Below are 72,089 nucleotides of genomic sequence, written 5' to 3'. Positions count from 1 at the left end.
GGGACTTTGAAGATTAGCTGGTCTAAACTTAATTCAAAGGAGTTAGGATGCCCATGTTAACACTTCCAAGCAGAAGTGCGATCCCAATCTGGCTGTTGGAATTTTCACTGCATATGACTTTGACCCAGTAATTACACACAGAGAAATGTAGTCTACAGATAGATGTACCAGGACATTCAATGCAGCAGTTTGTAGTCAGGAAATATTGAAAGCAGCTTACCTACCAATAAGGGAATGTCTTTCAATAAAAAGATGACTGGATAAAGTGCAGTATCTGAACATGGAGACACTGCCGACATGGAAAGGAGGGAAGGGGGCAAGCCTTGTATTCGCAAAAGGTGTTCACAATACGATCCCTGTAAAAGAATTCTTATGCATGCGTAGGTAGGGGCTGGAGGTATGTATACACGCATGTACATAGACAGCGGGAAAGAATGCCTGCAGACCTGATTTTGTTTTTGTTTTTGTTTTTGTTTTTGTTTTGAGATGGGGTCTCGCTCTGTCGCCCAGGCTGAAGTGCAATGGTGCTGTCTCGGCTCACTGCAACCTCCGCCTCCTGGGCTCAAGCAATTCTTGTGTCTCTGCCCCCCGAGTAGCTGGGATTACAGGCATGTGCCACCATGCTCAGCTGATTTTTGTATTTTTAGGAGTTTCACCATGTTACCCAGGCTGGTCTTGAACTCCAGACCTCAGGTGATCCATCCACCTCGGCCTCCCAAAGTGTTGGGATTACAGGCGTGAGCCACTGCATCCAGCGGCAGTCCTATTTTAATAGTGGCTACCTCTAAGGAATCAGACTAGCAGAGCAGTGGGAGAAGGAGAGGGTTGTTTACATTTTATTTTATACACTCCTGTTATTCATTTTTTTAAATGAAACAAATTAAGGGATAAGATAGATGCAGGTGTGACTTCCTCTCAGGTTGATGTCCTCTCCATTAAAAGTAGTGGTGTGAACAATTTCCCAGTGCCCTAAATGTGCTTCTCAGAGGGTCCCTTTCCCTCCTGTTCATATAATAGAAACATATTTGACATCCTTTACTGTTGGCTAGTGCTGGAAGTGTGATTTCTTTAAAGGTTCAGTATAATCGAAAATGATTCATTTTCCCCACCAGTACTCCCTGCAGCCTGTTAAGGTCAAAGCCTCCAGTGGAGGCCGCACAGGCACTGAGATGGAAGTATTGATAACTGCTCTTTCTTCCCCGGTGACTGGTGTGGGCCTTCACCGGAATATTTCCATCAACTCTGTGCACAGAGTTGAGTCCTGGCCATGATAGTGTGAATATTGTCATTCAAGTTTCCCCTGGCCTAACCAGACTGCACAAATAACAGGAACCACCCCGACTCAAATTTCCCTGGTTTTTTCCATAGCCTGGGGATGGTGGACCTTTAATACCCTCTAAGGTATCTTTCAGGTATTTCTTGAGGTCCCTGCAAGGTGTCTCCCAGGTACTGCTGAATAACATCCCTCCTCTAAGCTGGCCCATGGCTTTTTCTGGCCACTGGCTGGCCAGCAGTATCTCCTGTTTGCCCCTTCCATGTACTTTCACAGCTGAGGCTCAGGAAAGCTGCAGATGTCCAAGTTACACGACATTCTCTTTTAAGTAGGAGGAGCGCTTCCTTCCCCCATCCCCTCATGCCAACCACAATGAGGGTACCCAGCACTGATGCCCAGCAATGTGGCTTCTGCTCCAGCATATTACAGAGTTATAATTCAGAATTTCAGTTTCTCTTTGTAGGCTGCTGACTGCTCAGAGGATGTAGGCTTTTATTCCTGATAATGTATTGATTGCCTCCTCTGTGTAGATGCATACATTAATAAGCACAGGGATGACTGAAACCCCTAAGGACTCTGCCACCATGAAATTTTCTGCCTAGTCATGGAGAAAGATGATGACCAAGCAATAAAAGCAAATACATACATAACCATAAATTGAGATAAGTGCTATGAAGGAAACAGGCAGAGAGGTGTGAGAGAAGATAAAAAAGGAACTACTTTTGATCAGATGATCAGAAAAGGTCTCCAGAGTCATGACAGTTGATATAATAACTAAGAATAGAGCATATTAGAAATCCAGACTTGGAAAAGGAAGGGGAGGGGATTTTAGAAGAGACTTGTTGGGGAGGATGGGGGTGGTACAAAGAGACATTACTATAAACCAGTAACATTCTAAGAACTTTACATGTATTATATTCTTTGATCCTAACACTGCCCTATGTAGGAACTACTGTTAACCCCGCTTAACAGAGGTATGAGATGAAGCACAGAAGGGTTAAGTAACTTGCCCTTGTCACACAGCTACTAAGTGATGAAGGTGGAATTTGAATCTGGGCAGTCTCAGACCCAAGGAAGGAAAGACTTTGAATTATTTTAGCAAATTAAAGGCCAGTGTGACTGAAATGGAAAGAAAAAAATGGGAGGAAATGGGAGAAAAATGGAGTTGGCAAAACAGCCAGAGTTGGCAAAATAGTCCATGCCATGCATGGATAGGTGGTCATATTTCATCTCAGAGGGTGTCACGGCTGATTAATTAATACTGCTCCAAAGGAACAATACTGTTCTGAGGAGCCAGCTGTAGTCATGAAAATAATGATCACTTCTATTGCTTTTTTAGGCCGAGGTATTAGAAAACGAGAGTGCTTCCTTTATGCTGAGAAGAAGAAAGGAGCCTCAGATCCTGGAGACGGAATTACGCTCTCTGGCAGATAGGCCAACTTCATTCATAACCTAGGAAACTGCACCACTTCCCAGGACCTACCGGTAGCAACCCACTCCCTGCATTATAGAGTTATGGATGGCCAAATTACAGTATTCCACTTGGGGGGTGAGTACTGGCTTAGTAATACAGGGATGTGGAAGGTCATGGGAAGGAACCAGTTATCACAGTGGGCCTCTCTAGGGGACGATCTCCGACTTGGCAGGAGCAGCTTGGGGAGGCGCCCGTGTTCCTGACCACGAACTGCAACCCACAGCCTCTGTACACCGCTGCCTAACTGGGACAACAAATCCCTGGAGATGAAGAGGAAGCACTGTCTGGTGCGCCCAGCATAAACTCTGGTAAGTTAGATCCACAGAAAAAGCGAAGCGGCAATACTCTCTTGATTCTTAAGGTCAGCATCTTGTTGGTTTGCTCTCTCCTGAATTCTTTGAGGGGATTCCTCCCACCCTTAGGAAATCCCAAATTCGTTCCACAAAGGAGAATGTTAACTCAGTCTAGCCTCCTAAACTGAGTCTAATCTCATCTCTAGCCACATAAACTAGGTAAAATGGGGAGGGGATTTTCCAAATTCTGTTTGCTTATAGTGGTAAACTTTTAACTGATTAACCTGTTTTTATTTGTCAAGTAGTGTGGACATCCATTCTCCATGTTTCCCTTTCCAGCAGCCCCTTGATTTCTGTTTGGGGATCCTCACCGTACCTGAAAGGCTAATTCCATCTGAGTGGCAAGAAGGGAATATGTGGCAGCAAGGAGGAAACAGTGTTCTAGGCTAAGCCATCAGCACGTTCTGTCCCCCTTGGCCACAGTGACTGTCAGCTAAGCACAATTGTTCAGCGTGAGTCTCAGGATCTCTGCTTTGGAATACAAGATGAAGTCCCTCTGTCCCTCTTGGTGTATTTGAATAAGGAGCAAGAGTCATTTAGGAACCACAGAAGGAGTCTGACTTAGGATACAGCCAACATAAAAAAAATAGAGTTATGAAGAGCTGGGTCCTACATGACACTGTTGAGCAGAAGGACTCCCCATCTCCTCAGAACCCTGCTCTTTTCAGGGATGTAAGTTAATTAAATTGAGCTCAACAAATATTGACAGAGTGCCTCATCATGTGCCAGACATGGTATTGGGCACTCGCAATACATGAGTGCATAAAACAGGTAAGAATCCTAGTCCTCAGGGAGAAGGAGACAGACAACAGACGATAAGCAGAACAAGTGAAGTAATAGCCTGTTAGAGGATGAAAAGCATGGTGGGGAAAAGGAAAAGAAGAGCAGGTAAGGGAGATGGGAACTGGGGAGTAGAGCTGGGGATGAGGCTCCGTATTCTTTTTTTTTTTTTTTTTTGAGACGGAGTTTCACTCTTGTTGCCCAAGCTGGAGTACAATGGCGCGTTCTCGGCTCACTGCAATCTTTGCCTCCCAGGTTCAAGCAATTCTCCTGCTTCAGCCTCCCGAGTAGCTGGGATTACAGGCATGTGCCAGCACACCTGGCTAATTTTGTATATTTAGTAGAGACAGGGTTTCTCCATGTTGGTCAGTCTGGTCTCGAACTCCCGACCTCAGGTGATCCACCCACCTTGGCCTCCCAAAATGCTGGGATTACAGGTGTGTTGTACTGTTTAAGGTGGGGGGGGTCTCTCTGCTACTTGTTATCCATTACTTGCTAATAAACCTACAACACCTTAGGACATTCTAAATATCTGTAACCCCTTTCCCCTAACACACACCCAGAGGCAAAAATTTCTATAGAATTTTTTTTAAAAGAATATGAATTACATTTGTCTAAGATTTGGCTTGGGGAGGGACATTGCCTTTGGGTTCTGGATAAAGGTTGAATTCATAGTTTTGGAAAATACATACCCACATTTTGGGGGCAGGGTGTGGGGATTAAAATGTTTCCATTTCAATCCTGTAGCACTCTGACATAAATTATGTTACTTTCCTGGAGCAGCAAGATTCTTTTACTTCCATTGTTTCTGCTTCTTGAAATATACAAATAATCATCTGTTTCTGTTTCCAATATTGATTTATGGAAAGTGCATCAAATTAGTATTGGCAATGCTTTACAACTTGAGAAGTTAAATTCTGTGACTCTGATTTTCTCAGGGACCAACTTGCAAGACACTATAATATTATGACTGAGTCAAAAGCTGGTGAGCAAGAAGGTGAACAAGAAAGCAAGCAAGAGCAAATCAGTTTTATATAAAGTTGTCTCTTCCCCCCACCGTTCTGAGTACGCAGCTAGTGGCTTCCTGTGAAGGAAACACTTTGTCGGCTCTTGTCTTAGTTAAGACTGGCATTCCCCATTTTGTACAACTCTGTGATGTTGTGTAAAAGAAGAAACTATCACCATAGACACGTGGGTCTCCTGAATATTAGGAATGATTATCTGGGAACACTAATCTGTCTCTTGCCATAGCACTCACTTTTTAGCAGTTATCTGTTCACAGGCTATCCGTTATTTTTGTTTGTTTTTTGTTTTGGTTTGGTTTGGTTTTTTTGAGATGGAGTCTTGCTCTGTCACCCAGGCTGGAGTGCAGTGGTGTGATCTCGGCTCACTGCAACCTCTGCCTCCAGTGTTCAAGTGATTCTCTTGCCTCAGCCTCCTAAGTAGCTGGGATTATAGGCACATACCACCATACCTGGCTAATTTTTGTATTTTTAGTAAAGACGGAGTTTCACCATGTTGGTCAGGCTAGTCTAGAACTCCTGACCTCAGGTGATCAACCTGTCTCAACCTCCCAAAGTCCTGGGTTTACAGGCGTGAGCCACCACACCCAGTCCAGGCTATGCATTTTTAAAAGTGGTCCAATGCTAGACAAACTAAAGCCGTGCCCTGATAATGCCAGAAAGACACATTTATGAACATGGCCAAATTAGCCTGGTGGGCTTTCATGCAAATGCCTTGTGCCTTGACTGTTTCAGATCTCAAGCTTTCCTTAGATGCTCAGAGTTCAACTTCAGTGAAGTTGCTGCTGAACAGAGGCACCCAGAGCCAGGAGAATGAGTGGGGAGAAGAATGGAAGCAGAAGAAGGTACTGTGCCTTCTCAAAGTCTCTCCCTAAAACCTAGGCGGCAAAAAAGGACCAGATCACCCAGGAGGACATACCTATGCTATAATAATATTGATTTTTAAATTAGTGAAAAGAGACACCTGAAATCATTGGGAAACAAAAACTCCGCAAATCCTGGTGAGACAATTGGTGAGTCCTTTCAGCAAAAGAAAATCCTCCCCTCCTGCCAGATGACAAATTAAATTATCAGTGGATGAGAGCCAAGTACATGTGCACATAAATGCACATACACAAGTACACATGCATGCGCACACACACAGGCAAAGAAATCAAATTGTATATGTGCCAAAAAAATAGTTGAATATTTATTTGATCACTGCTGGTGAAGAGCACTGTGGGTTTGTCTCGTAAGAAATCCCATGAGAAATGATAACAGACCTGACCACAGAAAAATGGTAAATTTCTAAAGATTAAGAAGGGTACAGACCAAAATGCAAACATCCACATAGAAAAATCTACAGTAAAAAGAAGAGATAATAATATAACATATTTGAAACATAAAGAGGTTATAAAAACTGATTAGAAAAACATGAAGATTGCAGAATAAAAATGGGCAAAGGACATGAGACAACTCACAATAGAAGAAATATCAATAAATAAAAAACAGATGGAAAATGTTCATCTTGTTACTTAACAAAGGTGAAATTGAAAGAGCAGTAGAGAATTTTTCTTAATATCAAGTTAGCAAAAATAATTTCTTTGCCTAATCATGCTGATAAGAGCATAATGAAACAGGAAATCTCATAACACTGCTTATAGAAGTATAAAACTTTCTGGAAAGCAATGTGCTGTTTCCCAAGAGGACGCTAAGTGTTTGTATCCTTTGACTTAGTAATTCTACTTCCAAGAACTTATCATCAGAGAGTAATTTAAAAATTCCAAACTATGGACATCATGCATAAAAGCTGTTCATTTCATCATTGCTTATTTAAAAAAATGGAAGCACCCTAAATGCCCACTGTTCATTTCAATATTTTTTGATTACCTAATATGTGTCAAACAACGAGCTAGAGCAGAAGGCAAACACAGAACAGATATGATTCTTATCCTTCCAGTACTGGGAGGAACTGCGGGCTGGAAGGAGATGAACATTTAATCAAGTAGTTATTACACTTGCTACAGGAATGCATAGCAGAGGGACCTAGCCAGAAGGAGGAGTGACATTCAAACCAATGTGTGAAAACTGTGTGAAAGCAACCAGAAAAAGGGGATGGCAGACGAAATATTCTGATTCATATTTCAAGAAGCAGAAACAGGGGCAGTAAAAGAATCTTGCTCCTTCAAGAAAGTACCATAATGTGTTCCGGAGAAAGAGAACAACATATTGCAAGTCCAGGAGGGGAAAAAATGACCTAAATGAACAGCACCCTCGTAGTTCTAAGTGGTGATGAAGAGAGTCCAAGCATCTGTTGGGAAGATTAGACCCCGCAGGAAACATAGTGGAGCTGCTTTCCCCCTCTTCTTGTGATTAATTTTACATATTTTTCACGTGTTTGTTTAAATGTCACCTTCTCTGGTTAGGTCCCCTCTGCTATGCACTCCTGTAGCAAATGTCACAATTATTTGATTAAAAGTTTATCTCCTCCCAGACTGTAAACTCTGCAAGGGTAAGAATTATATCCACCTTGTGGATGGGCATGGTGGCTCACGCCTGTAATCCCAGCACTTTGGGAGGCTGAGGATCACCTGAGGCCAGGAGATCGAGACCAGCCTGGCCAATATGGTGAAATTCCATTTCTACCAAAATTACAAAAACTTAGTTGGGTGTGGTGGTGCACATCTGTGGTCCCAGCTACTTGGGAGGCTGAGGTGGGAGGATTGTTTGAGCATGGCAGGAGGAGGTTGTAGTTGTGAGCCAAGATTGCACCACTGCACTCCAGCCTGGATGACAGAGCAAGACTCCTTCTCAAAAAAAAAAAAAAGAATTTTATCTGCATTGTGTTTGGCTTCTTTCTGTTCTAGATCAGTGTTTGACACATACTAGGTGCTCATAATGGAGTTAGGGAGTGGCCCACCACCAGGAAGCAGAGGCTTCTCACATGGGAGGATGGCTGTGTGGTGGTGTGGAGGGATAAATCCAAGGTGCCGTGTCTTGAATTCATCAGTGAAGACATGAAGGCCTGGCCCATCAGGAGGACCGCTACCACCACAAGGGAACGAGGGATGGTCGTCATGTTGGACACACCTCTACAGTCTGGGTCTGTCAGGCTCTAGGGTTTGTGATGTATGTCTGAGTGTGTGCTTATATCTCCAAGGGAACGGGAGTGACATCCCCAAACATGAATGAGGTTAACTTTTCTAAAGGACATTGGTTAGTGGCTGGGCACAGTGCCTCACACCTATAATCCCAGTACTTTGGGAGGCTGAGGCAGGAGGATCACTTGAGGTCAGGACTTTGAGACCAGCTGACCAACATGGTAAAACCCTGTCTCTACTAAAAAATACAAAAATTAGCTGGGCATGGTGGCATATGCCTGTAATCCCAGCTACCCAGGAAGCTGAGGTAGGAGAATGGCTTGAACCAGGGAGGCGGAGGTTGCAGTGAGCCAACATCACACCACTGCACTCCAGCCTGGGCAACAGAGCGAGACTCTGTCTCAAAAAAAGAAAACAAACAAACAAAAAACCAAGAACATTGGTTAGCGTAGCCAAGAAAGATTTTTGACTTAAAAAATAAATCTGTTATCCATGCAGTGTATTGATGAAAAAAAAGTCTTTGTTACAAATAAGATAAATATTACATAATCATTAATAAGATTGTTTATGAAGAGTTTGTAATGATGTGGGAAAGTGGTTATGATATAAACTTAAGCAAAAGAAAAAAATTAATGCCAAATTATTAAAATAGTATATTGTTAGCTTTGCTTATATACACACATGCACACACACACACACACACACACTCCACAAAAAGCAGGAATATACTTCATTCTGTTAGTGGTGGTTATCCCTGAGTGACATTTTATAGGATGTTCCCCTGCTTTTTTAGTTTACTGTACATTCCAAATTATTAGATTAGTATATTTTACTTTTACAAATGGTAATTATACATTGTAATAGTTTCAGAATCTTAAGATCTTAAGAGACTAATCTTAGTTCTATAGCTAGCACATAGTAGGGTCGCATAAATATTATTCAATCAATTAATGAAGTCATCACTTCATCACAAGAGTGTACACAAAGTATTAGAACCGTTAAAATGTTTGTATGTTCACAAGCCCCATCAATTCTGACCAATGCCCTATCTGCCATAATTATATATTCTTATTTTTGGAGTCCTCACCCCTTAAAGCAACCTTGATGTTTCCTTCATTTCTTCTCCCCAAACACAGAAGAAAAAAAGTATTTATTGTTTTAAAATCTTCATTTCTTAGACATGTAAGCATGCATTTCTACTTTTTTCGATTTTGAATCATGTAGAAATCTAGCCAAATTAATTGAGAACACCCTATTGAATAAATCAACAACTTTAATTCCAGGGTCCTGTTAACCTAAGCTGAGATTAAAAAGCAGCAACAAAGTGCTGCTGTTACCTGGTTAAAACTGACAGCTGTAAGATGTATGGATGATAGTCTACAAGTTTAGAAACAGGAATCAGTGCTTGCTGCACTTGCCACAGGGCATATAAGCCGAGAAAATTATATAGAAATTCAAGATCAGAGGATGAGCACAAAGATGAACTTCAAGAACGAAACAGTGAACAGAGACGTTTGTGGTGGCAACCAGTGACGTGAGGTTGTGTTTATGTGAATACAAACCCTCTCCTCCCAAGTCTGGTGACTACAGTGTTTTCTTCCCATCCTGTTGTTCATTGTGGAAGTATGGCAGTCACTATTAACATATCAAACACGGCTCTTGATGTTATCTGCAACTGATCATTTGTTTAGGTTTTACCCGCAGGAAAAGTCTGGTGGCAGCCCGCCCCAGGACAGCCACGCATGACGCACAGAAGAGTCCTTGTTGTTCCCTCCCCACCGCGGGCGTGATGATGCAGGCAAACACCATGCCTGATTCCCTTTGGGTCTCCATAGCAACAGGGCTGCTTGTCAGACCAGATGATAATGATCCATGATCTGGAAGAGGCTTATTCCATAACAGGCGGGAGATTTCAAAGGTAACACATCAACAGCAATGCCTCAGCAACAGCTCTTTGTTATTGTAGTAGAGAAGGATAGAAAGAGAGCAAGGCTGCCAGAAGATGTTGCATATGGAACAGAAGATCCCTGCCCTGGAAGAAGGGATGGAGAAGATGCAAATATTCCCTCTTTCTTGGGGGAAGGAAATAGATGAAGTGTATGCTAAGAGCCTCTCTGTATCTATAAACGATCTGTTGGTTAAACAGGATACCTCTCTTCTAAACGTCTCAGCACCTCATCAAGAGAACTTCAAGTCTCTGCCATTTAGACAATGTCACTTGTAAGTAAAAGAAATCAGGGAAGTAATAGGAGTAAAGCTAAGAATGAAAGGAAGTCATCACCACTGCAAATTTGTCCCTGAGGCAAGGCGAGTCCCTGCCCATCTGGCTACACCAGCTTTTTTTTTTTTTTTTTTTTTTTGTCCTTGTTAGACCCATTTGGCATATTTGGATGTCTATCTCCTCCATAGTTCCTGAGGTCAAGACTACAGTCCCTCTCTTTTTTAATCTTTGTATCTATAGTGCCTGACAAAGAAAAGAAGCTCCTTCAATATTTGCCAGTTGCTGGTGGTGATGGTGTAGCTGTGTAGAAGATGAGAAAGATAGAAGTATAGCTAAGTGATGGGACATTCTATTTCTACACTTTAGCTAGCTGTGAAGGTCTCTGGGACTAGCCGGGCTAGCCAAGATTGGGACTTCTGGTGTCTTCTCCAAGAGCAGCAGAATGAGGTTCAGAACGTGGGTTCTGGAGCCAGACATCCTAGATTAGAATCCTGACTACTCCGAGCAGTGTGAGCTTTGGCAAGTTACTTACCTTACCTGTGCCTCTGTGAGGGTGAAACAAGTTCATTAGAATGATGCCTGGTACCCCAAAGGAGCTATTAAGGTTCAATTGACTCTGTTTCTACTATTACTGCTCAATTTAGGAAGAAACAAGGTAGATGATGAGAACCTTTTGCTTCTAATTTTGAGCTTCACATTTAACCTTGCAGCTTTATCCCTGGGGAGCTCCTGCCTGGATGGAAGTTGAATCTGGTATCTAAGCTTCTCCTTACACCTGCCATTTAGACCAGTGCCAATCCCTAGGAGTGCTTCTAATTTTTTTGCTTATCTCCTACAAAGGTACAGTTAAGTCAATTCCAAAGAAAAGATAAATGGTCCAAACAAATCCATTGTAACATACTGCAATCCACTGTGCATGGGGCAATTCCTTTGCCCTTGAATTATTATCTCCCTTACCAAATGTACTCGACACTTACGATCTTGAGCCATGCTGGGCACCATGACAGGGACCATCAGTGACCAACACCCAAAAGGCTGAAAGGAACTAAAACCCAGTTAGGGAAACAATGTAAATGCTGGCTGGTTAACACATATTCATGTCTGGGGAGTTGTTGGGTCTTCTCATCTCTATCCTCACCTGCCATGAACACCCAATGCTCTACGGATACATTAAAACTTAAATCAATAAATGAGGAATTTTATGAAGTGCACTCTTGAAGCCAATGAAATAAGATCATCCATAACTATAAAACAGCAGCTAAATATTGCCTAAGCACAGGACTTGGACTCTCTTTCATTTAGACTACCTGAAGCAGGTTCTCTTGGAACTGCAAAACCAAAGAAGAGAGAGAACAGAAAATCAAACACTGCATGTTGTCACTCATAGGCGGGTGTTGAACAATGAGAACACATGGACAGAAGGAGGGGAGCATCACACACTGAGGACTGTTGGGGGGACCTAGGGGAGGGACAGCAGGGGGTGAGGAGTTGAGGAGGGATAACATGGGGAGAAATGCCAGACATAGGTGATGGGGAGGAAAGCAGCAAACCACATTGCCATGTATGTACCTATGCAACAATCCTGCATGTTCTTCACATGTACCCCAGAATCTAAAATGCAATAAAATATTAAAAAAAAAAAAAAAGAAGAAGAAGAAGAAGAGAGAAAGGAAGACCATCATTGTGATGGTTTCCAGATAGGCATAATCAAAAGGTTGAAAATTTCTACCAAGAATATTAAGTCATTACAACAGCTGGCTTTTCTGATTGAAATTGTATTCCCACTGCATGGCTGCATCCTAATAAATTAAGAGGCATCAGCTACCTTATCTTTCATACCAGCTGTAAGTATGCTGATATAATATGTATTTTATATTTGCATTATATAATATTATTGAGAGGCATCAGCTACCTTATCTTTCATACCAGCTGTAAGTATGCTGATATAATATGAATTTTATATTTGCATTATATAATATCTATATGCTATATGTATATACAAAGTATGGCCCTTAAAAATTATTTCAGGCCAGGCACAGTGGCTCACGCCTGTAATCCCAGCACTTTGGGAGGCTGAGGCAGGCAGAACACAAGATCAAGAGTTCAAGACCAGCCTGGCCAATACGGTGAAACCCCATCCCTACTAAAAATACAAAAATTAGCCAAGAGTGGTGGCAGGAGCCTGTAGTCCCAGCTACTCGAAAGGCTGAGGCGGGAGAATCGCTTGAACCCAGGAGGCAGAGGTTGCAGTGAGCGGAGATCACGCCACTGCACTCCAGCCTGGCAACAGATTGAGACTCCGTCTCAAAAAAAAATTTTTTTTAATTAAAAAAATTATTTCAAATTCACACAATCACCTAAGTCAAACAAGCACATAGAAAAAGAGACAAAGGTATGTCATATAACTCACCTCCTCTAGCCAGATAAGCCTTCATTCAAACAAATAAAATTATCTGATATTCTTCCTCGATACTCTTTGAAGACACCTCCTCCATAATCACGATCAGGCATGGTCTGTATTTTAGGAGTCAGGAAGTTCTTTTTTTCAAATAAACTGTTTATCTTAGAATGATTTTAGAATTACAGAACTAATGTAATGAGTGCAGTAATGGTACAGAGAGCTCCCTACCCAATACTGAGTTTCCTCTATTGTTAATATATTACAATAATGTGGCACCTTTGTCACAACCAGTCAATCAATATTGGTACATTATTTCCTCAGTTTTTCTCCAATGTCTTTTTTCTTTTTGAGATGGAGTCTCATTCTGTCACCCAGGCTGGAGTGCAGTGGTGTGATCTTGGCCCACTGCAGCCTCCACCTCCTGGATTTAAGCGACTCTCCTGCCTCAGCCTCCCAAGTAGCTGGGATTGTAGGTGCCCACCAACACACATGGCTAATTTTTGTATTTTTAGCATAGATGGGGTTTCACCATCTTGGGCAGGCTGGTTTCGAACTCCTGACGTCAAGTGACCTGCTTGCCTTGGCCTCCCAAAGTGCTGGGATTACAGGCACAAGTCATCATGCCTGGCCCCTAATGTGTTTTTGTTATTCCAGGATCCCATCCAGGATACCACATTGCATTTAGTAGTCATGTCTCCTTAGGCCCCTCTTAGCTGTGCCAGTTTCTTAGACTTTCCTTGGCTTTGCTGACCTTGATAGTGTTGAGGATTACTGGTCAGGTATGTTGTAGAATGTCCTTCCACTGGGATTGGTCTGATACTTTTCTCATGATTAGACTGGGTTAAGGTATTTGGTGGGAGGAAGACCACAGAGGCAAAGTGCCATTCTCATCATGTCATATCATCAGGGGTGCACACTATCAATCACTTACCAATGTCAGGGAGTTGTTTTTAAGGTCAAAAGCAAATTCCTTTTTTTAAAGCAGTGGTTCTCAAAGTGTGGTTCCCCAGATCAGCAGTGTTAGCGTCACCTGGAACTTGTTGAAAATGCAAATTCTTGGCTTTATCACGGGCCTACTAAATCAGAAACTCTGGGGGTGGAGCCCAGCAATCTGTCTGAACAAGTCTAGGTGATTCTGATGCACCTGAAGTTTAAGAACTGCCGCCTAGGTGGTTGTCTAACATGTTTGGCCTTAATGTATAAAAAGAATTTGCCTCAGGGCCCACCTATTAAGCCAGTGGTTCTCAAATCTGCTGCATTTCATGAATACCTATGCCCAGGCACAGTCCCCAGAGACTGATACCGCTTGTTTTGAAGGGTGTCTTACTGAAAATCTCCCAGGTGGTTCCAAGCCTAGGCAGGGCTAAGGGCTCCTGCCCCTGCCCTCAGCTAAGAGAAGTCTCCCTGCTTCTACTCATGCTTTCCACCCTTCTGAGCGCTCCTTCCTTTCCCCCTTGGCCTTTGGAAGAATGGATCAATCAGTAGCCTGGTTTCTTAGAAAACATCAAAGAAGATTTAATGCTTCAGATTGGTAATAGCCATAAAGGTCAACTAGTTATGCGGTTTTAAAACTTTTTTTGAGCAGACTTTTTCTTCAAAGGAAATCTTATGGGGAATCCCAACCCAACACAGAAAAAGAGAGAAAACCGAGCTGCCCTGAGTGAAGGGGAAGGGACTTGAGGTTGCTTCCGGTCCTCCCGACACCGTCTAGCCATCACCGGGCTAGCTCAGCCTTCCCAGTCAATAGCTGTCCACCTTCTCCTTGATCACCTCCCACATGTGAGGCTCCTCCACTCACCACACCACTTCCATTTCAGTACCAAGCATCAGAGCTTTCTTTCCTTTGAGTTCCCATTGGCCTCCCCATCACTCCCTGTCACTAATACTAGTTCCTTTTCTAGTGCTAAATAAGAGAGATGAGAGCCTATTCCATAAAAAGCCCCTTTTTATTTCAAAATTGAGGCACCCCGCTCCCTAAAGTTGAGTGGTTCTCAACTGGGTTGTGCATTAGAATCAACCAATCCACTTTGAAAAGTCCTGCTGCCCAAGATACATTCCAAATCAATCTGGCAGTGTTTCTTCAGGTGGGCCCAGGTAGACAAGTACCACATGCAGCCTGGCTGGGGACGGAGCACCTTTGTCAGAGCCTCTCCCCTCAGCCCCAGGCCAACAGGGCCACCCTCTTTCCTGACGATTGACGTTATTTTGAACCTCCTCATCATTCCATCTGCTCTCTTTAGAGAAAGCTCCATTATCCGGACCCAAAAATAAATCATAATGGCACAATTTTCATTAACAGTTTTTATAGAATGAAGGCAGAAAGTTTAAGTTCTGAATTGATAAAATACCAAATTCTTTCTTTCCCAAGTTAATTAGAATAAAAAGATACGTATTTGCTTCGTAACTCAACAATCCAACTTCTACTCCCATGTCCCCTCTCTCCTATACTGGAAAGATTGTACAAACTCCCCTACCTTTCCCAGAGCATATGTAGCTCACAGCTAATATCCCTGCCCTGCGCTGGTTCGATGAGAAGTAAATGATGTGATCGTTTTTTTGCGAATGCCCGAAGCAACTCCACCCAGATGGCCCAGCTGTTTGTTTGGTGAAGATTCCGCTCTCCTGTTCTGCCCCCTTTCTGACCCATTAGTCAGGAAATAACTGGGCTGGGCAAATGTAGGTTGCCTAGGTTGTCAGGTTCACCAGCCTCCAAATGGCCCCTCCCGAATCCTCTTAACCAGTATTTCTGGAATGAAGTTAAGATCATGTAGGCCATTAGCCAAGGAGTTTAGCCTGAGAGGGCGGGGCGAAGCACAACCCATGCTTTGAAATATCTCAAACACTCACGGGCCAGTAACAATTATGCGTCTCCACTAGGCTGAAGAACACATTGCAGTTGTTCCGATCTCCAACGAAAACTTGCCTCCTTTATATTACGTGACTCATAGCCATTAAGTCCAACGTGGAGAGCAAAGAGGATGACATTTTCCTAACCACTGTATTCTAAGTCTCAGTCAACTCAACCAACTGCTCCAAGTTGCAGAACACTGCCGAGGTAAGCATGTAATTGTGCTGAGAGTTTTTTCTTAAGCTCATGTTGGACCCTGGATTCTCTCTTATAATCATTTTACTTTTCCTTACTAAACTTGATACTCTATGCCCTACCATAGTGTTTCAGAACTTCCTTCCAAACTTTCAGTTTTCTCATCTTTAAAGTGGAGATAATCATAGCATCTACCTAGTAAGGCTGTTCTCAATATAAGCATAGGCATAAAGGTGAAAACATATCACATAAGTGCATGAATACTGAAATAACAACATTATTTTCTACTCATCTCAAAGTTAAGTAACTTTTTTTAGTGTCAGCTATATGCTAGTTATTCTACTCGGCAGTGGGATTTTCAAAAATTAATAAGAAATGGTCTTTATTCATCACATAGAGAGAAAGGGATGTCCAATGCTTTCTAGTTAACACACTTTGATATCCCCTAAGATCCCAACTCCCTTCCACTCTCTTTCCCTCATCTTATTGGCCTTCTTTCTTACTAAGATCAAGGCAAGTTCGTGGAAGCCCCTCAATGTTCCCCTGCATCTCAGAATTTCTCCATGTCATCAAGGTTCCTGTTTTTCTTTCCTCTTCTCTCTGAAGACCATCTCTGCTCCACTCCACAACCCCGGCCCTTCCCACACTAAGTATGGTGCCCCGAGGAGGATTTCCCCTTCAGCCCCTCCGGTGAGCTCTCAGCATGCAGCCCACAAGGTTTAAAATTGGGTCCTTACTCTCGAAAAGATTAAAACAGAGTTGAGGTGTCAAAAAAAGGAAGAAAAAAAGAAAACCTACAAGAGAGCTCATCACAAATGACAACTGAGTCATTCAGAAAAAAAAAAAAAGAGAAATGTCACTACCTTCAGCAAAAGGGAACCACTGAACTCTCATTGAAAAAATACTATTCCCCACAGGAAAAAAAAAAGGTAACTCACAAAACTTTGTCATCATATTAATAGCACTTTAATATCTCATCATTTTTATAAGGCAGTTTCACAAAATTATTCCTTTAAGCCACTTAGAGAGGTAGATTAAGGAATATTCTGCCCATTTTACAATTTAAGAAACTGAGACTCAGAGACATTTAGGAGAATTCTCAACATGGGGAGCTAGTAAGTGCTAGAGCCAAGACTTCAATTTGGGTCTTGGGAGCCCTTGTCCCCTCTCTTTCTTGTAGGCCACATTGTCTTTCTATTGGAGGACATCATCATTTGTTCATCTACCGTGGTGCTGGAAGCTTAGCATTATGTTTTCACATCTGCCCATTACAACTCTAGGCAGTCAGTCCAATTACCTGCATTTTAGAGGTAAGGTTTGACTTTGTGAGGAGGGGAAGAGGAGGGAGGGAGTCTGTTAAGTAAGTAGCCCAAATCCTACTGCTAAAAAGCTGTAGAGTTGCCATATAAATTCAGGGCTCATGAACCTGAATTTTATTTATTACACAGTATTTCTTACAAATTAAGGATTTTTTGCCTGTGAGAGCAAATGATAACACCAAAAAAAGAAATGAAAGCTAAGTTTAAAACAGCTGTTAGTGACAGCAGGGAAAAAAAAAAATACACTCTTGATTAGGCAACTTGTCAGCCAAGCCTGGGCCATAAAGAAGGATAAAAAAAGGTTTTCTTTGGTTAATAGCCAAAATTATTCAGCTATTCTCATAAACGCTAATTACTAAGTTATTTATGAAAAGAAAAGGATTTTCATTTGATTGGTCCCGTATTTTTATTGCTCTCTATAATAACATAAACTCCCCTTCCAGGACACCTTCAATGACTAAAGTGCATAGCTGTGACCTATAAGCCTATTCAGACCTATCACCTGCATAGATCATCTCTAACCAATAATTTGATGGCTTACGTTTTTTCAGATAAATTCAATTCTTTGTATTTCATTGGAATGTAGATACCTATAAAAAGTACCTTAAGTAATATGAAGCTTGACCAACCTATTCTTTAAGTTGGTTCATGACTTCCTTGGTGGGTATTTTTTTCTTTATTTCTTCAGAAAAAAAAAATGCCCACCAAGGAAGTCATGAACCAACTTAAAGAACAGGTATTCAACAAAATAAATAAAACTAAAAATACTGAATATAGTGCAGGAAAGTATATGGTAAGGACTTGATATGGCAATCTCTTTGGAATTTTAAGTATAAAAGTGTTTCAATGGGTTGGATATCAAAATTCTATAGCATAACAATAATATTTTACTTGGTACAATGTACTTTTACGAGGATTTCTTCCCCTTTTCTACCCCTTTTTATGTTCAGTCTGACCTGGTTGATGACTATGACTCAGATGATAGACGGACTCCTTGTGGTTTAAAGGGTGTCACTTCAGAATTCTAATCTCTTTTGTCATGGACCATCCCTGGGGATTCCAAAGTATTACTAGCCTTAAAGGAACTCCCCCTCCTCAATAAACCACAGTTCCCAACAAGAAATGAGCAACTTCTGATACTGAAAATGGGACATTTTAGAAGAATTAAGTAATAGTAAAAAAAGTCAAGAAAACGCTCTCTGAAATGCATTATTTACCATATTAGGAAAAGATGCATGGCGGATAGACAAAAGCTTCACAAGCAGTAAACTGGATTAATTCTAAGAAAAACTTGCTAACCAAAGACTCGTTATTATTGCTTTTTACCAGTGTATGGGAGGGGCAGAGAGAGAGAGTAAATTATAACCGAAGGACCAATTACCTCACTTTTTTGGCTCATACCCAGAGAAAAACAATTATTCCTAGGCATCCCTTAATCAAATTGAAGTCCACAAACATTTACGTATACCTAATAGGTACCACCCTCTGTTGACAAGTATTGGGGAGTGAGTAATGCCAGGTCTTTCCCTTCAAGAAGCTTACTATCTGGTGGAGGAATTCATACTAAATTCACAAACCTTTTAATACTAATCGGAGTTGTTATGTATTACTTACTACCTTCTAGTGCTTAGCTCTGTCCTCAGAATAAATAAATGAGGGAGGATCCAGGGGCATATGAAGGCCTCACATAATTCAAGTTCAACAGACTTCCTTACTACAGGCTTCTATTTGTAGGGTTATATTTATTTTCTCTTAATCCATTGCAAGTAGAGGCATGTATTCATTTATTAATGATGCTACAAGTACAATGTGCACATCCTGAAAAATACAAATTACTTATTTGCAACCCAGAAACTTAAATTTCATAAAGTAAGAGACTGATTGGATCAACAAAGGGCCTAAAAATGAAAAAGGTGCTGGTCAGAATATCAGCAGAGGCTAAAGTTACAGCTCATTCAAACCAAAGATTTCCAAGATGCTGCCTTAGCACACTAAATGCACAGAGTGAATTAAGTGTTGGAGTTTGCAGAAACAGTTTTTTTTTAGAAAAAAACACTATCATATATAAAATACTCAAACTTTCCAGATTCAAAATTCCCAAGTGGAAAAGAATTGGGGACTTTTTAAAGAGATTTAATGATTCGGCTTGATTATCCAATATTATTCAATTGCTGTTTGACTTAGTATGTTTGGTGTTATTATAAAGGCATATCTGGACTGGGCAATTTATTTTTTAAAAGAGATTTATTTAGCTCATGTTCTGCAGGCTGTGCAAGAAGCAAGGCTCTGGCATCTGCTCAGCTTTTGGTGAGAGCTTGCGTGCTGCATCAAAAAACAGTGGAAAAGACTAAAGGCCAAGTAGATGCATGCAGAGGGTCAAAACCCAAGGGGTGTCCTGGCTATATAACAACTATTCCCCTTGGGAACTAATCCATTCCCCCCAGAACCAATCCAGTTTCAGGAGAGCAAGAGTTCACTCAATTCCTTTAGAACAGACTGATATGGTTTGGCTGTGTCCCCACCCAAAGCTTATTCTGAATTGTAGCTCCCATGATTCTCACGTGTTGTGGGAGGGACCAGTGAGCAGTAATTGAATCATGGGGGTGGGTCTTTCCCATGCTATTCTCCTGAGAGTGAATAAGTCTCATGAGATCTGATGGTTTTATAAAGAGAAGTTCCCCTGAACATGCCCCCTTGGCTGCCACCATGTAAGACCTGAATTTGCTCCTCATTTACCTTCTGCCAGGATTGTGAGGCCACTCAAGCCATGTGGAACTGTGAACCAATTAAACCTCTTTACTTTACAATTACCCAGTCTCGGATATGCCTTTATTAGCAGCATGAGAATAGACTAATACAAGAACCATGCCATTCACAAGGGCTCCACCCCATGACACAAGCTCCTCCCAGTAGGCCCCACCTCTCAACACCACCACTTTGGGAATCAAATTTCAACATGAGATTTGATAAGGGCAAACAAACCATATCCAAACTACAGCAGGGTTTAAAAAGCAAACAAAACAACACACACACACACACACACACACACACACACACACACACACTCCAAGCCTGGTTATGTAGTTAGGTAAAATACTCAAATTACCCATGAAAGTTTGCAAACTTGTAAATTGCATTAAGTAGTATCCTGTAGAGTTTGAGATTGTATTTTGTATTTCCTTTAACTCCCTCCACAATGATGAGCAATCTTATTCCTATAATAGACATTCACATTTAGTGAATATGCTGGAAGAGAGAAAGGAAGGAAGGGAGGGAGGGAAGGAGAGAGGGAGGGACCGAGGGAGGGGGAGAGGGGAGGAGAAAGAAAGCCTCTGTAGGCATGGATATAGGTGTGGGTATATGGATGTGAGGATTTGTGGACTTTATCTTCTAAACAGACTTCAGGAAATTAGAATGAATGAATTTAAATTTTTAAAACTTGCTTGCTTATATGAATCATCAGAAATCATGTGTTAAATGTACTGATTTCCAGGCCTCTATGCTGAAAATTCTGATCTGAAAGAAGAGTGGAAATCTATATTGTTAACATGTAATCACCTCCTAGTGATCCTTGTTATCAAGCAGGTTTAGGAAACACTGAACTAACTGATTCACATTGCTCAGTTCATAATATTTCATTTGCTTAAAATCTTTTTACCATGGGCATTTCCAATGGCCCTTTCTTCAGTCCCCAAACCCTATCACCCTACATTTTGTCCCTCTAGGATTCTTATCTCTTCCCTCATAGGATGGTGATGCAGCCATATCCCAATCTATATCAGCCTGAATCCCTAGTCCATTTGCATCCAAGTTGCCAGTCTTCATTGATAACTCTTTTATCAGAGTCCTCACAGTTTGGGTAACACATCTTCATGTCAAAACCTTTAAAACTTTAGAGACAGGAAATAGTTTTATCAGGGGAAGCTGAAAACAAAAACAAAAACAAAAATTTAAGGAACTGAAAACATATGAGGCCTGAAGCCAGGGAATATACTAAAGGAACAAAACCTCAAATCTCTTGTTCACACTTCCTCCAGATGCACTTACAAATTATTTGTACATTTCTACTTCAAAAAAAAAAGTTATTTTCTGCTTTCACCAAAGTTGTCAAATTTTGTAGATGATATTCATGAATTTTTATCCAAACTGGCTGAGTATGTGAATGTGTTACTCCCACTATACAACATGAAGAAATTTACCTACTCATTCATTTTTCATTCATTCAACAATTTGCTAAATACCTACTCCATGCCACTGTGCTATTGAACTAGTATAGTGTACAGACACTAACAAGAGGTAATCCCTGTCCTTAAATAAGTCACAGTTAATTGGAAAAATAGACACATAAGCAAATAACTATACATTATGCTCCAACGTGACTATTATATTAAGATTTATATGTAAGATGTTATGAGAACATAGAAAATCGTATCATGGTTATGGAGAATGATGACCTTTAGAGAGGAAATGACAAATTTTTCACACTTATCTATTGCTAAGGTAATTTTTAATTGCATAAATGAATACAATAACACTATTAAGGAGAACATTTTTTCACTACTGTGCACATTGACAGTTTTCCTTTTTCCACGTTTCCATCCAGCCTTTGTCCATAAATATGTGTGTGTGTGTGTATATATATGTGTGTGTGTGTTAGAAAGTTTAAATCACCGGGCTCGGTGGCTCACGCCTGTAATCCCAGCACTTTGGGAGGCCGAGGTGGGTGGATCACGAGGTCAAGAGATCGAGACCATCCTGGTCAACATGGTGAAACCCCGTCTCCACTAAAAATACAAAAAATTAGCTGGGCATGGTGGTGCGTGCCTGTAATCCCAGCTACTCAGGAGGCTGAGGCAGCAGAATTGCCTGAACCCAGGAAGCAGAGGTTGCAGTGAGCCGAGATTGCGCCATTGCACTCCAGCCTGGGTAACAAGAGCGAAAATCCGTCTACAAAAAAAAAAAAAAAGTTTAAATCATAACATCTGTAATTATGTTTCAAAAGCTTGCATACATTTGACTATTTGAAACCTGAAATATGGTTTCCTATAAAAACAAAATTATTAAAGGTTGTTAGATTTACCCAAACAGCGTATTTAATACACAACACTCTATTGCTATACTATTGTACCTGTACAGTGAGAGAGTAATTGTATTGTAATTAGAAAAATATATTGGGTTTCTAAGAAATTTCTCTAATAAGAAGGAAAACAATAAAATGATTTGTAAAGATTTTTCATGTATTCCAGTTGTTAATCCTTGAAGTATGAATTAGTAGACAGCCATGGCCAAGAAACATGAATCCCCACATCCATGTTAATATCTACTAGTTTTTTATTTTTTGATTATGGCTATGATTGCAGGAGTGAGGTAGTATTGCGTTGTGGTTTTGATTTGCATTTCCCTGATCATTAGTGATGCTGAGCATTTTTTTAAAATGTTTCTTGGCCATTTATATATCTTCTTCTGAGAATTGTCTATTCATGTCCCTAGCCCACTTTTTGATGGGATTGTTTGGTTTTATCTTGCTGATTTGTTTGAGTTTGTCATAGGTTCTGGATATTAGTCCTTTGTCAGATGTACACATTGTAAAGATTTTCTCCCACTCTGTGGGTTGTCTGTTTACTAATTGTTCCTTTTGCCATGCAAAACTCTTTACTTTAATTAGGTTCCAGCTATTTATATTTGTTTTTATTGTATTTGCTTTTGAGTTCTCTGTCATGAAATCCTTGCCTAAACCAACATCTAGGAGGGTTTCCTCAATGTTATCTTCTAGAATTTTTATAATTTCAGGTCTTAGGTCTAAGTCCTTAATTCATCTCAAGTTGATTTTTGTATAAGGTGAGGGACAAGGATCCAGTTTTATTCTCCTACATATGGCTATCCAACTATCCCAGCACCATTTGTTGAAAAGGGTGTCCTTTCCCCATTTTATGTTTTTGTTTGCTTTGTCAAAGATCAGTTGGCTGTAAGTATTTGGGTTTATTTCTGGGTTCTCTATTCCATTCCATTGGTCTATGTGCCTATTTTTGTACCAGTACCACACTGTTTTGATGACTATGGCCTTATAGTATAGTTTGAAATCAGTGATGCCTCTGGGTTTGTTCTTTTTGCTTAGTCTTGCTTTGGCTATGCTGCCTCTTTTTTGTTTCGTATGAATTTTAGAACTCTTTTTTCTAACTCTGTGAAGAATGATGGTGGTGTTTTGATGGGGATTGCATTGAATTGATAGATTGCTTTTGGCAGTATGGTAATTTTCACAATATTGATTCTACCCATCCTTGAGTACAGGATATGTTTCCATTTGTTGGTCTCATCTATGATTTCTTTCAGCAGTGTTTTGTAGTTTTCCTTGTAGAAGTCTTTCAACGCCTTTGTTAGGTATGTTCATAAGTATTTTGTCTTTTTTTGCAGTTATTGTAAAAGGAGTTGAGTTTTTTATTTGATTCTCCGCTTGATCACTGTTGATGTATAGAAGAGCTACTGATTTGTGTACATTAATCTTGTATCCAGAAACTTTGCTGACTCCTTCTATCAGTTCTGGGAGTTTTCTGGAGGAGTCCTTAGGGTTTTCAAGGTAAACAATCATATCATCAGCAAACAGGGACAGTTTGACTTCCTCTTTACTGATTTGGATGCCCTTTATTTCTTTCTCTTGTCTGATTGCTCTGGTTAGGACTTCCAGTACTATGTTGAAGAGGAGTGGTGAGAGTGAGCATCCTTGCCTTGTTACAGATCTCAGAGGGAATGCTTTCAACTTTTCCCCATTCAGTATTATATTGGCTGTGGGTTTGTCATAAATGGCTTTTATTACATTAAGCTATGTCCTTTGTATGCCAATTTTGCTGAGGGTTTTAATCATAAAGGAAGGCTGGATTTTGTTGCTTTTTCTGCATCTATTGAGATGATTATGTGATTTTTGTTTCTAATTCTGTTTATGTGGTGTATCACATTTATTGACTTGTGTATGTTAAACCATCCCTGCATCCTTGGTATGAAACCCACTTGATCATGGCAGATTATCTTGTTGATATGTTGTTGGAATCAGTTAGCTAGTATTTCGTTAAGAATTTTAGCATCTATGTTCATCAAGGATATCAGTCTGTAGTTTTCTTTTTCGGTTGTGTCCTTTCCTGGTTTTGGTATTAGGGTGATGGTGGTTTCATAGAATTAATTGGGGAGAGTTTCTTCTTTCTCTATCTTGTGGAATTGTTTCAAAAAGATTGGTACCAATTTTTATTTGAATGTCTGGTCGAATTCTGCCATGAATCCATCTGGTTGTAGACTTTTTATTGTTGGTAATTTTTAAATTACCATTTCAATCTTGCTGCTTGTTATTGATCTGTTCAGGATATCTAATGCTTCCTGACTTAAGCAAGGGGTTTGTATTTTTCCAGGAATTTATCCATCTTTCTAGGTTTTCTACCTTATGTGCATAAAGGTGTTCATAGTAGCCTTGAATGATCCTTTGTATTTCAGTGGTGTCAGTTATAATATCTCCTGTTTCATTTCTTAGTGAGGTTATTTGGATTCTCTCTCTTCTTTTCTTGGTTAATCTTGCTAATGGACTATCAATATTATGTATCTTTTCAAAGAACCAGTTTTTCATTTCATTTATCTTTTATACCTTTTTTTTTGTTTCTATTTCATTTAGTTTTACTCTGATGTTGGTTATTTCCTTTCTTCTACTGGGTCTGGATTTGATTTGTTCTTGTTTCTCTAGTTCTTTAAGGTGTGACCTCAGATTGTCTGTTTGTGCTCTTTCAGACTCTCTGATGTAGGTGTTTAAGGCTATGAATGTTCTGCTTAGCACTGCCTTAGCTGTATCCCAGAGGTTTTGATAGGTTTTGTCATTATTGTCATTCAGTTCAAAAAAAGTTTTAATTTCCATCTTGATTTTGTTTTTGACCCAATGCTCATTCAGGAGCAGGTTATTTAATTTTCATGTATTTGCATGGTTTTGAAGGTTCCTTTTGGAGTTGATTTCCAGTCTTATTCCACTGTAGTCTGAGAGAGTGCTTGATATAATTTCAAATTTCTTAAATATATTGAGTCTCATTTTATAGCTTACCATATGGTCTATCTTGGAGAAAATTCCATGCACTGTTGAATAGGATGTGTATTCTGCGGTTGTTGGATGAAGTGTTCTGTATATATCTGCTAAGTCCATTTGTTCCAAGGTATAGTTTAAATCCACTGTTTCTTTGTTGATTTTCTGTCTTAATGAGCTGTCTGGTGCTGTCAGTGGAGTATTGAAGTCCCCCAGTATTATTGTGTTGCTTTCTTGTTGCTTAGGTCTACTAGTAATTGTTTTATAAATTTGGGAGCTCTAGTGTTAGGTGCATATATGTTAGGATTGTGATTTTTTCTGCTGAACAATGCCTTTTACCATTATATAGTGCCCCCTTTGTCACTTTTAACCACTGTTGTTTTAAAGTTTGTTTTGTCTGATATAAGAATAGCTACCCCATCCACTTTTGCATGAAATGCCTTTTTCCACCCCTTTACTTAAGTTTATGTGAATTCTTATGTGTTAGTAGAGTCTCCTGAAGGCAGCAGATAGTTGGTTGATGAGTTCTTATTCATTCTGTGGTTCTGTATCTTTTAAGTCAAGCATTTAGGCCATTTACATTCAGTGTTAGTATTGAAATGAGAGGTACCACGGCATTCATCATGCTTTTTGTTGCCTGTGTACTTTGTTGTTTTTTGTTTTTGCTTTTGCTTTTTAACTTGTATTTTTGTTTTATAGGTTCTGTGTGATTTATACTCTAAAGTGATTCTGTTTTGATGTGATTCCAGGATTTGTTTCAAGATTTAGAGCTCCTTTTAGCAGTTCTTATAGTGGTGGCTTGGAAATGGTGAATTCTCTCAGAATTTGTTTGTCTGAAAAAGACAGTATATTTCGAAAAGACAGTATATTTCCTTCATATATAATGCTTAGTTTTGCTAGATACAAAATTCTTGGCTGTTTTGTTTGAGAAGGCTGAAGATAGGGTCCCTATCCCTTTTAGTTCATAGGGTTTCTGCTGAGAAATCTGCTGTTAAACAGATAGGGTTTTTTTTATAGGTTATCTGGTGCTTCTGTCTCACAGCTCTTAAGATTCTTTTCTTCATCTTAACTTCAGATAATCTGATAAAAAAGTGCCTAGATGAAGATCTTTTTGTGATGAATTTCCCAGGTGTTCTTTGTCCCTCTTGTATTTGCATGTCTATGTCTCTAGCAAGGCCAGGGAAGTTTTCCTCAATTATTTCCCCGAATATGCTTTCCAAGCTTTTAGAATTGTCTTCTTCCTTGGGAACACTGATTATTCTTAGGTTTGGTCATTTAACATAATCCTAGACTTCTTGGAGGCTTTGTTCATATTTTCTTATCCTTTTTTCTTTGTCTTTGTTGGATTCAGTTAATTTGAAGACCTTGTCTTCGAGCTCTGGATTTCTTTCTTCTACTTGTTCAATTCTATTGCTGAGACGTTCCAGAGCATTTTACATTTCTAAAAGTGTGTCCAAAGTTTCCTGAAGTTTTGATTATTTTTTACTTAAGCTATCTATTTCCTTGAATATTTCTCCCTTACTTCTTGTATCATTTTTTGGATTTACTTGCATTGGGCTTTGCCTTTCTCCGGTCACTCCCTGAGTAGCTTGATAACTAACCTCCTAAGGTTTTTTGTTTGTTTGTTTGTTTGTTTGTTTTCCAGGTAAATCAGGGATTTCTTCTTGGTTTGGATCCATTGCTGGTGAACTAGTGTGATTTGGGGTGGGGGGCAGTGTTCACAAGGCTTGTTTTGTCATATTAATAGGGTTGGTTTTCTGGTTCCTTCTCATTTGAGTAGGCTCTGTCAGAGGGAAGATCTAGGGCTGAAGGCTGTTGTCCAGATTTTTTTGTCCCATGGGGTGTTCCCTTGATGTAGTACTCTCCCCGTTTTTCTGTGGACATGGCTTCCTGTGAACTGAACTGCAGTGATAGTTGTCTCTATTCTAGGTCTAGCCATCCAGCAAATCTACCCAGCTCTGAGCTGGTACTGAGGGTTGTCTTCACAGAGTTCTGTGATATGAACTGCCTATGGGTCTCTCAGCCATATCCATACCTGTTCCAGTGGAGGTGACAGAATAGTTCCTGTTCAGTTGGAGGTGGTGGAGGGTGCAATGGACTCCGTCAGGGTCCTTATGAGCTCAATTTTCTGAGCTATATATGTGCAAATAAACTTCATTGAAGACCAAAGCTTTAAGTTAATTACATTAAAAGGCATCTTTTTATTCTACCTATTTCCTCCTATACTAGTTTAACCATGAATCAAAAAATATATGTGAATATACTATACTATATTAGTATATTATATTAATATATTCCTATACTAGTTTAACCATGAATCAAAAAATATATGTGAGCACCTATAATGAATAATGTATTTGGCTAGAGCACAGAGTAAGTGAAAAACAATGGTGGAAAGTTAGGTTGGGATCATAATATTGTGGATGGAAAAAAGGTTTAGTGGAGAAGTTTATAAATTTGGCAGGCAATAAAAGGTATTTTCAAATTAGACTTTTATACAATTATAATACTAAGTCATGATTATAGTACAAAATTCAAATTGTGCATTCTTATTAATCCTTCCAAAAGTTTTCTATGAAATCAGTTTTTTTTTTTAACAGAGGCTTGGGGTGTTCAGAATTGGGATCTCAGGAAGGTTGCTTTAGAGATTACATGAAGGCTGAATTCCAACAGAAAAGAGAGGATGGAGATTAAAGGCAGAGATCTGGCAATACAAACATTGACAGGACTTGGTGACTGATGAGTGGGAAGTGCCAGAGAGATGATCAGAACCAGGATGTAAGTCTATGTGAGTGGCAGGAGGATGCTGTCATTGGCTGAAATATGGAACCCAAGAAGAGGGAAGTTTGTAGATTTGTTCTGGAGTTGTGGTGAGTTTGGGGTTACTGGCAGGATCCTCATTTGGAAATATACACAAGGCCAACATAGAGCTCAGAAAACGACTGAGGATAGAGGTTCAGGTTTGCAGTTCATTCACTTGGAGATCACAGTTGAAATACCTGGGATGGGTGAGATAAGTGGTTTGCATAGTGTTAGAATAGACTAGTTCCCAGAAAACAATTAAGAAATTGAGTGGAAGACGAGGGACCAGTGAAAGTAACCAGACGTGTGAGAGAAAAACCAGGTCACTGTATTGTTCCAGAAACCAGAAACAAAGAAAATATGAAGGAATGTTCATCAAACACCACAGAAATGGCAAGGCCACTGGGTTTAGTAACAAAGGAGTCATTGGTAAACACTGAAAGAACAATTTCAGTAGAGCAGTGAGCTAGAAGCCAGAATGGGTTGGAAAGAGCACTGGAAGTGCAGATTTCAAGGGAGTTTGAAGAGAAGATAGATAGTAGATTTATTTTTCATTCACTTATTCACTCATGCATTTATTTATCCAACAAGTAAATTAAATAAATAGTGTCTCTGCACAAGGCAATTTGCTAGACATTGGAGATAGGTGCCAGTCCTCATGGAACTTACATTCTAGTGGGGACAAAAAAAATGAGCTAACAGAAAAATAAAGTAATTGGGATAACTACAATTAAGAAAGTAATTATGAAAATGAGCAAGCAGACACAGGGAGAGAGGTGGAGGAGGAGAATTCTGTAGACAGGATGATCAAGGAAAAGTTAGGAAAGGAGTTTTTTTTATCTTAATAGGAAAGAAAGAGCCCATTTGTAGGCATGAAAGAAAAGATGAAGTGGAAGAAGAAACAAAAAGTGGAAGGCAGGAGCAATATTGATGGAGCGAAGCACAGGAGAAATGGGAGCCTGTTGGATCCCGGGCATGGGGGCTTCAGTGGACCTTGGAGAGGATCAGGGACACTCTTTCTTGAAACAAGAGTGAAGAAAGAGAGGAGGCATAAAGATCTTTCTCTGGAAAAGAAGTAGAGGAAAGAGATAGAACGGTTCCACATGAGGAGGAGTTAATCTGAGTAAGGTAGACCATGAGATCATTCACCAAGCCAGAGATTGTCCTTTGGTCTGGTGACATATTTGAGTGACTGCTGCAGGCCAGGAGCTGTGCTGGGCACCAAGTGTGCAGAGTCAAATCACACAGAAACCCATTTCCAAAGAGTATATAATGGCTTTAAAGAAGAGAGATTTGAAAACAAATTATTACAACTAAGTATAATAAGTGTTGTAATGGAAGTACCCACCGGGTGGAGTGGAGCGCAGAGAAAGGAGAGATCAGGACTACCTAGGGAGGAGAGAGGGAAGGCAGTTCAGAAGAGGCTTCTTGTAACTTGTGTGCTGAATCGCAAAGATTTCAAGTATGTTGGGAGTAACCTGGGTGGGAGAATTCTGGCCAGAGGGAGCACCATGTCCGGAGGCAGCCAGTAGCACAGTGGGTTAGAGGAAGGGCAAGTTTGAACTGCTAGAGTGTAAGACTCAAGGGAAGAATAGGGTAGGTGAAGGAGGTGGCATGCCTGGGTTAAAAAACAAAAAACAAAAATGGAGAGGTGAGTGAGGGCCAGGCTACAGAGGTCCTGTTTTCTATGTAAGGAGGCTAGACTTTCCTCCTACAGTAATGGAAGTCATTGATGAGTTTAAAACAAAGATTTCACGTCTGAGGCCATGTGGAAGAAGAATTGGAAGAATTCCTAATGAGAAGTAAGAAAAGCAATGACAGTGACAGTTTGAGTTTGGGAAACAACTGTTGGATAGAGAGAAGGAAACTGAAAAGAGAGGGGCTTAATTGATACAATTAATGAGATTTGGCTTCCGTCTGAGCGTAAGGGTGGGGAAGGAGGAATCCAGAGGCTTCCCGGGCTCCTGGCATGGAGAAATCAAGGCTGGAGTGCCCATACCTGAGATAGTAAACAAATGTAGAGGGGGAAATGGGTTGGGAGTTAGGATGGTGAAGTTTGAAATTTAAAAGTGGTTAAGAGGAATGAAATAATCAATCATGAGTGGTTACAATAGGTAATGGTACGAGGGTCAAGTTGAAGCTAGCCACATGAATCAGTAGTAGCATCACCAGGAGGTGACCTAAGCTTCCCAGCAGAGCTCAGGAGTGAAGGAGAGAAAACGGGTTCATCTTTCCTCTGGAGCAAAATGTGGGAATGTGAGAGTGGCAGAAGGCCAAGCGGAAAAGGAACTATCAGGCACCAGTGAAGGTGCAGCTCAACGTGATTGAGCTTGAGCTCTGCACCAGGATAGGTGAGGGGCTGGAGGAAAGCCTAGTGAACCAAGAGTTCCAGGACAGTGAAAGGAACAGAAGGTATTTCTGAGGTCAAACAGAAGTTCAGTGGGAGACAAAGGGATGAATGACTGTGGTCAGGGTAGAGAATTTCAACATTTAGGCTGCCGGAGGTAGAGCATTTTCAGTTAACCTTGAGTTCCAAGACGTGGCTGCGCTACAAGGGGGCTACTTGCGCTGTTGTGTCTCGGGTAGTGTCTGAAGTTAGATTTGAGGATTTGATGAGAGAGGACAGTGAGCATGGCTGAGGAAGTCACTGTGACTCATGGAAGGGGAGGGTAGAGAGCACCCTCTGAAGAAGATGGAGATGTATCGTGAAAGCCCTTCCTGCGGTCTATGAGGCTGGGTGCCATCTGCCTCCTGCCAGTCTCCCTTCCTGTGGCCCCGGCCCAGCCTCCCCACTCCAGCCCAGTGGGCCTTCTTTCAGTTCCTTGAATGTTCTGGACTTTGTTTTACCCCAGGGCCCTCACAAGTGCAATTTCCTCTTCTCAGAATTTCTAACACCCTTCAGCTTCTGTTCTACCTTCCTCCACTCCAATCAGATCTCATTTTGAATATTACTTCCCCAAGAAGACTTTCCCCAAATCCTCAGGCCTTAAGTCTGTGTTAGAACCCTCTGTCAAATTTCCCCCTATTACCTAGTACTTCTTAGCATTTACCACAATTGTAACTTGGTATTTCTTAATGAAATGATTTGCTTACGCCCATCTTAGTGGATAAGCTTTTTGAGGGCAGACACCCTACCTGCCTTGTCTGTCAATATAATTCGGTCCCTAATAGAGGACCCATTGATGCTTTTTTACCTACCCTTGGTCTGTGAGGACTGGAAGTGGCATGATGCAATGTATGCGGTATTTTGATATAAAATATTGAACTAATATTCCACAAAATACATTTAAAATATTAGATTAAATGTGTAAGTGCATGCGAAGGTAAATGGTTCACTGGATGGTGAAACAGCTAATCTCCCAAATTAAGACTCTACAGTTTATAAATATATAGGCTGCTGCTTCCCAAAGGACAATCTCTCAGTTTCTCCTGGACTGATCTCCAGATCAATCTTTTTTAAACACCATTTTTATCACAGGACTCGTGCTTAACATTTTCAGAGGCTCCGTTTCCCTTCCCTACAGCAACTGTAGTCCCCAGCAGACTTGCAGTGGCCTCTAGTGTGTCTGGGCCCCGGCTCTCTTCTGCTCATGGAAGGTTAGTTCTTTCATGCTTCCATTAACCTGTCAGGCTCCTTTTCCCACCTTCATGACTTGGCCCACATTGCCTCCCTTTCTTGGAAGCCCTCACCTTTCTCCAGAACACATTGGATATTGTCCCTGTCATTTAAGACTGGCCTCAACTCTCAGTTCCTCCCTGGCACTTCAGCCTTTGGCCGTTTCTTGTCTCGTTGTTTTAGGCTTCTTTGAATTCCTTTAGCCCCTGAGAACCACAACATAGTTCACAATATGTACTGTCCTGGGTAGCTCGGTATAGACTCTTGGGAGTTATCTCATACTAGATAATAAATTCCTCATCAAACCAAGGGGAACCAAAGCTTAAAGTAGCTAGATCACTCTTGTCTTCCCCCTGACTATGATGCTGGTTAGGTTATCTGTTTACTGAAGCCCAAACACCCTGAGAAATCATTTTGCCTTAAGAATTTCTTTTCAAATTCAATATATTTTATTTTATTTATTTATTTATTTTAATTAATTTTTTTTTTTTTTTGAGACAGGGTATCACTCTGTCTCCCAGGCTGGAGTACAGTGGCTCAATCTCGGCTCATTGCAACCTCTGCCTCCCGGGTTCAAGCAATTCTCCTGCCTTGGTCTCCTCAGTAGCTGGGATTACAGGCACCCACCACCATGCCTGGCTGGATAATTTTTGTATTTTTAGTAGAGATGGGGTTTCATCATGTTGGCCAGGCTGGTCTTGAACTCCTGACCTCAAGTGATCCACCTGCCTTGGCCTCCCAAAATGCTGAGATTACAGGCATGAGCCATCACGCCTGGCTGAAATTTAACATATTTTGGAAAATACATTTTAGCAATGCTTTCCTTGTTTTTCCCCCTAGTCTCCTGTGAGTAAATAGTTAATGCGATGTGTTTGGGATGAATTACAAACAATCCCTTTCTAGAATACAAAATCAACATTGACTGCCATAAGGATCTTACTTAAGGTCATATGATATTTACAAGTGAAGCTGGACTGGGGATAGGAATTCCTGGTATTCTGTGTATATTTCTAATTGACTGCAGTGACTCTCATAACATATGAAGACATTGTAACAAAGTATGTTTAAGGCAATTCAGGACTTTTTTTTATGACTCTTACTAAACTAAACAACTATTTCCAGTGATTTTCTTGGCTGTATATCCCACAGAAATTAGGCAAGCTCTGTCTTTGAATCGCTGAAGGCATATTTCTTATAAAACGAAAACAGTTTTCATTTTTAAAAAACACAAAAAAACTCTACATATTAAATCCATAAAAACAAAAACAAAAAGAAAATCTACATAACAAATGCCAGTTAGTTATGTGTGTGTGGTTAAGGGCTCACTATCATTATATTCATAAAAATGTTAATTATGTGCAGGGCTAGAATCCAAAACATATCTATACCTCCTTAGGAAACAATGTAGAGGCACATAGTCACTAAGCAGCTGAAAAAAAAATCCTTGGAAAATTTAGAGAATGTAAGATTATTTTCCTTAACCAAGAGAAATGACACTGAATGGCGGTCAAAGCTTATGAATACAGTTTGTATATAAAGATGGGCAGTTCATATATCATTCTTTCTGCTTTGAGAAATGGTAACATAACATTTCAAGGTTCGGTGTCCCTCTTGCAAGTTTAAAAAAAAAAAACAAAAACGTGGTGGAGGCAATTCTGGAATATCCAGGAAATCTGATCTCACGAATGAGGAAGCTTCCAAATATGGGCATAGAGTAAGACCAATTTTCCAGTGCAAATCCTCTGAGGTATATGTAGTTGGGAATACCCTTATTAAAAATTCCTTTTCCAAATCCAGTTTTAGAAGATCTGTTTAGTTGCTAGACAAAACAGAAAAAAAGTCTAAAACACTTTTAGATTACTGATGGGAAAAAACAACAGTCATGGCATGGGGAATCACCCAAAGTTTTCTATAGACTCATAGGATCCAAGTAATCAGAGGCACTAATTTCAGGAGCCCTGGGTCAAGTGACATTTCCTTCTGATCCATAACGGGCATCTTTCTGTTTCATATTGTCTGTGCACAGTCCACATATGAGGCCAGGGTCATCACCCACACAGAAAAGAGACAAAAATACGTGTGCCACCCCTACCCGCTTCTGCAAATGAATCTACATCAAAACGCAGGATACGGTCTGAATTTGCACAGTATGCTGTGTGACTAGACCAGGACTCTGGCTTGAGAGGTTAGTAAATGTGAAAAAGTGTTATTTCCATTTGCACATGAATCAGATTTCCTATCCATCATAACCTAGTGGCATAAAAGAATTGCAAATCCCCAGAGCCCCATTTGCTCCCTGGAAGGAAATCCCTGACCCTACCATCCCCAAGTCTAGCCAAGCTAATTTTATCCAGAGGACCTAGAGAGCCTGGGGTAAAGATTCTCAGCCTGGCGACTAAGAACAAGGATTCTGCAGCCAGATGGTGCTGCCACTTAAAGAAGACATGGCTTTGGGCATGTTATTTACCCTCTCTTGCTCTCAGTTGCCTTATCTATTAAATGGAGTTAATAATAGTGCTTACTTTATAAAGTGATCATGGGGGTAAACTAGACCTACATATTTTCTGCTTAGAAAACACTAGACTATCGCTGAGCAGAGGATATTAATCAATGCTATATAACTGCCAGCTATATTCATTGTTCTAATTACGTTAATTACCCACCGTGTCCTTGTGCCTTGCCAACAGTTCTCCTGAGGGTTCTGCTGCCTGCCCTATAAAGGCATCTTCATAAGAGCTCTGCACTGACCTCACCTGCACTCTATAGAATTGTATTTAGTTCTGAATTCCTCAAAGTATTTTCCTCAAAACTGTATGATTGTTGATAACCGCAGTGTAGCGATCAGCAAATTCTCTCTCAGGTCATCTTGGAGTTGGTTGGCTCTGAGGTCCAGGTTCTGAGAGGCTCTTGCCCTCACAGCCTGCTTCAGTCAGTGATGCTAAGATTGTACGTCTAACCCTGTATAATTCATCTGTCAGGTATCACAAACACTTTGCATGCATTCACTAATTTCTTTTCTTGCCACAATCACCCTGTTTTTAGCCTGACTTTGGACCTGAGGAAATTAAGGTACGAAGACATTAAAAAACTTTGTTGGGTCACCCTGATGGAAATGACAATCACAGGCAAATCTGACCCCCTGCTGTAGATGAGGTGCTCCCTCTTCTTAGTCACCTGTCTGCTACCCATCATGGTTGGTGGTGATTTTGCAAAACCTCAGAACCTGAGCTGTCCTCTTTGGGAAGCTCTTCAACCCCTTGGGATCAAGGCCACTGAATTTTCTAGACAGGGGTTCAGGGAACTATGGCCCATGAACTAATTTTTTTTACATTTTTAATGGTTGAAGAAAATTAAAAAGTATTTTGTGCCATATGAAAATTATATGAAACTCAATTTTCAGTGTTCATGAATAAAGTTTTCTTGGCACACAGCCACACTCATTTAACCACATATTGTCTATGGATAACACATGGCTGCCTTTGCACTTCAATGGCAGAGGTGAAGAGATGTGACAGGGATCATATGGCCCACAAAGCTGGAAACATTTACTATCTGGCCACCCTGCTGTAGATTCTTGCTACTCCACATGTGGTGCAGATACCACCAGCAGCGCCAGCAGCTGGGACTTTCTAAGCCAAGTACTACCTGCACGGATTACTGGAAGGAATAGAGATACTGGCTATACTGAACTCATCACAGTGCCTGCCACCACAGAGCAAGCAAACAAATGGAAACTAAATGGTAGCTCATAAAATTGTGAACCCTGGACATTTGGGACATGTGACTTCCTTAGTAAGAAGTTCCATGGAAAGTGAGGAAACTGGAGAAACATTTTCATTATATTTGATCAAAAGTGAAGATCAATAATGTGTAAAGCTGTCACAGAATGAGTAAGGAACTTCCTGGCTACTCCTCATCCTCCTAATTTCCCCCACCTATGCCCTGCACCCAGCCACTACACATGCCACCTGCAGCTTCAGCCCCACCCGAAGCTCTGCAATAACCATGTCCTTAGTCACTGCTCAGGTGAGTCGGCATCAAGTCAACCCCACTCAGACACCTGCTTTCACCACGTGTCCTACATTCTGAAACAGGGTGTCTGCCTTATGTCTCATTTATTCACTCAACAAACACTTAATTGCCTCACATGTGCCAAGCAGAGGGCCTCCTCTTGGAAACAACATAGCAATAAGCAAAACAGACATATAGTTCCTAGAAACAAGCCTTCCCCTTACACCCCAGTGAGTCAGTTCTTTTGTCCAAGTATCTGCCTAGCTAAAACCCTAAATATTCCACTTCCTCAGAGAATAAGTCCCAGATTTGTTTTCCCAGTTCTTCTAGGAATGAGGTCCTTTGACATCTAGTCCAGCCACCATCTCCTGCCAGCTCTGTAACTATGCGTGTCTTCACATACTTCTCCCAGACTCCAGGCCCTTTCCCCCATTGGACTGTCGATGTGATGCTCACCTTTCAAATACCTGGCCCACCCACCCAATGCTGCTTCCTAGGCCCTAGGCTCTCGAATCCTACTTGGAGCATCCTCCCTGACAGAGCAACCCTTTGGGTACTTTAGTGACAAATTTTCATTCTTTACACAGCAGGCGTCACCAGCCTGTGTGGGAACAATCCCATGCTGATTGCATTGATGGAAACTATAAAAGGAATCCTGGCTTTGTTCATTCACCTTTTTTGATCATGGGGTAGTTCTTATGTTTGGTGAATCATGCTGAAAGACCTTGAGTGTTCTCTTCCCTGGGCAATCAGTTTCCCCTGATTCATTGGCCACATGTTTTTCCCTTAGAGAATAACTAATTTCTAGGCCATTTTTCCTACTTGCTGATGTATTTCTCAGAGGTTGAATAGGTTACCTGGAAAAGGCCAAATGGAAGTGTGACATAAATAAAGTTTTCTGCCAAATGAAGGCATTAAAAAATTAAGACAATTAAGGAGAGTATTCCTTGGATATTGATGTGATGGCATTTCCAGATCACATAAAAATAAAAACCTTATCTTCCTGCAAATGCAGCTGAAAAGATAGTTAAATTTCCTAGGATATTTTTCAGACTGATATTCAAGATAGACCAGGAACTATAGCCCTCAGTCAAGGTGTAATTTTATTAATGAAAACAATGCACACACTAATAATACCTAGCATGACAATGCTTCTGTTCCAGATGAAGGAGCATGCTCTGACATGCAGTCAAATCATGTTTCAATTTATTTTACAGTTGGTTTTATTTAGCTTCTTCAAAATGGGCTAAATTAAGCATTGCGGTTAGTAGCACAGACTTTGAAGACAAGCAAATTTCCAGCTGCAGTTTTACTAGTTTCTAGAGCTGTGATATTAACCCTCCATTCTTTTGTCTGTACCATGGGATAATGATACTTACTTCAGAAAGTTAAATATGATAAAGCAAATAAAACAGTTAGCTCAATAGCTACTATACAGTGGGTGTGCTGTGAGGTCTACTACATATGTGGATACGGGGTGCTGAGCATCCAGACTCTCCATGTGATTGACAACTGAGCTATCTTATCAACCCTGCTGCTGAAGGAGATCCTCTACCTTCAAAACAAAAATAAAGTAGCTTTGAAAGCTATAATGTGTCTTTAATATTTTCTTCCTCCCATCCAGAGTTGTGGAGAGAGATGTGAAATGTAACTCTTATGCAGCCACCTCTTTCTGGGTGCTGATACTGCCCTTGATCAGCAGGGCAGTCATACCCTAAATATCTCCTGTCCAAAAATGGCCACAGATACCCATGATGGGACTTCTGGTTGCCTCGATTCACCTTTCGCAGAGGTGAGCAGGACACAGTGAGTGTGACATAAGTAGAAAAAGAGTTCCTATTTCAAGGGTAGAGCCAAGTGTGAGTCACAACCATGGAAATTTGAGATTATTGAAAGACTGTTTTATCTTATTAGATTAGTCACACATAGTCCAGGATATGGCGATAAGTGTGCATTTGTCATGCTTTAATTTTTTAAGTGTGTGCTATGACCAGGTACTGACTATTATCTTTATTTAATCTTTAAAATAACTCTTTACAGGAAGTACCATTATTATCCTCTTTTCATATTTAATCACTCTGTGACATCTATACATGGAAACTTCAAAATACTACCGAGGGACACAAAAAGTTAAATAGAAAGACATATCATAGGCTTCAGTAAAAAGGTCCAATATCACGAATATGAAAAGTCATCCTAGGTTAATCCATAAGTTTAATCCACTACCTCTCACAAAATAGTAATAATTTTGTTGGGAGTGGGGGGAAGACTAGAAAAATGGATACTAAAGTTCATATGGAAAAATAAACAAGTAGTATGAGCCAGGAAAATTCTAGAAAAAAAATTAGAAGATACTCTATTAGTTAGTAAAGCATTTTACAAAATTCCAATTTAAACAATGCTTTATTTGCATAAGAACAGACAAAAAAATCAGTGGAACAGACTAGAAAGTCCAGTACATCAAAATACACACAGAAGGACTGGGCGAAGTGGCTCACGCCTGTAATTCCAGCACTTTGAGAGGCTGAGGCAGGAGGATCACATGAGGTCAGGAGTTCAAGACCAGCTTAGGCAACATGTCAAAACCTTGTCTCTACTAAAAATACGAAAATTAGCCAGGTGTGGTGGCAGGCACCTATAGTACCAGCTACTCTGAGGCTGAGGCAAGAGAATCGCTTGCACTTGAGATGCAGGAGTTACAATGAGCCAAGATCATGCCACTGCACTCCAGCTTGGGTGACAGAGTGAGTCTCTGTCTCAAAAAAAAAAAAAAAAAAAAAAAATACACACAGAAATTTAGTATATGCTAAATTCAGTTGGCAACTGATATATTATTTAGTAAATGGTACTGTAACAACTGGATAGCCATCTGGAGAAATAAAATACAATTAGATCTCTACTTTACAGCTTAAAATAAAACAAATTCCAGATGGAACAAATAGCTCTGTCTCAGTGCAGAGCCCTGCTTGTACCAGGCGCTGGGCGCTGCTGTTGTTATGCTGTGCTTTTCCCTTAACATCGGTCAGAGACATCCAGGATAAGCAGGGAGTTAGGGTTTCCTGGATCCTCTCAGGATCACTGAAGCCAACTTGAAGCCAACTTGAAGCTGAGAGATCTAGTATTGGTGATATGGTTTGTCTCTGTCCCCACCCAAATCTCATCTTAAATTGTAGCTCCCATAATTCCCACTTGTTGTGGGAGGCAGTTCCCCATACTGTTCTCATGGTAGTAAATAAGTCTCACAAGATCTGATGATATTTATAAGGGGTTTCCCCTTTCCCTTGGCTCTCATTCTCTTTTTGCTGGCCGCCACGTAAGATGTCCCGTTGCTCTTCCTTCATCTTCTGCCATGACTGTGAGGCCTCCCCAGCCATGTGGAACTGTGAGTCAATTAAACCTCTCTCCTTTGTAAATTACCCAGTCTTGTATGTCTTTATTAGCAATATGAGAACAGACTAATACAACTGGGAAACATGAAAGTTTATTTCCTCTGCCCTCTGCTCCTTGGAAAGCATTTTGTACCCTGAAGAAAGCTAAGTACCTATGGCAAAATCTTTTCCTTAGATTCTGAAGGAAAAAGCACTCAGCAAACTAGAGCACTGATAGTAGTTGAAGGGCATGTGGCAACATCCCAAGTCAGTTCACAAAAGGAAATGAAGGCAGAGTTCTTATCTAGTTAAAACAGCTTGGGGAAAGAAAATGGGCAGGGGTTATTACCTACCTTGGCATTTGGCCCAGAAAAGAAAGGTTGGTATTTCTTTTCTTACAAAAACTGTCAGAAAACCTCAAATTATAATCCTTGCTTTAGAGCTATAGGGAATTTTTCTTCCCTGAATCCCAGGGTACTTGACATATGTGAATTACTTGGCCCTTAAAATGCTTCCTTAAAAAACAATTACTGCATTAGTTTTTGTATAGATGGAGAAGTTAAATAAGATTAAGGTTTGAAGAATTTACAAAACAATGTAAAGGTCCAATCTCTGGCATCTTTTCCGGAACTCCTGACTTTAAGTGATCCGTCAGCTTGGCCTCCCAAAGTGCTGGAATTACAGGCATGAGCACCCACCACCACACCTGGCTAATTTTTGTATTTTTAGTAGAGACATGGTTTCACTATGTTGGCCAGGCTGGTCTCAAACTCCTGACTTCAGGCGATCCACCTGCCGCAGCCTCCCAAAGTGCTGGGATTACAGGCGTGAGCCCCACACACGGCCAAATCTCTGGCATGTTTTCTAACCTCCAAATTCGCGTTCCCTTGGTTTATTGTTTATTGCACTTATGAAGTGGAAGAAATCCCACGCGGCAAAGGCACGTTGGTATTTCCTAGAGATGCTCTGGGTTTTTTGTTTTTTGCTTTTTTTAAGTTGTTGTTGTTTGTTTGTTTTTGCTTTCATCTGTTTTAAAGTTTCCATGGTAGCATGGTGGAATGTGGTCTATCGAGCAGTCAGGAAGCCTGGGTTTTTTATTTCTGGTCTGCACTAACCTGCTGTGTGTTCCTGTGCATTCCGATATACCTCACTGAGGCCCAGTTTCTTCATGAAGAAGAAACTCAATGAGGAAATTTGTGTTAAAGTAGATCAGTTATCAAGAATTGAAATATTATATAAAGCCAATGGAAGCAAGGCTGTTTGGGCTGAATTTGAAGAGAGACCATGTAGCCACATCCTTTCTTGCCCATCGCATGGCCTGAGAATAACCTTCACATCCGCTCCAAGGAGCTCTAAGATTCCTATGTAGAAAGTAGCTTGAAAATCATCAGTCTTGATGGTTTTTAAGATCTCAAACTCTACCATTCAATAGTTCTATACCTATAAAAATAAGTAAACGTGTAAAGGAATTCTTGCACTCCCTTACAAAATACCCCAAGATATGGAAAACACCCATAAAATGCCTTTTTGTAGCTTTTAGTTTTATTAATTCCAAGCAAACCTTAGAATAAAAGACTTTCCCGGCTGGACACGGTGGCTCATGCCTGTAATCCCAGCACTTTGAGGGGCCGAGGCCGGTGGATCACAAGGTCAGGAGTGCAAGACCAGCCTGGCCAAGATGGCGAAACCCCGTCTCTACTAAAAATACAAAAATTAGAAGGTGGGAGTAGGGGTAAAAAAAAAAAATTTTTTTTAAAGAATATAAAAATTAGCTAGGCGTGGTGGCGTGGGTCTGTAGTTCCAGCTACTCAGGAGGCTGAGGCAGAAGAATCGCTTGAACCCAGGAGGCGTAGCTTGCAGTGAGTCAAGATCATGCCACTGCACTCCAGCCTGGGCAACAAAGTGAGAATCCATCTCAAAAAAAAAAAAAAAGACTTTTCCTGTCAATAAAGTGAGCAAATAATAACTAACATTTATTGAATGCTTACTATGTGCCAGTCACTGTTCTAAGCACATTGCATGTATTAACTTACTTAATCTTCCTAATAACCATAGGTCCTATTATCTCCAGCTTTTCAAATTCAAAACTAAAGCAGAGAAGCAAGTAACTTGCTCAAGTTCGCTTAACTAGTAAGTGGCAGAACAAGCTTTGAACCCAGCAGTATGATTCTGACTCTATACTCAGAGTCCTATACTAAATGTTATCCACTGTAATATTAAATCATATACAATTTTCTTGATGGAATCATAAAAAGATAAAATAGTGGAGTTGGAAAGACTTAGGGACCACTGCATCCAGATTTTTCGTTTTATAAATGAACAAAAAGAGGTCAATTTAAGAAGGGAAAAAATAATCTCTTAATCTCTTGGTTCAGCTGATAGTTCCACCATTTTTTTTAAAATTTCTCAGAATGATTTCTATAAGAATTTGTACCTTAAAGACATAATTTTTTAAAAATGTAAAAACAGGTATTGGCAAGGCACATTGGCTCACACCTATAATTCTAGCACTTCAGGAGGCCAAGGAAGGAGGATTACTTAAGGCCAGGAGCTCAAGACCAGCGTGGGCAACAAAGCAAGACCCCAACTCTATAATAAATTACAAATTAGCTGAGTGTGGTGGCGTAAGCCTGTAGTCCCAACTACTCAGGAGGCTGAAGCAGAAGGATCGGTGAAGACTACAGGGAGCCATGGTCACGCCACCATACTCCAGCCTGCGTGACAGAGTGACACCTTGTCTCTAAAAAAATAATAATAATAAAAATTTTAAGAATTTGAAAATTAAAAAAACAAGTATGAACTCAGACAAACAGAAGCTTTAAGGCTTAGACTAAATGATCACTAGCTTAAAAGGTTATTAATGTTTTGTTGTTTTGAATTTTTTAATTTAAATTATCCAATTTAGCTCTAGAAAAGCACTTTGAAAACAGCAGCATCCAGAGTTCTGCACTGATTCTTCAGTTATCACAAAGTAACTACTGTAGCAAGGGAATAAGACATAGCAGGCTATGCAATGCCAAAGAATTACAGTTACAATGCCCAAGGCCAAGAATTTTTCAGCCACCCAAGAAGTACAATAATTTTCTCGAAGTTCAAAGCCAGGGATGTATATATGAATTAAGGTTTTTCATAAAAAACCTTTTTCAGAAATCTCAAATCCCATACTTACTCACGTTAGGATGTTTGACACCATTGAAAACCAACCAAACAATGACTGTTTAGTTCAGCCAAAGAACCTAAGAACCAACGTGAAAGCCTCTAGAATCAAGGCATCTCTTACAGGTTTATTTCACAGCTGAATTGTAACAAGTTGCATTTTCTGAGCAGTACTTCTGTAAGATATCATAAAAGTAACTTGTTTAAAGAAAAAAATACATTTCATTGTAGAGATGAAACATAATGCTCCTTGAGTTGTTTTCTCTAGAGAGCTGATCATGTCTCAAAACAGATTCAGTAGATTTATTTCAAGTATGAAAAAATGAGGAACCCCTCCCCAACCCTCTCCTACTCCCTGCAAAGCATATACTGAAAATATGGCAATTGCGGGCCGGGCGCAGTGGCTCACACCTGTAATCCCAGCATTTTGGGAGGCCGAGGCTGGCAGATCACGAGGTCCAGAGATGGAGACCATCCTGACCAACATGGTGAAACCCCATCTCTACTAAAAATACAAAAATTAGGTAGGTGTGGTGGCACATGCCTGTAATCCCAGCTACTCAGGAGGCTGAGGCAGGAGAATCACTTGAACCTGGGAGGCAGAGGTTGCAATGAGCCAAGATCCTGCCACTGCACTCCAGCCTGGTGACAGAGTGAGACTCCATTCCAAAAAAAAAAAAAAAAGGCAAATTCAACAGTTTCTTCTAAGTTTCTAAATGCTCTCTAATAAAAACTAGAAATCAACAAGGCTAAATTCTGGGGATTTCATGAGAACAGGACCAGTTAAGAAAAATAAGAACTTTTTTCCTGTTAACATAAAACAAAAGATTAACACTTTTGCATATAAGTTCATTTACAAATAAATTTTGAAAAATTAAAGTCCATGAAAAATTTTTAAAACTTCTAGACATTAATATGGGAAAACAGCCCATATTACTATAAACAAAAGAATAATAAATATTGTAAACAAAAAATAAAATCCTAAGCCCCTGAACCATTGAATGGACCCCTACTCTCAGGCAAGGGTATTTCAAAGAAACCTAAAAGACTAGCTCAGACCATGATGGGAAGGAAGAGTGGGACATACTTCATTATACTCTACTCTCTTTGGAATTCAGGCACAACTGACCAGCATTAACATTACAACAGAGATCTTAAGACTGTCGCAACAGACTCTTTGTAGCGATAAGATAGCAATGTGAAGCAGGCCCTGAAAGAAATCGAAGTATTTTACTTCCAAACATATTTATTTGACATATTTTGAAATGACCTGGCAAAGCTGTCTCTTATAAGGAAAATCTCCATCCCCTAGATAATTCTCCCCGCTTTCCAGGTCTTTTCCTGATCCAGGAGAGATCCAACGAAGAATCTGGCATCTTTTAAGGTCTGATTAAGAGATATTTACCACCTATTACTCTTCCTGAAGCCTGATACCTCGAGGCTTCATCTTCATCACAAGAACCTTGGCTTCCACAAACCCCCTTATCTTAACCCTAAGCATTTCTTGCTTAACGCTTTAGAAAGAAACTTAACTGGGCCGGGTTGGTGGCTCATGCCTATAATCCCAGCACTCTGGGAGGCTGAGTCAGGCAGATCACCTGAGGTCAGGAGTTTGAGACCAGCCTGGCCAACATGGTGAAACCCTGTCTCTATTTAAAAAAAAAAAACAAAAAACAAAGAAACTTAACTGTTTCAACCAATTGCCACTTAGAAAACCTTTGAATTCAACTATCACCTGTAAGCCCAACACCCTCCTTGAAGTTGTCCCACCTTTCCGGATCAAACCAGTGTATACGCTACATATATTGATTGATGTCTGCCTATCAATTCTGTCCCCTGAACTGTGTAAAATCAAGCTGTAACCCAACCACTTTGGATACATGTTCTCAGGACCTCCTGAGACTATGTCATAGGCCATGGTCCTCACATTTGGCTCAAAATAAATATCTTTAAATATTATACGAAATTGGTGTGGGGTTTTTTTGTTTTTTGGTTTTTGTTTTTTTTTTTGGTCAACAGCATATAAACATCCATACTAAACATACCTGGCAGAGGGTCATTGCATCTCTGCCTGCAGATGGTTATTCACTGAAACATGAAAGGGGAAAATAGCTGGTCTAGACCTTCTCAGGAACACACACTCTTATTTAGAGTCAGACTATTTTCTTCTTCAATGAGTTAAGTTTTATTAGAAACACTTACTAGTATATTAGGAAACCTAAAATGTAAAAGCAGTACCTCTTCTTTTCTGATCTTCTGTTTATTCCCTTACCTACATAAAAAGATAAATCACTTATGACGATTAACCCAACACTTCAGCTCAGTAAACTTCATCAACATGTTTGGACTCTCAAAATACTGTATTTCCTCAATTTTATGACATACTTTTTTTAACATTTTAAATTTTCTAACATTGTGATTAGTTTACATTTTTACATAAAAAGCCTCAAATGCCAGGGAGTAAAGAGAGGTGGTTCTCATTGCCTGTGCATTTGCAACAAGCTTAGAAATGTCCACAGGAAAGGTATCTCTTCATTCATTCACCCAATCCTTTCATTCATCTAACAAATTGTTATTCACTGAATACATGTTTTGTATCATGCACATTTCTGGGCACAGAGTATAATAGGCAAGAATCAATGATAGGCTCTCAAAGAGTCTCATTCTAGTAGAGAAAGGTAGATGATAAACAATTAAACCAATACATAAAGAATTTCCAGTTGTGATCAATGCTGCAAAGAAAACAAGACAGAAGAATCAGGAAGTGGGTTACCCCCACTCAGGGAGGTTTCTCTGATTAAATAACATGTGAGTGGAAAGCTGAGTGCTGAGCAGTTGAGAGGCCAGTCCTGATAGAGAAAACAGTAAGTGCAAGGGCCCTGAGGCAAGCTGGCCTGAGCTCAGCAAAATAAAGGAACATGGAGACTCACCCTGTTGAGTCATTTCCATGGATAGCTGAACAAGAAGTTCCATTTAGCTTAAATTTGGATTTCTATCTGTTGAACAAAATATCTTTCAAAAATACATTATGATGCTAGACTAAAGCTAAAAGAGAAAAACACAGAACTAAAGTGCATTGTTTCTAATAAAGCAATGGCCTTTTTGGAAGCCATGTAAAGATAAAGCTGTTTAAATATGTCATGGAACTATAGACCAACTCTCACGATTAAAGGCTTAGATGGAGCTACATTCCTTTCCAAAGAATAGAATAGCTGCCTGTCATTGAATAGAGCATCTTAAAAGGACTATCTCTGTTTCCAGCAGACCTTCAAGAGAAGCTTAAAGGAGTACATAATGTTATAGTCAATTCTAAATTACTGTAGGCAGATTACTGTAAACAGCCTTTCTGAGCACTGCAGTACACAATTGTCAAGCATCAAAATCAGCTCAGAGGAATCATAAAACTCCAAGAAGCCTTCAATCAAACATGAATGGTGACAGAGAAGAAGAAAGAGAAATGTCATCACATCAATAAATGTAGGCTAAGTGAGTAAAAATAGAAACGTGTGTACATTTCATACAATGAGGTTGTCCTCCTTCCAATCTTTTTATTAAATCCACAGTGTGTCTTACAAACATGGACTCTCAGAATCGTAGAAATATCACAGCTCTTGCTCTCTCCTCCCACGCCCAAGATGCGGAAAGGAAAAAAGGCCAAGGGGAAGAAGGTGGCTCCGGCCCTGCTGTCTTGAAGCAGCAGGAGGCCAGGAAAGTAGTGAATCCCTTGTTTGAGAAAAGGCCTAACAATTTTGTCATTGGACAGGACATCCAGCCCAAAGCGACCTCACCTACTTTGTGAAACGGCCCCACTATATCGGGTTGCAGCAGCAGAGAGCTATCCTCTACAAGAGGCTGGAAGTGCCTCTTGTGATGAACCAGTTCACCCAGGTCCTGGACCACCTACAGCTACTCAGCTGCTTAGGCTGCCCCACAATACAGACCAGAGACAAAGCAAGAGAAGAAGCAGAGACTTGGCCCAGGCCGAGAAGAAAGCTGCCGGCAAAGGGGAGGAATCCACTAAGAGACCACCCGTCCTTCAAGCTGGGGTTAACACCGTCACCACCTTGCTGGAGAACAAGAAAGCTCAGCTGGTGGTGACTGCACATGACGTGGATCCCGTCGAGCTGGTGGTTTTCTTGCCTGCCCTGTGTCGTAAAATGGGAGTCCCTTATTGCATTACCAAGGGGAAGGCATGCCAGTCTGGGATGTCTAGTCCACAGGACGCCCTGCACCACTGTCGCCTTCACACAGGTTAACTAGGAAGACAAAAACACTGGCTAAGCTGGTGGAAGCTATCAGGACCAATTACAATGACAGATACAATGAGATCCACCGTCACTGGGGAGGCAATGTCTTGGGTCCCAAGTCTGTGGCTCCTATCACCAAGCTCGAAAAGGCAAAGGCTTGCCACTAAACTGGGTTAAATGTACACTGTTGAGGTGTCTGTAGATAAAAATAATTAAAATATTTTCCTGAAAAAAAAAAGAAAAGAAATATCACAGCTCTTTCTCCAGCCTCCTAAAGTGCTTGGAATTTCCAACATTAAGCTCTAGAAAGGTCTGTAAGAACATTTTCTCAAGAAATACAACACGGTAACACATCGCAATCTGTTTGAAAAATGAGCATAATTTATCTTACCAGCCAGTCCCGGAAAACAGGTCTCTGAAAGAATGGAAGCCTTTAAAATTCCTTTTTTATGGAGATGGCCGTCAGCCAAAGAAGCAGGATTGTGGAGACCCCAAACTAGATTGAAGGGACTGAGGGACAAATGAAGAGAAAGAGGAATGTCAAGGTAAATTTTCACAATGGCTTGCACTATTCCAAGTAACAGGAGCTCATTTATCTCAGAAATACCTGGCTTACTGCTAAAACCAACACTGCATTCTAGCTAGTTCCTAATAACACCCATTTCTGGGCTGTCATCCTATTTGGTCATTAATAGCAGCCTCCATAGAAACAGAAATGAAACTAAGAATTAAATATTTATATTCATGATGTAAAATAAAATTACTTTGCCAAGTGTTTCAGCCAAGTGTTGACCGGAAATGAAATGGAATTCACAAGGACAGTGTGTTTTCTGACAAGTTTGCGATTTCAGCATCCCATGCTTTCAGGCAAAGTGGAACAGGAGGAACTGTACTTGTCATTACACCAACTGCTTCCCTCCCAGTGGAGGGTCTTTGTTCCTGGTACTGTGACTCACTGGGTCACTAAGGACTTCAGTTGTCCCTCTAGCATGGTGGGTCTTGGGTTTCTCCATCAGCCCACCTGTAAAGGATCTGAGGTCCCTAGATAAGAAGCAACATTCAGTAGAATTTGGCATTCATAGGATGATGAAATCTATGACATCATTATCCCAGTTCTCATGGTTCTAATCCACAGAAAGCTTCTCTTGATTCTCAGAACTAGCCTTTGTAGTGCCCTTGAATGTGTAAACATTACTCTTTAGTGATGTTTGAAGCAGGATTTGAAACTCTGAAGCATGATTCAAAGCTACCCTATAATAACTAAGCTGCCATACTTACCTAAGGCTGCTTCCAAATATGTTTTCTATGAATCTGCCTTTCCAATAGAGCACAGTTCAGGGAAAGGGGGAGGGGGCAATTGTAAAAAAAGACAGAAAATGTCCAATTTTAGTTTGGCCCATGACTGCCTTGCCCTGGAATTCTGTACACTCTCCAAAAGAGACTGTCAATGATTTTTTAAAATATATAATTTAGAGGCCAGGTACGTTGGCTCATGCTTGTAATCCCAGCACTTTGGGAGGCCGAGGTGGGCAGATCATGAAGTCAAGAAATTGAGACCATCCTGTCCAACATGGTAAAACCCCGTCTCTACGAAAAATACAAAAATTAGCTAGGTGTGGTGGCATGCACCTGTAGTCCCAACTACTGGAGAGGCTGAGGCAGGAGAATCTCTCGATCGCAGGAGGCAGAGGTTGCAGTGAGCCGAGATCATGCCACTGCACTCCAGCCCGGTGATGGAGTGAGACTCCGTCTCAAAATATCTCTCTCTATATATATAGATATATATGTATACATAATTTCTTTTTTATTTTTTTAATTTTTAGAGAAAGGGGTCTTACAATGTTGCCCAGGCTGGACTCAAACTCCTGGACTCAAAGGACCCTTCCCTCTCAGCCTCCCAAGTAGCTGGGACTGCAGGTGCATGCCAATTAAGAATCAGCAACCAATTCAACTGTTGCTGACTCTTAATTAAGAAAGGCTCATGAACTATGTTTGAGCTGAGCAGGGTCACCTCCCACTTGTCACACGCGGCGCTCTCGCTCTCTTTCATCAGGTTCCTCCTGCTCCCCCCATCTTGGCATGCACATCTTTTTTATTGCATGGTACAGGGATACAGGCTGCAGGCACAGTCTCGCAGAAACCACTTAATTCCGAGAGGTCACGTGTGCTCATTTTACACAGCTGATGACCCATAAACCCCAGCATCGGTGTGAAAATGGCACACAACTTAGGAATTCTCCAAAAATATTTCACGTAATCAGAATTCCTTTTTCATCTAATAAGGAGACATATTTTATCTCCTAAGTGTCCACCAGATGTTAATGAATATTCTCTCTTCATTAAAGAGTTCTGTTCATCTTGGCAAGGCCTGTAGCTCAAATTAAAGTCTTCAAGGCTTTTGGGCACTCTATATCTCTTTGGTTTCAACTTATTCAACAATCTCTCCAAATTGTATTTCCCCTTTTTTTCAGAAGTTACTCCACTATACTCTCTCCTTCTCTTCTATTCTTTCCTTCTGATTCATCAAGAAAATTGTCATTGGTCTTGTCCATGTGTTACATAATAGAAGGAGAAAAGCCAAGGGCACAGCCCAACACAGCAGCTGATTTGGAAGGCGGAAAGGGCAGTAAAAACTGCCTGGGGGTGGGAATGGGCAATTCACAAGCTCAGTAGCAGAATCATGGAAAGTGGAGTCTGAACAAAACCGAGGGCTACAGACCACTCCTGCATCTCACTGCTATTACCTTGTCATGAATCCTGGCAGGCAAGATGACAAAGCAGTTACATCAGGACAGTCGGCAGTGGCAGGTATGAACATGGCTCAGTCGGCAGTGGCAGGTATGAACATGGCCCCTCGGGCTTGTCACTGCTCTTTACTGCACTCCCAGCTCATCATACCATACAGCAAGACGTAAGCCAGACAGGGCAGTGGAAGCTGCAGGAGGAATTGAAGCCATGGCGCCAGACAGAGCTGCGAGGGAGCAGGCCAACTCTGTTTACAAAGGAGCACCATCGAGAGAGTGGTGTGAGGATTAACGTTCCAGGCAGGGTGTTTTTTAAGATGCATGATCTTCTTCTATCAGCACAACTGAAGCCCAGGAGGTTTCCTGAAGGTGGAACCAAGACACTTCTACCTCTGAAGCCGTATTTTGTCCAGGATGCATGTTGGGCTGTTTTATTGGAGAGGCTGGGGGTGAGGGCACCAAAAGAGTCCCTGTCTCACAGGATCTTTCCTGAGAATGGTCTAATAAGACTGATCAATATGGGCTTTGGAGTAACACAGGCTTAATGCCACTGGCAACTCTGCCCCTTTTGGTTGTGGAAACTGGGCAAATGCCTCAAGCTCCTTAACCCTTCATATAAAAAGCATATATAAGCATATAGCAAGTACCTGATAAATTACATTTTAGACCCCGTCATTTCTGCTAGCCCTGGACTCCAGGGAGGTCCATTTACAATGGATAACTGACTATCCATTGTTTGAATGTTGACAGCTAAACACGTTTGTGAACAAGAAGAGAGGACAAATAACAAGAGGTTTGGAACTGGAAGAAATTCCAGCATGGGATTTAAAAGACCAGGACTAGTCTTCGAAGAGGACACTAGTGACTCTGCTCTAAACTTCTCTTTGCCAAAAAAGTGCCCACCCTCCACCCAGCCCCTGCCCTCATCACTGCAGGTCCTTACTAGCGAGAGGAGGATACTTTTAAAATTCAGAATCTGTGATATATGGCCTGATGAGTATTCTTAAATGTAATTAAAGGGCCCATAGTACAGAGTATTTCCATCTGGTTCTAGTTTAGTCAATTTAGTAAATGGTCCAAAGGGTCCCGTGCTTAGAGGGCACTAAGGCAGTAAAAGCGCCCTAAAACCGCTCCCTGCACAGCACCTGCACCCCCACTGCCCAGGGGGCTACACCCATCTCCACATGAGTCACCCTCCCTGTGCAACGCATGGGGGTGGGGAAGGGAGCTCCAGTATTATCAGCCATCAGCACCCTAGGGTGAACTGATTATCAGGACAACTAAAAACACACCTAATAAAGCCTTGGAGACACGTGCCAAGCACCGTGATGGACTAGAAGCGATTTCTAAGCTGAAATGCTGCTTGAATGCAATGCCAGCTGGATGCTTGGTGGGCAGAAATAGAGAAGGGGAAATGAAGCAAGCGCGGCATAGGGCTGAGGGTTGTTCTCATTCCTAAGTTTACCTAAGACTGGGGCCACGGGGCCGGTGTCTCCTGGGACCTACATCTCACGCAGCCTGGAGTCCAGAGCTGGCAGAAACAATGCAGTCACCGACCAAAGGTTGTCACTGCTGCTTTTTCTTGAAATTCCCGCCCGGGTCCTGTTGGGGGTTCCCGCCTAAGCGCTTATCACGGGCACAACCCAAACTTTTCAAAGCCGGCCCAAGGCCTGCGGGCCCAGACGCCAGGGTGGTTTTTAGGGTTTTCTTTCTTTCTTATTTCCCTTCTTCTTCTCCACAGTTGATGATTTTCTGCAGAAAAACAACTGCGAAAAAGAACCTATTTCATTTCCAGTTCCCATCACCGCGATTTCCACATGGATGTGACGTGACCCCAGCTTCCGAAATGCCCAGGTGACTCACGCGGGGACACCCCGGGGCGGGGCGAGGGAGTTTCTCCCCCAGAAGGGGGCGGGGCCTGGGGCCCCTGCGCCCCCTGGCGGACGACAGCTGAAGGGACGCGATTCGCAGCCCCTGACCAGAGAGAGTCACGTGACTTTGGAAAGTCCCGTGGAAATCCCCGTCAGTACATCTGAAACGGGGAAACGCAGACTGCGCAGTCTGCAGCCTCCCTGGCGGGCCGAGCGCAGCAAGCCGCCAGGAGAGATCACACCCCCAGCCGACCCTGCCAGCGAGCTAGCCCGACTACGGGCGTCCATGGAGCGTCGCCTCCGCCGGGTCCTTGCCCCGACCCCCGCCTGCGGCGCGCGCGTGTTCTGACCGGGACTTGGGACTTCGCGAAAGGATTGCGGGGCCCGGAGAGGTAACCGCCGCGCCTCCCCGAGCCGCCTGCCTTGGGCTCACCGCGGCCAAGGGCTGCGGGTGCATATTGAGCGGCGACCCCCGGGCTGGCACTGTCTACCTGGCATTGATTTTGCAACTGTCCTGGTGGGGGAGTTTGTTGGCCGTTTGTTTCTGTCTGGGTTTTGAAGTGCTGGGAGTTGAGGTCGCCGCTCCAGATGTTGGAATGACATCCCTGGATACCTCCAACCAGATGTTCCTTTCAGCTAATGCACCGAACTTAAGCTGCAGCTGACTGGTGTAGAGGCGCCCCTCGGGCCCTCTGATCGGGTGGTCGTTGGTGCTTTGCTTCTTTTCTGGAGTCGTTTTTGGAGTCAAGCGCTGCATGCCTATGGCCACGTAGGAATTGCAGAAGCGCTGGGGCTTTTTCCCAGATTGTGCAGAATCAGCCCGACGGGGCGTAGGGTACCGCAGTGGCCGGCTGCCTGGCGGAGGTGGGGAGGGCGGGGCTTTAGTTTCACAGACAGCTTCGCAGACGCTCAGGGGTCGGTCCTGGGGGCTGAGGTCCCGGCGCGGGGTCCAGCTTTTCCAGTTGCAGCAATGTAAGAGAGGTCTGCATGTAGACGTGGGTCGCTGGCCTGCCTTTGGGGGGCTCCACTTTAGCAGCGAGCTGCAGGTCCCTGCTCCAGCCCCTACCCCACAGTCAGACTGTCTTTGTCAGCTGGGGTCGTCCCACTTCCTGCCACCTGGCCTCTCAGGAAAGCAGTGGCATTAAGTAAGGAAGGAGCTTAACTCTTTTTGAGCCCGCTTTGTTTTCAGTTCTGTTCGCCTCAGATCTTCTTTCCTTGGAAAGCCAGTCTGGTCAAGTGTCTCAGGGCAGCATTTTGGCAGAATCATCGCTAATTAAAGGGGCTTCTGGACTCGCAACCTTAATGTACCAGATTACTGAGCAGCCAATGAATGCCTCATTCTCATTGTTTAAGGTGCTGCTTTGATTTTTTTTTCAATTCTTTGTACTATTTTTGATTTTTTTTTGGAGAGGCACTTCCCCAGATTAGGATGAGGTATTTGTTGATAAATAATTCATCAATTTCCACAACACGGACAAAAATGTCCCCCTATAGTGGAAAAATAAAACAAGGAGGAGAAGAGTTTGAGGAATTTCTTTAGAATCCCGTTGATCCTAGTGACAGAAGTTGAGAAATTGCCTTTAAATAAGACGGTGAGGTAACAAATGTTAAAAAAAAAAAAAAAAAAAAAAGAAAAGAAAAGAAAGTTAAGGGTAATATTGCATTGTTTGCCGCTTTAAAATGTATCTGAAACATTTGTTCTTTAATCTTAAGTGTGGAGAAGTCCAAGAACTGGAAACGTGGGCAGTGGGTTTTGATTTCTAAGGATTTGATTTCAATTTTACAGGCTGTGCAAGGCTAAACCTCCCAATGAGAGCTCACTGGGGTATCCAGTATTGGCATTTGCATACCTTGCCTATGGTCTACAGCTCTCAGTATTTTAGATCTTTGGTGAAAAATCTTTAGGTTCGGAAGAGAAAAATAAAAGAGACAAGCAAAAAGAGATAACACCTCTTGTTTAAAATCTTCCTCCTGCCCATCTCTTTCCATCTGATTGTGGCAGGCATTGTAGCCGCAGCTTTGGTGTTGTGGGATTGCAGGGGCCAGGTATTGAAAGACCTGGCTCCTAGGCTAAACTTTGCCCCTGAATGGCTGCGGGATCTAAGCAGTACCTGTAACTCCATTGCCTTAGCTGCACGCTAAGGTGGTAGTGTGGTTTCAAGGAAGGAAATAAGGTCATCTTTGACTTTTAGTCCCTCATCAAGCATGGTGTTGGCCTTCATTAGGTGGTCAGGTAGGGATTGTTGGGTGGATGGATGCATGGGTGGGGGAGGTGGGGGGATGGATGGATTGACAGACAGATGGAGGACAATATTGTGAAAGAGACTTTTGCTGTACCACAAAGGAAAGGTATATGTGTTATTTTTGTCCCGCTATGATTTTGCCCAATTTCACCTGTAGAGGATGGCTGATATCAAAGGAAAACACCATCCGATCTGGAGAATGACTCCCCTTTCCCAGCAATCAGATTAAGAATCTATCTAAAACTATCACCAGAAAACTCCTCAGGAGAAACCGTGGGTCATCTAAGTCCAACCTCTCTCCTTTGAGTGGGCCACAAGAATTTAGACCACCTTATCAATGGCGTTAAGAGAGCCTAGACCCAGCCAGGAGTAGCTACCCTAAAATCTAGGTTTCTTCTCCTCCCTCTGCCATAGGTTTAACATTTTATCAACTGGAGAGTTGCCCTGACAAATAGGTTCCTGCAGGAGTGGAATTAACAATCACTGTGAAATTTCCTAGGGAATGTCTTTGTGCTCTGAAAACATCTTCATCGTCCTGGAAATTAGGAAGTGTGGCCAGGCACCCTACAAAGGGCTAGTGAACCAGAGCTGGCTCTCCACGCGGCTCCATACTGGAGAGATCCCGCATTATGTTAATTCACATCATCCTGCGCTGTTGGCATGGGTTGTAGATGCTGGTCTTTGCCCCCTTTCCTCCTTCATTTACTGGAGTGGCCACCTGGTGGAAACTTCTTTCCTTGTCTGCTTCTAGGCTTTCATTCCTTCTACTAGTTGCTTTTATGCTTAAAGATTTCAGGGTGAAAAACTGGGCAGACATGCATCTGTGTTAGGACCTGGAGGGTGATGATAGAATTTTATTGGCAGTTGAGTTGAAATGATTGAGCTCCAATATTTGTTCTTGGAAGTATAGAATGTATTGTTCTGTTATTATTTTGTGGTTTTTCATTTTTTTGTAGAGACCCAGGTCTCAATATGTTGCCCAGGCTAGTCTCAAACTCCTGAGCCCAAGTGATCCTCCCACCTCGACCTCCCAAAGTGCCAGGATTATAGGCATAAGCCATCATACCCAGCCTATTATTAGTCTGTTTCTTATTCTGATATGAAGTCCGGTGGGGAGGTTCTGAAGGAATCTTGACTGCTCTTAAAATTGCAGCGCATCTTGCTGAAGTGGTTTTTTGTTGTTGTTGATTAGAAGACATTCAGCTTTAACTCTTTATAAACATCAGAAAAAACTTTATGAATAAACACTTAAATACTTCTCTTTGGGGCTAAAGAGGAAACACCAACCAGCAGCCTAAATGACAGCATAAAATTGCAAGATTTTTCATAAAATAGTTTACCAGCATAGGGAGGGAGTGATTACTCAAGAGTTTGCCCAAGAGCAGGATTGCTTGGTGGTGGTCTGAAGGGGAGGAGCTACAGACTTGTCAGGGCTACGCTGAGCCCTTAACTGGCATCCGGTACTCCCCAAATCCAACGCTGTTCGGCATGGTCTCAGAATGAAACGGGAGCTTCAGTTGGTTTTGAGGAGCTGTACCTGTTGCTGACAGGCAGGGTTGGCTCCCTGACAAATGTTACTGAAAACATGGGTTATTCCCCTCCTCCTCAGTACCCACTCTCTGCCTTCCGTCCCTTGTTTAGACTAATCTTTTAAAGTGATGTAACTTAAAACAGCCCAGTGTGAGTTAATCTCTGGGCCAGCTAGTATCCTGGGAGTAGAGGTGCTAAGATCTTTTGCCTACAGATCAGGGTAATGACAAGATCAAAACTGGGGTTTCCTGCAGACAGGTATAAAGGAGTCATATCAAAGTCAGGCTAACGGAATGACTTTTTTTTTTCTTTCCTTTTCAGGTGTTGGAGAGCACAATGGCCGAACAAGTCCTTCCTCAGGCTTTGTATTTGAGCAACATGCGGAAAGCTGTGAAGATACGGGAGAGAACTCCAGAAGATATTTTCAAACCTACGAATGGGATCATTCATCATTTTAAAACCATGCACCGATGCACACTGGAAATGTTCAGAACTTGCCAGTTTTGTCCTCAATTTCGGGAGATCATCCACAAAGCCCTCATCGACAGAAACATCCAGGCTTCCCTGGAAAGCCAGAAGAAACTCAACTGGTGTCGGGAAGTCAGGAAGCTTGTAGCACTGAAAACGAATGGTAAGACTTGCTCTGTTGTGCTTCTTTCACCCAGGTGACAGCTTCTGCCTGCTGGGTCCCCATTCGTGGAGCTTTAATAGCACAAGCCCAAACTCAAATCTCTTGAGATTTAGTATAGACACCTTAGTGTAGAAACTCTATACGGGACATGTGATAAGAGCTGACTTGTTTTGTGAATCTATTTATTAAGGATATTTTCTGATTGTGTATATTGCAGCGCACATTGAGGCTTGGAGAATGTGTTTCTAATACTCCAATTAGGTGATTTGTTTCTAATTCTTACAAATGTTTAATCATCTGTAAAATACCCTTCACTGGCCCGTAATGGAAATGTTAAAGGGTACGTTTGTTTCCCACTGTCATTAGAAAATGTGTGTGATGTTCTTATGCCTCTCGAATCGGTAGCATTTTAGAGGTTAACCAGTGAATGGCTGTTGAAGACATGAGGAACTTCTTTTGTCTCCTCCTCCTCTCTGACCTGGGTTCTACTGCCTATGCCCTGCGGTGTGAAATAGATAGACAGCTGAGATTTTTAGCATGAATTTTAGACTTCACCTTCATTATTTTTAGGGGTTCCTAGTCACTGAAATCCTTCCTGCCTGTGCTGTTCTGCCGGTGGCCTTTACTAGGAGTAGCTATTTCCTATTCCAAGCTTTACTGTTTTGTTTTTTAATCATTTCCCTTGGATAAGAATCTGTGCATCAACAGGAGTGTCTGTTGCATACTGTTTCATGCAGGCACAGAATTCTACTCTGCGGATGAGGATAATTATTACAATAAGCATTAGACTATACAAGATCAATTAAATGCTCATAGACTACATAAGACCAGGAATCTCAGATACCTAAATCTGTGACAGTCCCAAACCATCCTAATAGAAGTAAGATGTCCAAGAGCAGAAAATCACTGTTGACAATGATTACGATGTTATCTTAATTAACTTAATTAACTTAATTGGTACATTAACTTTGGCTTTTTTTGACTTGGGTAACTTAGAGTGATTGGTGGATGTGGGTTTTTAAATTTTGATTCTGGGGGCTCTTGCACATTGCTTCAACATCTTGCCTAGATTTATGAAACACTGATTCTTAGAAACATAAGTAGAAAGAAAACTAGGGATAGCTACTGTCTGCATTATTCTTGCCATTAAATTAAGTGATACACAGAGGTGGGTAATTATGTAAAGTCATCATCATGGGGTTTATGTGCCTGACAATTTGTAGTTTTAATCCTCTCCCATTTTATTACCAAAAAGAAATAGAGTAAACTTTGGGGGAGTTGGAAAGAAAGATTCTGCTGAATTAAAAATGTGATAGGAAGGGGAAAACCTTATTAAGAAAATTAACTGACTTTTTGCTTTGCTTCCTTAAGATAGGAAATGCTCGATTTCCACTAGGAAAAAAAAGGGAATATAAATAGGAAATAGGAAACACTTATTTTGCAAACATGTCATTTAAATCAACAAGGAGTCACACTACAAATAAAACTACAAAAGCAGGTGCATTTTGGTAACTTTTTTGGGAAATCATTTTTAGACTCAGAATCCTTTTGTTTCTTCACTTTCTAGAAAACTCCTTAAGATTCTAAATGTGGAAGAAAGGATATCGGGGAGGGAGGAATACAAATGACTTTTTTTTCTTTGATTTTGATTAGCACCTTTTTTTAAAAAAAATTAATCCTTCCCCTGATAGGAGGGTTATTCAACGGCAATATCTGGGGAGGGGGTGATTCACAAGTTTGTATTTGAGGATATGAGACTGTGGTGAATGAGGAAGGGAGTAGGTGGCATAAAATTGAAACTTCATGTGAAAAATTCCAGCGTCTATTGGCTGCAGCGATTTCACTTGTATAATGAGTAGCCCTATTCCAGCTCACCCTGACCACACCCACTTGGAAAGTCCAGGGTGCACCTCGCAGTTTAAATGTCTACACACCAGAACAAAAAGTACAATAGCTGTTGCTCAATTGCTAGTCAAATAACTTAGCACTGGGGAATTCCAGATGTTACTTAGGGAATTTTATACTGGTGCATCTCAATAAAGAACTGAAAGTAAGCACAAGAAGAAGAAAAAAAGCCTTATCTTTGCTCTAGATTTTGCAAAGGGGAAATTTCAACAGAATGCAATCATTGCTACACGTCTGCCAAGGCACAAGGCTTGGGTGATCTTTTTTGTCCATTTGTTTGAATACTTACTTAGCTAGTTTTTCTAAATGTATAACTTGAAGGAATACTGGCTGTGGATACATATTTGAGGGTTTTTTTGGTCTCTTTATAGTTTGACTATAATTGTAATTTGATAAAATTTCAAATAGCATTTTTGCCCTACTTATAGAGTAATATAAGAAACAGTTTAACTTTTCTTTATAAAGATTATTTTGTATTTGCCAAAAGATACTAAGGAGTTAACTTTTTTTGTTTTAAACATTTCCCCAAAAGATTCATTGTTTGGAGGTTGAAAAAAATGCAGCCCATTGAATTGTGAGTTTTAAACTGGAAAGGTCACAAATTAATGGCATACAATTCAACCTGCTTTTTTTTCTTTCTCAAAATGTCAGCCCTAAACACTGAATTATTTTCAAATGTAGACACCCAGGTGCTTTTTAACTTTTGTACTTTATAGTTACTAACAAGCAGGTTTGCATAACGCGTTTTTGAGAGCTGGACTGGCAGGCCATAGGTAATTCAGTGTTGCCAACCTCACTTTACACACCAGGAGAGGAAACTCCCAGGGCCCAAAGGCTAAAGGGGAATGGTCAAGTCATTTGCCATTGAGTCATAGCCAGACCATCCCAGTCTAGCAAGCCATGCCTGCTTCCTGGTTTGTGCATGTTGCCCTGTGTGCTCTTCCTTAGGATTAGAGAGCAGCAATGCCAGTGCCTTCACCGGCAAGTTAAGGGATAGTAGAAAGGGATGGGGCTTTAGAGATCATCACTCAGTGCCCTCATTTCCCAAAGAGGAAAAATGCCCAGAGAACCTAAGGAATTTCCCCCAGGTCACCTAAACGAGTTAGGAGCAAAGTTAAGCTAGAACTGAGGTCCCTGGCTCCTTTGCTGTTGGTGTCATTCATTAAAAAGAAGAATAAAAAGAACTGTTTTTTCCTTAAAGCTGTCATTATCTTGTGAAATACCAATTTGTCCTTGACTAGGAAATTAAACCGAATTAAACCACTCAATGCCCTAGCATTGTAGCAGGGCTGGTTTATTCTGAAAACCTTTGCTGGTCCTGAAATGCCGATAACTTGACTTTCCTTCTCTTCTCCTCCTTTCTGTCCTCAGGTGATGGCAATTGCCTCATGCACGCCACTTCTCAGTACATGTGGGGTGTTCAGGACACAGACTTGGTACTGAGGAAGGCACTGTTCAGCACGCTCAAGGAAACAGACACACGCAACTTTAAATTCCGCTGGCAACTGGAGTCTCTCAAATCTCAGGAATTTGTGGAAACGGGGCTTTGCTATGACACTCGGGTATGTATTGCCCCCTAATTATCTGTTGACAGAACTCCATGGTGGGCATAGGGTACCCCTGGGTGAGTCCCTGCCCTCTGGTAGCATCTAATGGACTTGGTCATATGAATTTGGCTAAGTGAAGCATACTCAATGGAAAACACCAGAAACCTATGGGACTAACCCAAGGCTTTTGCCACTGCTTTTGGTTAGCAGATTCCCAGCTGTGGATCTGTTCCCTCTAGCAGCAGGTCTTCTGCTCATGGCCTTTTCCATTGGTGTTTTGTTGTTTTTCAGTTTGATTGCCCTTAGCTTTGCTGAGCCAGCCAATAACATTACAACACGTGCCTCACCATCCTCAGTCACAAGTTTGGAATTTTTGTGAACATTTGGATGAGGGGCTGCAATGTGATACCTCATCAGGGATTTTTTTTTTTTGAAAGCAGGTGCTGTCCCTGTCCTCCCCAACTTTTGAGTTTGCCTTGTAGTAGAAAAAAGTAAAGGAAGAAAACCAAAATGGGGCAAAAAGGGTGATCATTTGAATGATACTTTCATGAAAGGGGAAAAATAAGCTGAGTTATATAAGTGAATAATTGCAGAGTGATGTCAGAATGACTTTTTAGTATAGGAGTACAGGGTACATTCAAGCTTTTTTTCCTCTTTCACCCTCCTCCCCTTAGAACTGGAATGATGAATGGGACACCCTTATCAAAATGGCTTCCACAGACACACCCGTGGCCCGAGGTGGGCTTCAGTACAACTCGCTGGAAGAAATACACATATTTGTCCTTTGCAACATCCTCAGAAGGCCAATCATTGTCATTTCAGGTGAGATGCCTGCAGATCATGGATCTGTACTTAAATGCTTTCAGCTTTAATGCCTTGGCTCTTAGAGAAAACCACACTGACAAAGTTCAAGTAACAGAGTTAAGTGGAATTTGATGAAAGCCACCTTAAGGGCCTCATTTTTCTTTTCTTTCCTTGAACAGACAAAATGCTAAGAAGTTTGGAATCAGGTTCCAATTTTGCCCCTTTGAAAGTGGGTGGAATTTACCTGCCTCTCCATTGGCCTGCTCAGGAATGTTATAGATACCCCATTGTTCTCGGCTATGACAGTCATCACTTTGTACCCTTGGTGACCCTGAAGGACAGTGGGCCTGGTGAGAAAACTGCATTAATTCACATTTGTAACTTCTGTGAGATACTGAAACATCAGGGTTTTCTCTTTTGCTTCTTATTGAAACACTCTTATTTAAGTAGATTATTTTTATTTAAATATATAGTGCTGTGACTTGCTTGGTTAGTAAGAGTAATATAATAGCAGTAATCATAATACCCCCATATTGTTTTGACTATGACTTGGAAAGTCAAGTACTTTCATACATGATAAATCAAGGTGCACAGTGCCCTTAATATAGTATCTGGTATGGAGCAAGTAAATGCCTGTCAGGTTAGCTTTTTTAATTTCTTTTTGAGACAGGGCCTCCCTCTGTCATTCAGGCTAGAGTGCAGTGGCACAATCATGGCTCATTGCAGCCTCCACCTCCTGGGCTCAAGCAGTCTCCTGCCTTGGCCTCTCAAATTTACAGGCATGAGCCACCATGCCTGGCCTGTTAGCTGTTATTTTAATAGCTTCATGTGGAGTAGGTACTCTGCTTTAGCTGTATTATTTTATTTCATTTTTATCCTCATAGCATTCTTGTGAGATGTAGGTCTTGGTAGCCTTATTTTACAGATTAAACAGTTAAAGCTCAGAGAGGTCAAATAACCTGCCTAATGCCACACAGCTTGATAGTGACAAAGCCAGGATTCAAACTCAGTTCAGTCTGATTCTAAAGCCTGAGACTTTTAACCAATAAGATCCACCACCTCTAGACTGGTTAATATTCTGTGAGTTTCCTGGAAACAATGCCTTTTTTTTTTTTTTTTTTTTCAAAAATTAATTTTTTCTTTTTTCTTAAATTTATAGAGATGAGGTTTCTCCATGTTGGTCAGGCTGGTCTTGAACTCCCAACCTCAGGTGATTTGCCTGCCTTGGCCTCCCAAAGTGCTGGGATTATAGGCATGAGCCACTGCGCCCGGCCAACAGTGCATTTTTATATTAGAGTATAGCACATTTTGTTTTCCCATTTGGGTTTCACTGTGGTTCAGAACACTTTTCTATTCTGTAAATTATATCTGTTACACATGTTCAAAATGAGATCTACTTACATATGGCATTGTTTAGTACAGTATCATTTTACTTATGTGTTATTTTTTTTCCTTAGAAATCCGAGCTGTTCCACTCGTTAACAGAGACCGAGGAAGATTTGAAGACTTAAAAGTTCACTTTTTGACAGATCCTGAAAATGAGATGAAGGAAAAGCTCTTAAAAGAGTACTTGATGGTGATAGAAATCCCCGTCCAAGGCTGGGACCATGGCACAACTCATCTCATTAATGCTGCAAAGTAAGCAGTTTATGCTTAGCTCTGTCCTGTGTCATCTGTAACTACCTTCAACCTCAGCCACATGAGCTGCTGCCACCCTGAAGCTCAACAGTAGAGTGATTTGCAGCCAGTTTCTGCCAATGGGAAACAAATTCAGAGTCTTGTGCATGGTTAGAGAGGATTATCTAAGGCACTACTAACTTTGATTTCAAATCAAAACAAGTAATTTATCCATAATGATTTTTCTGTGTATCTGGACCCTGAAAGTTAGAATTGCAGAATTATGAGTTTTTAAAGGCATTTACACATCCAGGATAATTATTGTTTTTTGTTTTTGTATTTTAATTACTCCGGTACATATTAAAAAGACTAGGAAGTGAAAACACTTGGAAACAAAAGCCTTTCTGTCTTGGCTTCTTGGTAGGAACGGGCACATCAGACATAGAAGGGACTGTAGGTTGTTTATGCTGCAGCTCATGATTCTGCCATGTGGAAATGGGAGGAAAGCCCCAGAATGCCCATTGTGCAGGTATCCGGTCTTTAAACATTGGCTTTATGTTGAAGAGATGCCTGTTTCTGAGCACTTGAAGAGCATCCGTCTCTCAAAGTGGAGATTAGCAAATTATGGAGTCAACAGTAAACAGACAGTGCCTTTGAGTGTACCTGCGTCTTAGTTACTCATGGCGGCTAATGCTGGTGAAGACCAGACACAGGTTTAAAGTTAGTAACAGCAAAATACCCAACCTAAAAAGTTTCAAAGTAGTTTGTACTCTAAAATAGACTAGTCCCCAAATGAATAGCCTGAGTCATGTTTTACTCAGAATTTGATCTCTGAGAAATTAGAAAGTAAACTGATTTTTTTTTAGCCCTTGTTTTAGAGCTATCTATAATTTTGGGTGGACCAAGATTGATCAAATGAAACTGCGATTTTAAAAATAAGGAAGTCTTAGTAAACTACCTGACATCATTCTTGACTCTAGAATGTGTTAGAAAATATGTCTGATCATGTTATGTGAAAAGTGTGAACTCTTCATCACAGGCCTGCATTTCAATGAATGGTTCTACGATTCTTGCTGTAATCCACATTCTAAAACTTTGTCCTATCGGCTAATGATGTAAAACTTTGTGCGTGATTTTGTTTTGTCTCAAACGTGTTTTTTCCTTTTGGCCTTCAGGTTGGATGAAGCCAACTTACCCAAAGAAATCAATCTGGTAGATGATTACTTTGAACTTGTTCAGCATGAGTACAAGAAATGGCAGGAAAACAGCGAGCAGGGGAGGAGGGAGCTGCTTGCCCAGAATCCCATGGAACCTTCCATGCCCCAGCTTTCTCTTATGGATGTAAAATGTGAAACGCCCAACTGCCCCTTCTTCATGTCTGTGAACACCCAGCCTTTATGCCATGAGTGCTCAGAAAGGCGGCAAAAGAATCAGAACAAACTCCCAAAGCTGAACTCTAAGCCGGGCCCTGAGGTGCTCCCTGGCATGGCACTCGGGGCCTCTCGGGGAGAAGCCTATGAGCCCTTGGCATGGAACCCTGAGGAGCCGGCTGGGGGGCCTCATTCAGCCCCACCAACAGCACCTAGCCCCTTTCTGTTCAGCGAGACCACTGCCATGAAGTGCAGGAGCCCCGGCTGCCCCTTCACACTGAACGTGCAGCACAATGGATTTTGTGAACGTTGCCACAACGCCCGGCAACTTCGCGCCAGCCACGCTGCAGACCACACCAGGCACTTGGATCCTGGGAAGTGCCAAGCCTGCCTCCAGGACGTTACAAGGACATTTAATGGGATCTGCAGTACTTGCTTCAAAAGGACTACGGCAGAGGCTTCCTCCAGCCTCAGCACCAGCCTCCCTCCCTCCTGTCACCAGCGCTCCAAGTCAGATCCCTCACAGCTCGTCAGGAGCCCCTCCCCGCATTCTCGTCATAGAGCTGGAAACGATGTCCCTGCTGGCTGCCTGTCTCAAGCTGCACGGACTCCAGGGGACAGGGCGGGGACGAGCAAGTGCAGAAAAGCTGGCTGCATGTATTTTGGGACTCCAGAAAACAAGGGCTTTTGCACCCTGTGTTTCATCGAGTACAGAGAAAACAAATGTGAGTGAAATGGTTGATTTCTTAACATAGCAGCTACTGTCAAGAAGGGGTTTTGTTCCTGAACTTTAAGGGAAAAAAAGCCAGTGTGGGCAGTCAGGCAGAATGGTCAGAACCTACCATGCTGTTCTACTGGCTTGTGCATGGGACCCCGCCCATGGAGGCAAAAGGCACTGCGTGATTGCAGCAGCTCCTAATATCACATTCCAAAAACCAGAGCGCCCTGTAGACAGAGCTCATGGGATTTACTTTTATTAGACCATTCAAGTCTGGGATATCTAAGATAGTCTAAGTTTAAACTAAACTTCTTTTGCAACTTGGATATAATAGAACAGTCTTAAAATCTGAAGAGTAGTTAACTGGAGAGAAGGAAGGTGGTTATTGACACCGTAAGGAAACAGTCATGGTTTTGGAAATCTCTAATTCAAAAGAAGGGTGACCAGGTAATGCCTGCTCTTTGCCCTGTTCCTGTGACTGATCAGTGCTCCAAGTTCAAAATGAGAGATTTGTAAAGCCAAAGATGTTTCCATAATAATGCTGTTATTTCTTCTGCTGAATTTATACATTTAAATATATGTATATTTAAGTAGGTAAGTAGATAGATAGACATAGCTAGCTGGCAATATATATATATATATATATATATATATATATATATATATATACACACACACACACAGCTAGCTAGTTAGATAGCTAGATAGATAGCTATTTAAGGCTGGCCTAATCTGTATTTGGGACCCGTTTGTTTCTCTGATGTCAGCATCTCTCTATCTGGGGGACCCCTGTGTGGTACTAATTAGGATCCACTCTCCTGTAGATTTTGCCGCTGCCTCAGGGAAAGCCAGTCCCACAGCCTCCAGGTTCCAGAACACCGTTCCGTGCCTGGGGAGGGAATGCGGAACGCTCGGAAGCACCATGTTTGAAGGATACTGCCAGAAGTGTTTCATCGAAGCTCAGAATCAGAGATTTCATGAGGCCAAAAGGACAGAAGAGCAGCTGGTGAGACATTTTCAGGAGCTTCCCCTCCCTCCCTTGTGTTCGGTGCTTTTTGTTGAAACACTTTCTTCCGACAGTGACAAGCAGACTGTCCTCTCTGCCAGGTTCTGTCTCCTCATGATAAAGGATTAGTTCAGAACCTGAAGGGAAACGGCCTCATCACTGTGACCCCTCGGGTCAGAAATGCTACCACCGATTTTCATGCCCCAAGTATACTGTAGAATTTATTTTAAAAACAAAGAAACACAGGCATTGCATAAAGCTTCTTCAAGCCTCCAAAACGCCAGATGGTAATCAGAGGCTTCTCTGATTTGTAGAAGCACAGACATCTAAAAAGCAGCCCTTCTTAAATAATCCTTTATCACAAGGAGTGAACAGGCCGAGCTTCTCAGGGGCCTCTGGTTAATGGCACATCAGAAAAGCCAGCTTAGACAGATAGGTGTGTCGCCTGTTCATAGAACGGTAGGGAAGCTATCTAAGTAAGAACAGTGGTTATTGGTCCCAACAGAGGAGAGTCAGGGGACGTTTGCAGGTCAACTTAGGCTTGGTGGTTTTTCTCAGCCTCCCTGGGGGCCCAGTCAGTTCTCCTTGGGGTTGGAAGGAAACATCCTTGGAGACCTCTGGCTCATAGACCGCGGTACTCTCTTGTTCCCTAGCTCAGGCATGTACAGCTCTTTGTAGACTCCACACTATGCAGTGAGATTTCACTGTGCTCTCTCTAAGACACGTGAGCAATAGTTCTGTCTGTTTTTTCCACTCAGAGATCGAGCCAGCGCAGAGATGTGCCTCGAACCACACAGACCACCTCAAGGCCCAAGTGCGCCCGGGCCTCCTGCAAGAACATCCTGGCCTGCCGCAGCGAGGAGCTCTGCATGGAGTGCCAGCATCCCAACCAGCGGATGGGCCTGGGGGCGCACCGGGGTGAGCCTGCCCCTGAAGACCCCCCCAAGCAGCGCTGCCGGGCCCCCGCCTGTGATCACTTTGGCAATGCCAAGTGCAACGGCTACTGCAACGAGTGCTTTCAGTTCAAGCAGATGTATGGCTAACCGGAAACAGGCGGGTCAGCTCCTGCAGGAAGAGGGGCCTCGAGCTGCCAGTCATCATGGTGCTATCCTCTGAACCCTCAGCTGCCACTGCAGCGGTGGCTCAAGGGTGTCTGAGCAGGAGAGGAAAGATAAGCTCTTCGTGGTGCCCATGATGCTCAGGTTTGGTAACGGGGGAGTGTTCCCCGGTGGCCTTAGAAAGCAAAGCTTGTAACTGGCAAGGGATGATGTCAGATTCAGCCCAAGGTTCCTCCTCTCCTACCAAGCAGGAGGCCAGGAACTTCTTTGGACTTGGAAAGTGTGCGAGGACTGGCCGAGGCCCCTGCATCTGGCCCATTGTCTTGGCTGAGAAGGGAAAAGACACGCAGTCGGGTGGGCTGGGGAAGCCAGAGCCATTCTCCCTGCTCTCTCCCAGCATCTCCTGGTGATGTGAAGCCAGATGCTCATGGCAGCGAGGCCTTCTGCAAGAAGCTCAAGGAAGCTCAGGAAAAACAGACGTATTCAGAGAGTGTTTGTAGTTCATGGTTTTTCCCTACTGGCCTGGTTCCTTTCCTGAGGACCTGGCAAAAATGCAGAACCATCCATGGACTGTGATTCTGAGGCTGCTGAGACTGAACATGTTCACATTGACAGAAAAACAAGCTGCTCTTTACATATGCACCTTTTAAGAATCAGAGTATTTTAGTGGGAAGACGTGTAACTCTTTGGGTTATTATTGTCTTTACTTCTAAAGAAGTTAGCTTGAACTGAGGAGTAAAAGTGTATACATATATAATATACCCTTACATTATGAATGAGGGATTTTTTTAAATTATATTGAAATGCTGCCCTAGAAGTATAATAGGAAGGCTGAATAATAACCTGTTTTCTGGTTGTTGTTGGGGCATGAGCTTGTATATACACTGCTTGCATAAACTCAACCAGCTGCCTTTTTAAAGGGAGCGCTAGTCCTGTTTGTGTAACTCACTTTATTTATTTTATTACAAACTTCAAGGTTATTTAAGTGAAGATATTTCTTCTGCTCCAGGGAAAATGTTGCAGTGTCCTCTTGAGAGAACACTTTGCTTTGCGTGAGGTTGTGGGCAAGTTCCTGACCACAGGGAGTACATTGGCCTCTTTGATATGCTTTGCCTCCCCAGGAAAGAAGGAATTGCATCCAAGGTATATACGTTCATCAAAGTTTCATGCTTCTCCTTATGAAACTCCAGCTATGTAATAAAAAAACCATCCTCTGTGTTCTGTTAATGCCTCTGAGTGTCCTACCTCCTTGGAGATGAGATAGAGAAGGAGCAGGGATGAGACTGGGGATGACCACAGGGAAAGATGTGGCCATTTGTGAGGGGGAGCACCGAGGTGAGCCTGCCCCCGAAGGCCCCCCACAACAGCGCTGCCACGCCCCTGCCTGTGATCACTTTGGCAATGCCAAGTGCAACGGAATTTATTTTCTGTGTTAACACTGTGTCCTGGGGGGCTGGGAAGTCTCTTGCATCCCATGGTACCCCAGTTTTGGGACAGCAAAAGCCAGTAACCGTGAGTATGAGGAAATCTCTTTCTGTTGTTGGCTTACAGGTTTTTCTGTGTGCTTTGTGGTTGCTGTCATATTTGCTCTAGAAAAAAAAAAGGAGGGGAAATGCATTTTTCCCAGAGATAAAGGCTGCCATTTTGGGGGTCTGTACTTATGACCTGAAAATATTTGTGATTCATAACTCTACACAGCCTTTCCTCATATTATTAAACATGCTTTCCCCTTAAAACTCCCTACGTTTTTTCCCAGACAAATCTTTATAATTTCTTTCCAAAGATATCAAATAGACTTCAGTGTTTTCACCGAATTCTCTTAAAGACAGTATCTTAATATTTTGTATTGATCATTATTTCCATTCTTAATGTGAAAAAATGGAATTATTTATACTTATTTTTAAAAGTATTTGAAATTTGCACATTTAATTGTCCCTAATAGGAAGCCATATATTGTTGGATTTCTTCAAGTTTTCATAAATAAATGTAACTTTTCACAAGAGACAACATTAAAAAATAAATTATTTAAGAACAGATCGTGATGTTTTCAATTGATGAATACTGAAAGAAAAAGAAAGGCTCGGTATTAAGACTGTGCTTCTGAAGCAGCTTTATTTTGAGGTGCACCTGAGCAATGCACACATCTCTCATCCACGGTAGCAAGGCAGCTTTTCACAAATCATAACCGTATGAGGGCCAGGCCCAGTCCTCAAGCACAGGCCCCCGCTCACAATGAGGACACTGAGGTTCTGATGGGAAGAGGAAAGAGATGCTAGGACCCTGTGCCCCGTCTAAGCTTCCTGCCCTAAACTTTCATAAAGTGAAGAAAGAGAAAACAAGAGGGAGGAGGAGGGAAAGACAGGAAAAAGAGAAGTAGGCAGGGAGGAAGGAAGACTGATGTAAGATGTCCTGGGTCAGACAAAGCAAGAGGAGGCAACGTGGCTGTGCTGGCGGCCGGAGCTAGGAAATTAAAAAATAACACATTCCTCCACACACAAGCCTTCGTCCCCACCCCCATCCAGTACAAATGGACTCACAGATGACTGATTCAGCAGGACTGTGCAACTCCCAGAATCTAGCTTGTTAACCTCCTCAGGTGATTTAGATGATCAACCAGATTTTAGAATCACACTAAAAAATGTATTTATAATCATGTTTTTAACTTGTAGAAAACTTTAATAAACAAAAAAAAATGACAAGTACTTTAAAGAACCACTCTGTATCCATCCTCCAGGTTCCATAATCACCAACGTTCTGCCCAATTTGTTTCATCTATTACAGTCTCCTTTTTGTTTGTTTTTTTCTGGACTACTTGAAAGCAAATCCCAGATACTGTGTCTTCATACCCATAAATATTTCAGTGTGCCTCTCTAATTGATCAGACTATGTCCTTTTAACATAGCCACCATTATCACAGCCAGCTAAATTATTTTCTTCTTTAATATCCAAATTCCAAGCATGTATCCTAATTTCTCAGTTTATTTACCATATAAGACAGTCTTATCACTTTTGTTTATGAAAGCTCTTTTTTTTCTTTTTTTAATGTTTGGGAATATTTATTAGGACATATGCCTACCCTATGATCCAAAAATTCCAATTCTAGGTAGATAGCTCAGTGGTATACACTCTATTGCTAGGCATACACCCATAAAACAGAAATGCATGCATATGTTCACCAAAAAATAGGTACTAAAATGATCATCTCAGCAATATTTATTTTTATTTATTTATTTATTTTTGAGATGAAGTCTCGCTCTGTCACCCAGGCTCGAGTGCAATGGCGCAATCTCAGCTCACTGCAACTTCTGCCTACCAGGTTCAAGTGATTCTCCTGCCTCAGTCTCTTGAGTAGCTGAGATTACAGGCATGTGCCACCATGCCCGGCTAATTTTTGTATTTTTAGTAGAGACAGGAGTTTCACCATGTTGATCAGGCTGGTCTCAAACTCCTGACCTCGTGATCCACCTGCCTCGGGCTCCCAAACTGCTAGGATTACAGTTTTGAGCCAACACACCCAGCCCATCTCAGCAATATTCATAACAGCTCCAAACTGCAAATGATCCAAATGTCCGTTAACAGGAGAAAAGAGAAATATGTTGTGGTATATTCATAAAATGGAATATTATATAGCAATAAGAGTGAACACATGCCTGTAGTCCCAGCTACTCGGGAAGCTGAGGTGGAAGGACTGCTTGAGGCTGCAGTGAGTTGTAAAGCTCTTTCTTTCTTTCTTTCTTCATTGAGACAAGTTTTTTTTTAAATTATTTAATTTAAATATTATTAAATTTTATTTAATTTAATTTTTAAATTTATTTAAGTTCTGGGATACATGTGCAGAACATGTAGGTTTGTTACATAGGTATTTGTGTGCCATGGTGGTTTGCTGCACCCATCAACTCATCATCTACATTAGACATTTCTCCTAATGCTATCCCTCCTCTAGCCCCCCCACCCCTGTGTGTGATGTTCCCCTCCCTGTGTGTCCATGTGTTCTCATTGTTCGACTCCCACTTCTGAGTAAAAACATGGTATTTGGTTTCCTGTTCCTGTGTTAATTTGCTGAGAATGATGGTTTCCAGCTTCATACATGTCCCTGCAAAGGATATGAACTCATATGTGAGTTTTTTATGGCTGCATAGTTTTCACAGTATGTATGTGCCACATTTTCTTTATCCAGTCTGTCACTAACGGGCATTTGGGTTGGTTCCCAGTCTCTGCTACTGTGAATAGTGCCACAATAAACATATGTGTTCATGTGCCTTTATAGTGGAATGATTTGTAATCCTTTGGGTATATACCAGTGATGGTATTGCTGGGTTAAATGGTATTTCTGGTTCTGGATCCCTGGGGAATCACCACAGTCTTCCACAATGGTTGAACTAATTTACACTCGCACCAACAGTGCAAAAGTGTTCCTATTTCTCCACATCCTCTCCAGCATCTGTTGTTTCCTGACTTTTTAATGATTGCCATTCCAACTGGCGTGAGACGGTATTCATTGCGGTTTTGATTTGCATTGCTCTAGTTAACAGTGATGATAAGCTCTTATTCATATGTCTCTTGGTCACATAAATGTCTTCTTTTGAGAAGGGTCTGTTCATATCCTTTGCCCACTTTTTGATGAAGTTGTTTGGTTTTTCTTTTTCTTGTAAATTTGTTTAAGTTCCTTTTAGATTCTGGATATTAGCCCTTTGTCAGATGGGTAGATTGCACAAATTTTCTCCCATTCTGCAGGTTGCCTGTTCACTCTGGTGGTAGTTTCTTTCACTGTGCAGAAGCTCATTAGTTTAATTAGATCCCATTTGTCAATTTTGGCTTTTGTTGCCATTGCTTTTGGTGTTTTGGTCATGAAATCTTTGCCCATGCCTATGTCCTCAATGGTATTGCCGAGGTTTTCTTCTAGGGTTTTTATGGTTTTAGGACTTACATTTAAGTCTTTAATCCTTATACAAAAAGTTAATTTTTGTATAAGGTGTAAGGAAGTGGTCAGTTTCAGTTTTCTGCATATGGCTAGCCAGTTTTCCCAACACCATTTATTAAATAGGAAATCCTTTCCCCATTGCTTATTTTTGTCAGGTTTATGAAAGATCAGATGGTTGTAGATATGTGGCATTATTTCTGAGGCCTCTGTTCTGTTCCATTGATCTATATATTTGTTTTTTCACCAGTACCATGCTGTTTTGGTTACTGTAGCCTTGTAGTATAGTTTGAAGTCAGATAGCATGATGCCTCCAACTTTGTTCCTTTTGCTTAGGATTGTCTTGGCTGTATGGGCTCTTTTTTGGTTCCATATGAAATTTAAAGTCATTTTTTCTAATTCTGTGAAGAAAGTTGATGGTAGCTTAATGAGGATAGCATTGAATCTATAAATTACTTTGGGCAATATGGCCATTTTCATGATATTGATTCTTCCTATCCATAAGCATGGAATATTTCTCCATCTGTTTGTGTCCTCTCTTATTTCCTTGAGTAGTGGTTTGTAGTTCTCTTTTAAGAGGTCCTTCACATCATTTGTAAGTTGTATTCCTAAGTATTTTATTCTCTTTGTAGCAATTGTGAATGGGAATTCACTCATGATTTGGCTCTCTGTTTGTCTATTATTGGTGTATAGGAATGCTTGTGATTTTTGCACATTGATTTTGTATCCTGAGACTTTGCTGAAGTTACTTATCAGCTTAAGATTTTGGGCTAAGATGATGGGGTCTTCTAAATATACAATCATGTCATCTGCAAAAAGAGACAATTTGACTTCCCCTCTTCCTATTTGAATATCCTTTATTTCTTTCTCTTGCCTGATTGCCCTGGCCAGAACTTCCAGTACTATGTTGAATAGGAATGTTGAGAGAGGGCATCCTTGTCTTGTGCTGGTTTTCAAAGGGAATGCTTTCAGCTTTTGTCCATTCAGTATGATATTGGCTGTGGGTTTGTCATAAGTAGCTCTTATTATTTTGAGAAATGTTCAATCAATACCTAGTTTATTGAGAGTTTATAGCATGAAGGGGTGTTGGATTTTATTGAAGGCCTTTTCTGCATCTGTTGAGATAATCACGTGGTTTTTGTCACTGGTTCTGTTTATGTGATAGATTACATTTATTGATTTGTGTATGTTTAATCAGCTTTCCATTCCAGGGATGAAGCCAACTTGATCGTAGTGGATAAGCTTTTTGATGTGCTGCTGGATTTGGTTTGCCAATATTTTATTGAAGATTTTTGCATCAATGTTCATCAGGGATATTGGCCTAAAATTTTCTTTTTTTGTGTGTCTCTGACAAGTTTTGGTATCAGGATGATGCTGGCCTCATAAAATGAGTTAGGGAGGAATCCCTCTTTTTTCTATTGTTTGTAATAGCTTCAGAAGGAATGGTACCATCTCCTCTTTGTACCTCTGGTAGAATTTGGCTGTGAATCTGTCTGGTCCTAAGCTTTTTTTGGTTGGTAAGCTATTAATTACTGCCTCAATTTCAGAACTTGTTATTGGTCTATTCAGGGATTCAACCTCTTCCTGGTATAGTCTTGGGAGGGTGTATGTGTCTAGGAATTTATCCATTTCTTCTAGGTTTTCTAGTTTATTTGTGTACAGGTATTCTCTGATGGTAGTGATATCTCCTTTATCATTCTATTGTGTCTATTCTATTCTTCTCTTCCCTCATTTCTTCTTTATTAGTTTGGCTAGTGGTCTATGTATTTTGTTAATCTTTTCAAAAAACCAGCTCCTGGAATCATTGACTTATTTGAAGGGCTTTTCATGTCTCTATCTCCTTCAGTTCTGCTCTGGTCTTAGTTATTTCTTGTCTTCTGCTAGCTTTTGAATTTGTTTGCTCTTGCTTCTCTA

General features: G+C 41.4%; 1 protein-coding gene across 2 annotated transcripts; it reads left to right on the top strand.

Annotated features, from left to right (window-relative positions):
* Nucleotides 1-51,131: 51,131 nt before the first annotated feature.
* TNFAIP3 (TNF alpha induced protein 3) lies at nt 51,132-67,293 on the top strand. 2 transcript variants are annotated; one of them, XM_012474501.3, is made up of 9 exons: nt 51,132-51,220; nt 54,923-55,232; nt 58,509-58,699; nt 59,359-59,506; nt 59,668-59,838; nt 60,946-61,126; nt 62,281-63,200; nt 64,018-64,199; nt 64,958-67,293. In XM_012474501.3, exons 2-9 carry the CDS (start codon nt 54,938-54,940, stop codon nt 65,240-65,242), a joined length of 2,373 nt encoding a protein of 790 aa, XP_012329924.2. In that variant the 5' UTR covers nt 51,132-51,220; nt 54,923-54,937; the 3' UTR covers nt 65,243-67,293. The 2 variants fall into 2 exon arrangements, with proteins under 2 accessions (XP_012329924.2, XP_012329925.2); XM_012474502.3 differs by lacking the exon at nt 51,132-51,220 and adding an exon at nt 54,566-54,821.
* The last annotated feature ends 4,796 nt before the right edge of the window (nt 67,294-72,089 follow it).

The sequence above is a fragment of the Aotus nancymaae genome, unplaced genomic scaffold, assembly GCF_030222135.1.
Source record: "Aotus nancymaae isolate 86718 unplaced genomic scaffold, 86718_ANA_hifiasm-v0.15.2.pri h1tg000040l, whole genome shotgun sequence".
In the NCBI taxonomy this organism is placed as follows: domain Eukaryota; kingdom Metazoa; phylum Chordata; class Mammalia; order Primates; family Aotidae; genus Aotus; species Aotus nancymaae.
Note: the sequence above shows the minus strand (reverse complement) of the source record. Positions and strands in the feature narration are given on the sequence as shown.

What these genes read in the sequence shown, in the direction of transcription:
- TNFAIP3 (XM_012474501.3), top strand. Translation starts at nt 54,938, where the DNA reads ATGGCCGAACAAGTCCTTCCTCAGGCTTTGTATTTGAGCAACATGCGG. An exon ending in TGTAGCACTGAAAACGAATG is followed by an intron (nt 55,233 to 58,508) that starts GTAAGACTTGCT and finishes TTCTGTCCTCAG; the next exon opens with GTGATGGCAATTGCCTCATG. An exon ending in CCTGAAGGACAGTGGGCCTG is followed by an intron (nt 59,839 to 60,945) that starts GTGAGAAAACTG and finishes TTTTTTCCTTAG; the next exon opens with AAATCCGAGCTGTTCCACTC.